Genomic DNA, 67,520 nt, shown 5'->3' on the forward strand with positions numbered 1-67,520 from the left:
AGGTGGTCTTCAGGGTGTTTATGAACTCATTTCCTGCACAGGTAGTGAATGCTAAGTTCTAGGCCAGGTACTTCCAAGATTGAGCTCGTGAAACGCTGCCTTCAGAGCATTTCATTGTTCCACAGCATAGCTAAGTAAACTGAGGCTCAGGGGTGCTGAGTGACTTTGCCCAGGTCATCCGACTAGGAAGTGGGAGAGCTGGCCACTGGAATCCATATCTCTTTTTACTACAACTCATGATTTTCCATCCTACTGCCTGGAAAGAATGAGCAAGAGACACAGGAAGAGAATAATGATAATTATAGTGTCTTTCCCTCTTATCTCATCTGGCATTCCCCACCGCTGTGTGGGTGAGGCCCTGCAGGGTCCCCGTTTTACACACAGGCCAGCAGAAGTCAGTCCCCTGATCCCTCAGGTGAGGTCCCGGACAGGACCCAGACCTATGTCAGCCTGGGATGCCAGGGCTGACCCCTTGACTGTTGCTGGGGCTTCGTGACTTTACTAGCCCTGACTTTCCGTCCAGAGTCACCTGATTCCCAGCTCCAGACTGGTCAGTGGTCCCTAAAAGTCCTCCAAGAGGGAGCAGAGAGTGTACTGACCTAGGTAGGCATTATACAGATGAGCTGGAGGGCAGGAGGCAGACAAGTTCCAGGAGGAAGCCAGATTGGGAACCTTGGCCGAGGTTTGCCAGAGGTTGCAAAATGATACCTTATTTCTTTGGAGACTCAATTCCTTCCACTCGTGTTAAACACGGGGGGGGGGGCCCTAACCACGACACCACAAAGAAGCCTACTTGCACTGACTTGTCACGAGCCACCATCAGGTTCACCAACTGCTCCTCCACCCTGGCACGGTCCCTCTCACGCGTAGGGGCTCGTGCATGTTTGCTGATGCAGGACATAAGTGCGTGCACGTGGGGGGTAAGGTGCTAAGCCCTTTACAACAGTCAGTCAACAAACATTTACGGGGAGCTCCCATGATGCCTGGCTCCTGTGCTCCTCGGCTGCGCCCGGAGGCAGGGCGGTTATCGCCGCTCTTCAGAGGCGGAAACAGGAGGCCCAGGGTGTCAGCGACTTGCCCAAGGTCACCCCCCCCCCCCCCCCCGCTACAATGTTGCTGAGTTAGAGCTGAACCCGGGTCTCACTCAGGAGCGCACTTTTAACCCCGGTAGCACCAGCGCAGTGGGACTACCCTGGGGGAATCTCCGGGTTTTTCTAGATTACGCACCGGGGACGCGCCCACGCTGCGCACCCGCTGGGGGTACCGGGCGGGGGTGGGGGTGGGGGTGTAAAGGGGCGGGGCTCGAATCTAACAGGCAGAGGGCGGGAGGGTTGGTCCCCGCGGGCGGGCGGGGCTTATGTCTTGATTGGCAGCGAGAAGGTGCAGGCTCCAGCCGGGGAGGGGCGGAGCTGGACCGAGCTTGGGTTGGCCGAGGGGCAGGCGGGCTTGACAGACCCCTGTGGGCAGGGTCGGATCCTGGGCTCCCGGTGGGCGTGGTCTGTGCTTGACGGGCAGGACCAGGACGGCGTTTGATAGGCAGGGGCCGGGCCCTGGAGACGGGCGGGCCAATCGGCGAGAGGGGGCGGGACCTGAGTCGGCGCCGTCCGGCCCAGGCCCCAGCGGCACTGCCCAGTCTGACTGTGGCACCGCCCGTCGCCAGACGTTTACTTGCAGCCGCTGCTACCGCCTCTGCTAGTCCGTCGCGCCCGGGGGCCGCCCGCCCGCCCGCCCGCAGCCATGAGTGCTCTTGGCCCCGGTGAAACCCGCCGCTGCCCTCTCGATTAGTCGCCGTCGCCCGGGACCCGTCTGCAAGCATGGAGTCGCCTGCCCCGAGCCAGCCCGCCAGCATGCCTCAGTCCAAAGGTAGGCGCGCCCGCCGGGACAGCGATCTGAACCCCGCTCCCAAGCCCAGTCGGGGAAACCCCCGACCTCTGTGGGAGCCTATCCCATCCCTGTGCCGGGTCCTGGCAGCAACATTTCGGCTCAGAGACCCTCCCTGCTCGGGCTGAGGTCTCTGTGCCAGCCTGGAACCTCCTCACCTGGATCCCCAGGTTAGGCCTTGGGACTGCACCCAGGCCCCGAGATCTCCCCGGCTGGACCCGAGCTAGGAATTTGTTCTTGCACACCCCATTCCAGGTCAGGAACCTCACCCTGACCTCCTCATGGAGGCCTTAGGGGTGCAGCCTGGGTAGAAATTAAGCTGTCCCCAGGTGGGATTCACTCTGATCCCCACCTGGGTCCTCTGTCTGCCAGCCTCACTGGGCTGTGGCGCTGTGTCCAGGATGGGATTGCACTCTGCTCTCTGTCTGGGCTCCAAAGATATTCCTGTTTTTTTGGGGGGGGGACCTCGTTGTGTCTCCAACACAGGTGTCCTGACTACACCCTTGTACAGAAGGCCCTGTCCTCCCCTCCCCCATCTCTCTCCATCTCTGGAGGCCCTACATTCACCCCCATCTCTGGCTGCCCTGCACCCCCCATCCTGCAGCCCTGTCTCCCCCGAACATCTCTTGGCCTCCCATCCCTCCCTAGCACAGCCCCTTCTCTGTGGGGCTCGTCCTCGACTTGAGTTGCAGCTTCTCTGTGCACTTGGGGAGCTCACCAGCTCCTGTACCTTGGTGTCTTCAGCCTGTCCCTGCTGTCTGGGACCTGGGCTGGCTGCCAGGCCAGTGTGCTGGCCGTGCGAGGGGGCTTGCTTTTTTCTTCTCCAAGGATCTGGCCTTCCTGGAAATTTTTGTGAGGTGGCTGTGGCGGCTGTGGCAGTAGCAGCAACAGCAGCAGCAGCAGGATTTATCACGCGGTGGGGGGGAGGACGAGACTTGGAGAGAGCAAAAGGGGGATTTTTTTTTCAGGAAGAGGAAAGGATGTTTTTGGCATGTCTGAGTCTCAGTAGGCTGGGCTGTGTGAGAGGGTTCCAAACCGGACGTGTCTGTCGTGAATGGGCTGACTCCCAGCTCGCTGAACCTGCTGCTGCCTCCCCTTGGCAAGCCCCTTAATGTCTCCCTGAGCCTCAGTGTCCTTACCTGTAAACTGGACATCAAGAGTCAATGACGTGAGATTGGGAATGCACCAGAGCAGCTGTGGTGAGCTGGTGAAGAGCTCCGCATGGTGCAATGTGTGGCACATAATAGGTGTTCAGGAAGGGCTAGCTGCTGCACATCTTATTATTAACCGTGTCTCCTCCTGCAAAGCCTCAGCCACGTGGGGTCCGGGCCTTGCCTCTGGTTTGCAGCTGCAGAGGCAGCAGGAGGAAGGTCACAGAAGCACTTGGAGGCCCTCAGGGGTTGTCTCCTTTCCTCCTTCTCTCTGGAGGGGCCCAGACCTCTGGAGCCACTGGGGTCCTGGGGAGGGTGTGGGCCCTTCCTGGCCCCTGCAGCTGGCGGCTGGCTGCGGTGGCTGTGGGCTGGAGCTGGGTGGGCAGGGTAATTACGTCTTACATAAGTGGGAGGCCGGATCCCTGACCATTGCCCAACTGCTGTGAGTAACTCAGGAGGCACTCGCCGGGGGAGGTGGCTGGGGAGAAGCTCGCCCCGTGCAGATCTCGTGGATCTTGGGAACCGGGAAATCAGACGCTTCTCCGCCGCTTGGGAGAGCATGGGAAGGAGTTGGAAGCATTCTTTGTTTGGGGAGAGGCATTTCAGCTCGCCCAGGCAGTTGCGGGATTGTGAATGGATGGAGTCATGGGTGGACAGTGTTGTAGGGGGACATTGCTGGACCCCCATGTGCTGTGTGACTTGAGGATTGACCTTGCCCTCACTGGACCTCTGCAGAGAGCCGGGGTGAATCTCCAGCAGGATGATTTGTGGATTGCATGGCTGTCAGAGACCAAACCCAGGGGCCTCGTGTCCTCCCAGGGGTTTTGAGAAGGATGCGGTGGGGGAACCGTGATCTCCCTTCACCCCCAAATCCCAAGAGCTGTTACTTAACAAGCTTTTTCCATTGCCATGTGTGGGCGTGATTTATTCGTCACAACCCTGCTTACAGATAAGGAAACTGAGGCTCAGAGGCACTAAGTACCTCGGTAGGATGCATCACGGTGACGCATGGAGTTGGGGCTCCACAGGACTGTGTGTCTTGACAGGGGTCTCTCCAGCGCTTTCCCTAGGTCCCCTTCCCATGCTGGATGCTTGACTAAGCTGTGGGACACCCCCATGTCCATTGGGCATCTCCTGGAGGCCAGGCCAGACCTGGAGGATGGACTGAGGCAGACCTGGAGGCTGCCTGTCCTGTGTGCTGCTTGTCCAAGCTGACACACTGCAACCTGGCCCGTTTGACAGATGTGAAACCAAGACCTCACAGGGGATTTGACTTCACTGAATGCACAGAGCAGGGGTCCTCACCCATGCCCTCCCCGTCCCGGGCACTGGGCCCAGCACAGAGCTCTTCTCCACCTCCTCAGAGGAATTCAAACAAGGAGGGTGTGGCTGGGGCTGGACCTTATGGGTGCCCTGCCTTTGGGCTTCCTGCCTGGCAGCAGGCACCTGCCCTGTCTTCTGTGCCAGGAGCCTGGAGAGTTCTCTGTAGGTCGCGTAGCCCTGCTGGCTCTCCCATGCCATCTCTGGCTGGCGTCAGAGGCCAAGGGCCGCTGGGGGCTGGGGCTGGCGTGCAGTTCACGTGTGGTCAGCATGACCCGAGTCTGTAGCCACCTTGGTCCTTGGGGGGGCCCCACGTGTGTGGTGTTGCTGTTCCCAGCAGGGCCTCCCTCTGTCTCCTGCCACCCTGGGAGTGCCACCCACTGGACATTTCGTGGCGTGGCTGGGTGGGTGCACAGTTCCTGGCTGCCCGGCCAGGCTGTAGGGAGCCTTGTGCTGGCCTGGCCTGGCCTGGCCCTGCCTTCTGTGGTTTCAGTCCCCCCTCCTTCCCCGGCTGTCGGAAAGACTGGAGGGTGGCACCTCTGGGACTTCCCCCACCCCTGGTGTGACGCACAGGAAACTCTCTATCAGCCAGCCCGTGGCTCAGGGCCTGAAGGGAGCAAAGTTCTCCGTGGGCCTGTGGGGAGAGGGTTGGGGCAGCTGGGCTTCCGGTGGGTGAGTCAGCAGCGCCCGGTGGTGCTGACTCACCCTGGGCATGCCAGCCAGTGGCTGCCTGCAGCACACAGGGTGGTGATGCTGGGCCTGGCCGGGGAGGAGAGGCCTGTGTGCCCGGCCCATGGGCAGCACCTGGCCCTGGGCTGAGGTGCGGGAGGTGGCCTGGCCTGGACTTTGGGCGCTGGGCCAGGACCCCTTGGTTAGGCCCTGTGTCCCATCCAGAAACTTCCTCTGGTAGGCAAACGGCTCTGCTTCCTCTTGCTCACTGAGCGGGAGCAGGTGACAGTGGCTGTTTACTGCCCTTGGCCCAAGAGACTCCCTGGGCTCAGATGTGCAGCCCGGAGCTCAGGGAGAGCAGAGGCGGTACAGGGTCAGCAGGGCTGGCCGGGTGGGTCTGCCTGAGCTCGCCCGGGACAGCTGTGGAGAGGTCGGGAACTCGGATCTGGAGCCCGCCTGCCTGGGCTCGGGTCCCAAGCTGGGTCCCTTTTGCGAGGTGATGTTAGACAAGTCACATCTGGTGTATTTTCTGCACTCAAGTCAATGATTTCAGTTCCCTGGACGTGCGCGGGCCCTCTTTCAGAGGAGAAGCCTCAGTTTCCTCACCTGCAGAATGGGCACGGGGACCCCCTGCCTGTGTAGATGCAGACAGCCTCTCTCCACCGTGGCCAAGTGTCAGGTAATGGTCACAGCAGGACGGCCTTCCTCAGAAAGGCAGGAAGTGGTGGTGGGGGGGTGGAGCCTCCGCTCTGATGGAGTGGGACTGGGTTCTAATCCTGACTGGCCAGCTTCCTGTCCTGCCTCCTTGGCCAGGGACATGCCCTCTGTGACCCTCAGTGTCTAAACTGGGTAAACACCCGTCCCTGGCAGGGTGGTGGTTGAAGATCAGAGATAGTGTCTGTCCGGCAAAATGGCATCTGTTAACTGTTTTATAATTGTGATGGTTGTGACTACTGTTCATTGTCGAGTGAATCAACAGGACTTGGGGGGGGGGCAGGGGGGACTTCTGCTCCTGCACTTGAGGGCTCAGGGACATGAAGTGTCCATGCAGTATGGTCTTTACTGCTGGCCATGATGTATCAGGCTTCAGGACTTCTTAAAAAATAAGAGTCGGATGAATTCTGTGTACCTAATACCCTCTGGTCCCCAAGCCCGAGCTGGGACGAGCAGGTGGGGACCAGAGAACTGGGTGACTGGGTCTTTTTGCAGGTTTGTCCCTGCAAAAGAGATTTCAGCCAGCTGCTGGGCCCCTCTGAGATTCAGACACCAGATCTAGGTCCCCTCCAGTCCGGGGTGGGTCCTTAGGTTCCTACCATCAGTCCCAGGTACGGACAGGTCCCCAGATCCCAGTCCCCATCACACTCCCCCTTCCCTGTGGATTCCTCTCTGGGATGTCACAGCTAAGCTGGTGTCCCACGTCCTGCCCTGGCTTCTCTGCGAAGGCTGCGTCCAGCTGCCCCTTTGTCCACCAGTCCCCTGCCCTGGGTGGCTTGGCCAGACCCTCCTGCCATGAATGGGCCCGTGGTCAGGCCTGTCCCCTGCTCTGTGACCCTCCTTATGATGTTCGGTCCCAGCAGCTTTTTTTTAAAAAAAAATTGTAAATGTATCCACAGATACCAAAAGGATACAAAGAATGCACCTCTGTATTTAAAAAAAAAAATAAGAGTCGGATGAATTCTGTGTACATAATACTCAGCTAAAGGAATCCAACTCGACCCGGATCCCAACCCCTGTGCATTCTGTTTCCCTTCCTTCTCCCTCAATAGCTGTCTAGCTTTTATGTTAATCATTGTTTACTTTTCTTTGTTATTTTTAAAAGTTGAATTTTTCTTTTTTTAAATACTGGGGATTGAATCCAGTGGAACTTTACCACTGAGCCACGTCCCCAGTCCAGGTGTGAAGCGACAGGCACGCTCCTTGGGGCAGGGCTGAGAAGGGCCTTGGAGGTCAGTGCAGGAGTTGGGGGCACAAGCTGGTGGGGAGCAAGGAGCGTTGCTGGCACCCTGTTGATGGTGGTGTGGCGGAGGCCTGTCGGGACAGCTCTGGCACAGAACCAGGGATGCCCTCCACCCTCCTCGTTCTTCTCTGTGACTGGGCCTTCTGGTAGACCCCAGAGCAGGCTTCTGCTAGCATGGCCTCCCCAACCCCACTCACCTGCAGCAACTTCCAACACAGCACCTCCCCAGCCTGTTTCCTCTTCTGAATGAAAGGGATGAGGAACAGCCACCCCGCAGCAGGACTGCTGACGACGGTGAGAAGCAATGAGACCTGTCCAATCCAGGGACACCGTGGTTGCTGGTCAGTGCTGAATTTGAATTTGAGCCACGTAGAGTGTTTTTTTTTTTTTTTTTTCCCAACCAAGAACACCTTTCCCCAATGCACTGATTTTGCTCTTTAGTGATGGTGACAATAAAAGCCAAGAGGATACTGGTCAAGACGAGGTGCCTTTGCTCAGTCATTCTGCAGAAGGGGCAGCGTGGGGCTGCCCTTGGGGTGGCCTGGCTGATCTCATACCCCCCAGGTTGAGGCTTCTGGGAGCACAGCCCAGAGCTGGAGCTGGAGGGAGTGCCCCTCTCACCTAGAAGCCCCTGTTTCCAGTCATGGCCTCTTGAGGCCTGGTGCATGGGGCCCATTGTGCACCAGGGCTCCAGGTCAGAGTAACCACTGACCTGAGCTGTTTGTGCAGGCATTTTATGTGCACGGTCTCATTCTGCCCTCGTGGTTACCCAATAATGTGTCCTGTTGTTATCATCCCCATTTTATGAATGAGTAAATCGAGGCCTGGGGTTGGGGACTGACTTGCCCAAAGTCACAGAGGTCCGTCTTGGGAGCAGGGACTTATCCTAACAACCTTTTACCCTTGCTGGCCCTCTCTTAGAGGTCACGGTCATTGCACACCCACACCCAGAGGCAGGAAACGAGACTCAGAGAGGGAGTCTGACTTGTTCTTGGTGTCCCCGCAGCCAGGTTTCCTGGTACCACTCCTTGTCACTTGGCCTCTGCCAGAGTGGTTTGGGGCAGATGACGTGGCTACTCAGTCGTGGTCCGGGGAAGGCAGGGGCTCAGGCCTGGCTCGGTTGCTGCCCTGGTGTGTCACATCAGCTGAGTCTCAGAGACACTGACTGCAGTTCTGAGCAGCCTGCTGCTCGGTGCCCCAGTCATGCAAGGTGAGCCCAGTTGTCCCCTTAAGATGGTGAGGACCCCAGAGCCCAGACTCCATCAGCACCAGGACCCAGACTTAACCAGGCCTCTTTCTTTCTTATTAATTTTATTGAAATTCCTTACGCTTAGTAGCTGAAGCTGTGCACAGAAATCTCAAAGGAATAAGAAGAACATTTCTTGCATTTTCTTCCTGTCTTCCACAAACTGCTCTTGGCTGTCGGTGCTTACCGTGTCGGGGAGACGGGCCGCCAGGCTTTTGATTTCATAAGCCCCTGGCCTCAGTTTCTTGATCATATTAGTTCCTGCCTCCCAGGGTGGCTGAGAGGGGCTCAGATGAGATGTAATGCAGATGGTGCAGTGCTCAGCCTGTGCGGCTGTATCAACAGCTCTAGCGGTCCTCACCCGCAGGGCTGGGCTTACGTTAGTAGCTTTAGATGCTTGTCCTGAGGAGTGTTTGATCAGCAGGTGTGGACTGACAGACCAGGCTCTCTGGGACAGGGCTGTGAAGGGTCTTGGATGTCGGTACAGGAGTTTGGGCATGATCAGGAGGTAAGTGAGGAGCATTGCTGTCACTCAGTGAATGACCCAGGCCTGGCATGTGTTTGGTGCTTACTCAATGTTAGTGGAAGTTAGAGGAGTGTGGGGGTGGGTTGCTGGAGGGTGCAGTTTTTGGGTCAAGGGTAAGAGACAACACTGTGCACATCTCTGACTAGAGAACCCCTTGGCCGCGGTAGGGCTTGTGTGTGTGATGTGGGTTGTTGGGCAGCGTCCCTGACCTCTGCCTTGCTGGACGCCAGTCTTAAACCTTCCCCCTGCTGGGATGGTCGAGAGTGTCCTCAGACACTGCTGCATGTGCCCAGGTTGGAGCAGGATTCGGGGGTGGGGGTGGACCTGGGTGTGGAGGACAGTGGATGCTGTAAGATGGGCCATGGGAACCCCCAGCCTGCACTCTGCAGAGTGGAAAGTGAGGTGAAGGGTGGGGAGGTACCCAGGGCCCTGGGGGGGGTGGGCTGGAGCCTGGTCAGGTGGCCACATGCAGCTGGGCAGTGAGTGGTCGGAGCATGCCCTGAAGTGGCTCCCTTACAGCCCTACTTGTTTCTCACCTGTGAAGCAGGAACACAGACAGTGCTGGTGGCGTGGAGTGGCTGTGAGGCTGGATGGGGCGGGCCTGGGAGTGGCATGTAGTAGGTGCTCAGTAAATGAAACACCCTTCCTTCAGCCCCTGGATTTCTCTCCAAAGCCCCAGGACAGGGTCTCTGGGACCTTGGGGACAGAGGAGCACCTATCAGGTCTGTCCTTGCTCTCTGTGAATGCTTGGCAGTTTGGGCTCCCAAAAGCTCTTGGGGGGCTTCTCTGAGAGCATCTGGGACGCTAGGGAGAACGTCAGGTATTCAGCTCCGGCTTTGGTTCATTGCAGCCAATGAACATCAGCTATTGAGGTGAGGCTCTTCCCTCTGTGCAGTTGTGGGTCAGTCTGGTCAGGTCTCTCTACAACCCTGCGAGATGGGAGTAGCCAGCTGAATTGGGTGGGGATGGGACCTCTGGCCACCTACGTCTCAGCAGCCACATCGGTTCCTTACCCCATAGGAAGGAACTATGCTGGGGTGGTCAGGGGAGCCTCTGAGTAGGCGACTGGCAGGGCCGGGTCCCAGCTTGGATGGCGTTGCAGGGAAAGGCATTCGAGACAGTGGGAATGGCATAGGCAAAGGCCCTGAGGTGGGAAAGAAGGTGTCTTCCTCAAGGCATGGTGCGTGCGCAGTGAGTGAGGGGTGGATGGGAGGGGACAGGGCAGGAGTTTTGTCGGTACCTTTGTTGCAGCAGGGTGGCGACTTCAGACCATTCTCGGACTTCCACCCAGCCTGACTTCCTCACTTCCTGCCTAGGGGCTGCTGTGGGTCCAGAGTGACCTGAGGACACGCGGCTGGCCGCCTGGCACTGGGCTCGCCCGCATCAGGGCCCCTGCGAGCTGGATGCTGGCGGGCTTGTTGTGGATTGCCCTGGCAGCCCCAGAGCCTCTGTTTGTTGTGGTGACGGTCGCTACCTTGAGCCACACCTGGGTAGCCCCGGGCTGCCTGGCCATCTGGCCCGGCCCTGACATTGGTAGCAGATAGTGGCATCCACCGGTGGCCCGAGGCCTGTTTCTGGGCTGTCTCCGTGGTGGCCTCGCCCACTCCGACAGCTGGTGTGGCTGCCCTGTGGAGCCCAGGTCACTCCTGACGCAGGCCTTTATCCCTTCAGGGCAGGTGGCAAGGCCAGGCTGTGTGCTGCCAGCCCCGGGGGGAAGGGGGGGGTTGGCCTCACCACGCAGCCCAGCTACTGGTGCGGACATGCCCTTGACGCATGGGGAAACTGAGGCCTGGCAAGAGGGCCATCCTATGACCTCTCACACCCACAGGGTCCCCCAACTTCCGCGCAGGGTAGGTGGGTGGCATTTCTGCCATATTCTATTTTGCAGATAATAGGTTCCTGAGGTTCCGAGTCTGTGTCTCGGGGTCACCACTAGCTGCAAAGACTTGCTATGTCGGCCACCTTCCAGCTGCTGCAGTGTAACCCTCAGCCCCTGCCCGGATCATCCCCCGGAGCCCACACGGTGACTTTGATCCGGAGGCAGGGGAGAGGGTCTCTCTCAGGAGCTGGTGGTCCCACACGCCTTGCTTTTTTTCTCTATTTGTTTTTTTTCTTGTCATGTAGACTATGCCAGACCCGGGGAGATCCTGGGTGGCCCCTGGGTCCCCGGGCCAGTTTGTTGTTTCCTGCAGAGCATGAGAGCCTAGGCCTGTCTCTCCACGGAGGTGCATCAGGGCCACCTGGGCAGTTGGGCCTGGCCTGTGGGAGTCGGCCAATCAGCCACCTCCTGTGTTGCTCCCAGCTGGGCTCCACCTACGTGGCTCTGTGGCATGGTTGAGACTGGATCCGAACATGGCTCAGAGGAGGCTTAAGGGACAAGGGTCTCCTTGGCAGGTGGTGGCAGGACCTTGGGCATTTCCCAGGCCCCTGTGGTCATAGCTATGGGGTGGTACGTGAGGACACAAAGGGCCGGTGGGTGGGCAGAGAAGTGGGCAGAAGCTCTTCCAAGGGGCAGGCCTGTGGCTGGCACATCTCTGCTCTGTGGCCGGGGTTCAGTCCCAGCTCTGCCACCCAGGAGATCCTTGGTGCCCTGAGCAAGTTACTTCTCTGCTCAGAAAACTGCAGCCTGACCTCAGGGCTCTTGGGAACAGCTGGCAGGCTCCCCAGCTGCCCGGGTCCTTGCTTTTTCCTGCTGATCAGATGACGGCTGTGCCGTGTTCAAAGGGCAGACTCAGGAGTGCTCCCGTGTGCGCCAGCCCAGTCGTGCCCTGCCCCCTCCATAAATGTAGGTCCTTCTTGAGTGCCAACCCCGTGCCAGGCAGGTATGGACACAGGGCCCTCTTGCCTGTCCCCAGGGATTGGCCTGCCTAGGGAGGAGGGGGTGAGGGCCTCTCAGGTTGCCTTGGGAAGGGCATTGAAGGCAGGAACTTCATGGTGGTGGGAGTGCTCCAGAGGCCCCCCAGCCCCACTGCCCAGAGCTCACCCTGTCTACAAGCCCTCACCTCATGGGTGGGAAATTGAGGCACGTGGACAGCACCATGTTCCAGGAAACACCAGGCCGCGGAGCCAGCAGCCCTGGCCACACGTGCTGGGCCTCAGTCTCCTGATCGGAGCGGTGGGGCCGCATGGGCCTCTGGGGCAGGTGGGGTCCTGGGAGGAAGGAAGGAAGTCCCTGCCTGTCTGGGCTGCAGGCCGGTGTCTTAGTCTCTCCCTGTAAGAGGCCTTTCTGGGGTCAGTGCCCCTGCTGCAGAGGGGACAGGCTGAGGTTCCGAGAGGCAGGGGGGTCCAGGCCAGCAGGTGGGAGTTGAGCCCAGGTGTGGCCCTTTTGACCTGGGGGGAGAGCCCTGGGCTGGGATGCCTGTGCTGCCCACCAGGCCTAAGCCCAGGGCTTGCTGTCCCCACCAAGGACTCCCCAGCCTGCACCTGCCCCAGCTCTCTGAGGTGGGTGTCTGCACAGAGTGACCCTTGGGGAGATCGCGGCTGGGAGAGGAGACAGGAGTGGAGCCAGGGCCCCGGATGGAGCTGGGCTTGCCTCCGACACCCCCGTCAAGGTTGGAGGGGGAGCCGTGAGGGAGACTGCAGGGAAGCACCCTGGACTGGGCGGCTTGTGCCTTGTGCCACAGGGAGTTGCCTTCTCTCTCACCATCCGGGCTGCAGTGGACGTGGAGGCTGGGCTGGCTGCAGGGGAGAGATCCACCAGGCCTCTCCTCGGCTTGTTGGTGGCCGTCTCCCCTCTGCGTCTCTCCTTCACCTCCCCTTCCCTGTCTGCCTTTCTCCGATGTCCCAGTTTTCCCCTTTTATAAGGACACCAGTCAGACTGGATTGGGGCCCACCCTAGTGACCTCATTTTCATTTAATTACCTCTGTAAAGAACTTATCTCCAAATAAGGCCACATTCCAAGGTCCTGGGGTTAAGATTTCAACATGTGAATTTTTTTTTTTTTTTTTTTAAGAGACCCAGTTCAAAACCCCATAACAGAAGCTCAAGGCCTAGGTCTTGTGCAGGGTCAGGAGGGCTGGAGCCTGGCAAAACCTCAGCTGGTCAGCCCTGGCCTGGATCACCGAGGCTCTGTCCCTGGCTGGGCTGCCCAAGCCTCCTCTCCATCCCCATCCCCCAGCCGAATATGGGAACATGTGTGGCCTCCCAGGTGGACAGTGGGATCAGGCGGCTCTGATGGTGATGGTCATGGCTGTGGCATAGCTTCTAGGAGGGTAGGGTGGGGCTTGGGCTCTTTCAGTGAGCCCCATTCCGGTGCTAGGTGCTGCTCCCTTCTTTCTCGGCCAGGGCGGTAAACGGAGCCTTGTCCCCCCCCCCCACCCGATGGCACTGACTACAATGGGCAACTCTCCGTCTGAGACGGGCAGGACCTGAGTTATCTCTGTCCCCCGTTTCGTCCAGTGCAGGGGGAAAACATCGATGGGCCGAGTAACCAGACATCTCACCTTTTCTTCCTTTTAGGAAAATCCAAGAGAAGGAAGGACTTGCGGATATCCTGTATGACTAAGCCCGCTGTGCCCAACCCCACGTGAGTCGGCCTCGGTTTACCACCCTGGATCACCCCGCTCCCTGCCTGAGGGGGGGCCCAGTGGGCGGAGTCAGCAGGGAGAGGGGCTGGGTAGCACCTGGCCAGGTGGGCAGCTGTGGGCTCATAAGCATTGCCATCTGTTTGATGTCCCCCGCCCCACGCCCCATGCCTAGCCCCTAGTGGATGTTTAGCAACTGATGAAAGGAAGTCCCTCGAGTCACCTCCAAAGGCCAGGCCACCTGCCTTTTCCTTCTCTTGGAGAACTCTCTGGTTCTCCCCAAGCTCACAGAGTTGGCTCTCTCCACAGACCCCCCCGGAACCTGGACTCCCGGACCTTCATTACCATTGGAGACAGAGTAGGTGCTGGCTGGACCCTGGGTGGGGGTCCCCGACTTCATCTGACAAGGGGCCGCACAGACTGTCCAGGGCCTCTGGTGGCCAGACACCTGGGCACCTTGCTCCCTGTGGATCTGGGCCACCTGCTTCCTGACCTTCCTTCTAGAATAGGGATCATTGCATCCTTGGGAGGTTGCGGGGAGCTCAGAGCTGCATTGCTCTTTGACCTCAGACGGAGGGCAGGGAGCCCTCCACCCCTGCATCACCTGCGAATAGCATGTCGACACAGATGGCTGGGCCTCCCAGGTCTCCGGGTCAGACCCTGAAGTCTGCACCCTGTGCACTTCTGGTCCCTGAGGAGGACACCAGCCACTGAGAAGCCTGGCTCTGACCGGGCAGCGCTCACAGCATGTGCCAGGCGGCCCCGGCACATAGCCCTCTCCGCTGAGCTGGTCTTGCCTCCTGGGCTGGTCTTGCCTCCCAGTGTCTCACCCTCTGATGTCCTGCTCATCTGCTGGCTCATTCCTGTGTCGCGGGGTGTCTCCCAGCAGAGGGAACCCTTGGGAGGGTCAGGTCTTTGGTTTGTTCTGAGTCCCTGGTTCTAAAATAGGAGCCTGGTACGTAGTAAGTGCTGGTAAATAGAAGTTGGGTGAATGATCCATCTACCAGGGTGGAGTGTGAAAGAGAGAGAGTGGCTCTCTCATGAGGTCCCTTGGACCTCGGTGCTTCATCTGTTCAATAGAGGCCAGTATGAGGCTCAGACTGGTCAAGTGACCTGCCCACGGCCACCCATCAGGGAGATCTGAATAACTTGTCATGTTCTCTTTTCGCTGAGTGAGGGATAAGGACCAACCCCCACCAACCCCATGTCTTTTGTGTTCCCCCAAGAACTTCGAAGTGGAGGCTGATGACCTAGTGACCATCTCAGAGCTGGGCCGTGGAGCCTACGGGGTGGTGGAGAAGGTGCGGCATGCCCAGAGTGGTACCATCATGGCAGTGAAGGTGAGCAGGGCCCCGTTCTGCCCCAGCCTGCCCTGCCGGGGGGGGGGGGGATGGCCTGGCCTGAAGGTGGCTGGGGACCACCTCGGGGGGACTGAGCCTGCAGGGTGGCTTCCTGCTCTATGGCTTGTCCCTCACTGTGACCAGCGATGAGGCAGAGCTTTGTAGGGAGGACTAGGCTGTGGGTCCCCAGAACTCCTGGCCCCATGTAATGGGTAAGGGGTGCCTGCCTCTGCCACCGTGGCCCCTGAACCACAGCTCTCCCCCTGCAGCGGATCCGCGCCACCGTGAACTCGCAGGAGCAGAAGCGGCTGCTCATGGACCTGGACATCAACATGCGGACAGTCGACTGCTTCTACACCGTCACCTTCTATGGGGCCCTCTTCAGAGAGGTGAGCGAGGGGATGTTCCCTGCCACCAGCTCATCTCTTGGCCAGTGACCCACTGTCAGTCAGTCCCCTCCTGTGTGCAGGTGCTGGGGACTCAGGGAGACATGGGAGAGCCAAACCCAGTCCCTCCCTATCCACCTGAGGTCACCGGCCCTAGAGCCAGACCGCCCGTCTCCCCTGCTCTCTAGCTGTGACCTCGCTGCTCTGTGCCTTGGTTTCCTTGAGGCCAGCGACTGTGTGGTCATGAAGGGCCAGTGGTTGTGGCTAGGGCGTTGGCTGGCACTCGGCGAGTGCTGCGGTTTGTCTGGGTTGCCATCTGCCTTCCTGGCGACGGTGCCTGGGGAGCCGTGGGCCCGAGGCAGGTAAAGTCCATCCAGGTGCGGGCTTGTGGGTTGGACTCCGGGTTATCAGCCGGGAGGAGGGGAGATAAGGGTGAGGCTGGGATGCAGGACCCATGGAGCTGGATGGGTGGCGCCGTCAGCCGGAGCCAGGAGTGAGGTGCTGACATAATCGAGGAGGGAGAATGGGAGCTGCTTTGGATGGAAGGGCGTCGTGGTGGTGTCTTGCCATCTTTGTGACACTGTTGAGTGGCTCTGTCCCCTGCTCCTGCATCCCAGCGGGGAGCCGAGCTTTCCTCACCACTCATCCTTCTTGGAACCAGGCCTCAGCAGACAGGGAGGCCCTGGGGTTGGAAGGGTATGCGGGGTGTGCCGGGAAGAGGGACGAGGTCATCGCAGGCAGGGACAGAGTTGGCACAAGGGAGCCTCCACATCCTAATGCTCTCTTGGAGAGGGATACCATCAGCCTGGTGAGGTCATTCCTCTTCCCTGGACATGCCATGGAGTCAGGGGTCAGGTGCAGGAGGCCCAGGCAACAGAGCCCGTGGATGGAGGTGGGCGTGTGGACTGGCAGGGCCGGGGGGCCGAGGGAAGAGGAGAGGGAGAGGCGAGAGAAATGGATAGGCAGGATGGAAGGGGCCAGGAGCTGCTGCGGGAACAGCCGAGGGCCCGTGGGTGGGCACGTGTCCCTTCTGTCCCCGCCATCCCGTCTCAGGTGGAGACCGGGGCTGGCACTCAGTAGGCTGTCTGTGTGAGGTGGGGCCCGGGAAGGTGAGATGGGCACGGGCTTCCCCGATGGCTCTGCTCATGTCTGGTGTCTCTCCTGCAGGGAGATGTGTGGATCTGCATGGAGCTGATGGACACGTCTCTAGACAAGTTCTACCGGAAGGTGCTAGAGAAAAACATGACCATTCCAGAGGACATTCTGGGGGAGATCGCTGTGTCTGTAAGTGTCCCGGGCCTGGTGGGCCGGATCCACAGCAGAGGCCCAGACCCTGCTTATCAGGCACACGGCCCCACTGATAACTATCTTGAGTGACTGCTGGGTTTGGGCATCCCAGCAGCCAAAGGAAAAAGGGAAATGGGATCAGGACTCTCAATGTGACTCTCAATCCTGGCAACATCTGGAAATATTTAAAATGTGCCCAGGTCTCAGGCTCCCCCCACCCCCCACCACCATCCCCCGGGGAGATGGCTCTGCCAGGGGAGGGAGAGGAGCCGGGGAGCCTGGTAGGCCATGGTGGTGGCCCCTTGGGAGATGCAGCTTGGATCTGCAGGGGTCTTTGGCGGTTCATGTCAGCGTTGGTGAGTGGGAGGAAGGCAGGAGCCCAGCATGCCTGCACCGAGATAGCTGGGGCCGATGTTGGGCTGTGGGCAGGCGCCTACCTGACGAGGGCTGTGTCCCCTGTGGAGGTTGGTGTGTCATGGTGGATGCAGCCTGGAATTACAGCTGTCCTGTCTGTCCCATCCAGATCGTGCGGGCCCTGGAGCACCTGCACAGCAAGCTGTCTGTGATCCACAGAGGTCAGTGTCCCCACCCTACAACCCGAGGCCGAGCAGACTGAGGCTCGGGGGGTGGGGGTAGATCGTGATGGGGTCCCGTGGGGTCCAGCCTGCCTTTACCCACTTCCTCTCGTGTCTGCTGGTGTTTGGAGCAAGAACTGGACCTACTCTTGTCCTGGCCAAGGCTGGCTGGTTCTGGTTTTGATGTACGATTTACACACGTGAAATGCCCAGCCCTTGAGTCTGAATCCAGTCCACACCTGAGGATTCTTCCCTCAACGGTGGCTGGGACCTGGGGTGGCACCTCTTGCCGCCTCAGTTCCCTTGCCTGATCCTTGGGGCCCTGGTACACGCGGCTGCCCACTGGGTCACGCCATGGGAGCCGGGAGAGGCCATGGGCAGACAAGAACTGAGAATGGTGTGTCCCCCACTGGGCAGATGTGAAGCCGTCCAACGTCCTCATCAACAAGGAGGGCCACGTGAAGATGTGTGACTTTGGCATCAGCGGCTACTTGGTGGACTCGGTGGCTAAGACGATGGACGCTGGCTGCAAGCCCTACATGGCCGTGAGTGAGGCTGGGCCCGCCCCAGGCTGGGGGAGGACAGGGCTGGGGCGGGGAGCTGCCTCATCCATTGGGACAGGGTCTCCCCGGACTCTGTGTTTCCTGCCACAGAGCGCACCCTCTTTACCCACGTCGTTCCCTGCGCCCCAGGTTGCTCCACCTGGGTAAGTCGTGTGGTCTCGGCTGTCCTGCCCTGTCCACATGGACAGTCAGTAAGATGGCGCCCCTCTGGCCCTCGCTGCAGCTGGGGTTGGCTGTGAGGCAGGGGTTAGACCCTGACTCTTTCTGGCCTCAGTTTCCTCCTCTGTCAGATGGACAGGCAGGGACACAATGCCCACTCAGTTTTGGGGTCGGGGAGGCAAGGCCTAACTGAAGGGAGTGTTGGGTGGTCCCCATGGCGTGGGCATTCATCTCTCTCTGATTCCCTTCACAGCCTGAGAGAATCAACCCCGAGCTCAACCAGAAGGGCTACAACGTCAAGTCCGATGTTTGGAGTCTCGGCATCACCATGGTAGGGCCTGGGGCTGGGTCCAGCTCTTACTGGTCGGGTGCGGGCGGCTGGGTTGGGGCTGGGCCCGGGGCCATGAATTATTGGGGGGGGGGGTCTGTCACATAGTTTAGGTCATAGAAAAGAGTGTTGGCTTCAAAATCTAGGAAGAAAATGTGTCACGCAAAACTCCTGTCTAGGAATGACATTATCCGTTTCCTGATGTTTGGGTTTACCCATCACGAATGCCCTCCGTGTTCCGTGATGTGATGTCAGTCCCCCTGGACTGGCCCGCAGAACTCCTGGTGCATTTTGGGAAATCCCGCCCGATCCCAAAGAGAGCTCTTGCTGTGCAAGTCATCTCCAAAGCAAGATGGCAAAAGTCATTGCAGATATTTGCATTGCCTGTGGGGTCCCGGTGCTTCTCGCTGGGCTTGGGGGTGTGGGGTTGGTGAGGCATCTGGATCCTGAGCCTGGGAAGACTGAAAGGACCCTTGGCTTTGGTGACTGGGGACAGCTGTCCCGCCCTTCAGGACTAAGCTTGGGGTAGGGTGCCTCCGAGCTCTAGATATAGGGACGGGCCTCTTGTTCCTTCTAGAATGCCTGGCAGAATCCCCGCCCTTCACAAGGGAGAGGGAAGGTCAAGCTTATTTATTTATACTTTGCAGTCAGGCTGTTTTAGAGGGCTCACCGTGGCTGGGTGTGGCGGTGTGTTCCTGCAAATCCCAGCAACTTGGGAGGATTGCAAGTTGGCGAGACCCTGTCTCAAAAGTAAAAAGAGGAGGGGGGATGTAGCTCAGGGGTAGAGGGCCCCTGGGTTCCATCTCCATCACTGGGGGCCGGGGAGGGGAAGGCTCACTATGATGCCCATGTGGAGAATGTATTGGAGGGATAGGAAAATGACTAGGCTGTACCCCCCCTGTTCTGGGTAGATGTGCAGGAGACCAGGACCTGGGGAAGAGTGTCACTGTCACAGTGGCTCTGGTGTGTTTGGGTTGGTCCAGCTGATGTGGCCAGCTAGAGTGGCCTTTAGTCCCTTCTCTCCATCCTAGCCATCGGGACTGATGCAGCATGGCCTTGGGTCAACACCCTCCCTTTCTGAGAGAACGTGGCCCAAGGAAGTTTCTGGCGACCCTCGCCTCTTTGGCTAGTTGTTTGTTGGGGGCATGGGACAGTAAGAATTAGTCAACTCCATCTTCGGTGTGGAGATGGGTTGGCGTGCCCTCCAGGATTCTCTAGACCCCCGACAGGTTACCTGCAGTTCGATTCTGACAGTATCTACCTGAAGTTCATGCAGACCCCACAAACTAAGAGCTCCGGCCCACCAGACTGCCAGTTAGACTATCGCTGACCCACCTGCTGTTACCTGGGGATTCCCATACCCCTCTTCTTTTTTTTTTTTTTTTTGATATTTATTTTTTAGTTCAATTGACACAATACTTCTATTTTATTTATTTATTTTTATGTGGTGCCGAGGATCGAACCCAGGGCCTCGCACATGCTAGGTGAGCACTCTACCTCTGAGCTACAACCCCAGCCCCCCCATACCCCTCTTCGAAGGTGTGATCATTTGCCAGATCAGTTCACGGAACTCAAGAAAAGACTTTGCTGTTTGCCACGTGTGGTGGTGCCCACCTGTAATCCCAGCAACTCAGGAAGCTGAGGCAGGAGGATCGCACGTTCAAGACCAGTCTTGGCAGTTTAACAAGGCCCTCAGCCACTTAGCCAAGACCCTGTCTCTACATTAAAAATAAAAAGGGGCCGGGCATGGGGGCACATGCCTGTAATCCCAGAAGTTTAGGAGGCTGAGGCAGGAGGATTGTGAGTTCAAAGCCAGCCTCAGCAACTTAGCAAGGCACTGAGCAACTCGGTGAGACCCTGTCTCTAAATAAAATATGAAAAAAAGGGCTGAGAGTGTGGCTCCGTGGTTAAGCTCCCCTGGGTTCAATCCTCAGCACCAAAGTAAGTAAATAAATAAATAGGACGGGAGACAGAGCCTCTGAGTTCAATTCCCAGTACCAAGGAAAAAAGACTTTACTGTGTTTGCTCGTTCATCATAAAGGACACAACTCACCAAGGAACAGCCAGATGGGAGAGGTCCACAGGGCCAGCGTGTGAAGTGGGAGGCCACCTCCGAGCACCTCCACCTACGTGCTCACCAACCCCAGATTCACGGAGGGTTTTTCATAGAGCCTCACCTCCATCCTCCACCTGCCCCTTCCAGGTGGGGCTGGTTCGGTCACTTGGTCTTTCTGGTGACCAGGCCAGCCTCTATCAGGCAGCTCTGCTACACTGGCACTGGCTGGCTGGGCTGGAAGGTCCATGGGGGCTCCTTGCTGTGGCTGCTCTCTGTGGCTTCCGCCCAGCCTGGCTGTCTGTAGTTGGGATTCTTTCATGGTAGCTGGCTCCTGAGGGGCCAGTACTGGGCCTTTCCCTGCCTCCTCACATTGGTCAGAGGAGCTGTGAACCCAGCCTAGGTTTCAGGTGAGGGAACAAGCGCTCTGCCCGATGGGAAGGTGCCAGTCCCCAGGGAGAAGTGGGGCGGCCACTCTGGAGACGAGCTGCCCCGGTACGGGGTAGGTTCATCTTCTACAAGTTTCCAAAGTTATAGAAACCCAGAATAAAAAACCGGAAAAGGGGGTAAGGATGACTGTACTCTTTCCCCACCGCCAACTGCCAGCGTTGTACATTTCCTTCTAGAATTTTGTGTGCCTTCTTTAAAAAAAAAAAAAAAAAAAATGAGGACTGGGATGTAACTCAGTGGTAGAGTGTTGGCCCAGCGTGCATGAGGCCCTGGGTTCTGTCCCTAGCAACACACATACCTCCCTTCAGACACTTTTAATTCTGTTGTTTTTCAGTTGACGTTACCTCTGGTTTATATTCTTCTGAATTGTTATAAACCCTTGTAGGCATCTCTTCCAAAGACCCCCACAACCATTTACTGGACCTAAGGCAGGATATCTCCCTGGTTTCCACTGGAAATCCTCAGTCTCCCCGGGGAGCCACTGTGTGGCAGTGAGAAACGTCCCTCTAGGTGGGCTGTGGCATCAGGAGCTCTCTGGGGCATCCACTTGTGCCCACCTCCTGCACACACCATGTCACATAAAGGGGAATCACGCTGAACAGACATGGGCACACTCAGGAAGAATTGGCCAAGTGCTTGACCAGGTTGGTGTGTCACGGGGGCCTCCCGGCCTGCTGCCTGTAGGGGAAGGACCGCTGGCCATACACACAGGCTTTTTCTAAATATTTCAGCAGGTGACACTGTAGCCTGCATCTTTGGGCCAAAGGCAGTTTTTTAGTTTGCATTTCTTGAGGTCTTTCGAAGGAAGATTATGGGGTCAAGGCTTCGTACACGTTTTCATTTTTCGGACTATAATCTGTAGTAGCCATTGGTCTTCCTCTTTCAGCTCATAGAGGGGCCTGACTTCTGCACACTGGAATCTGTGAATATTTAAGGAAAAAGTGCCCTGAGTCTGTGTGGGGTTTGTGGAGGACAGGCACATGCACGCAGGGTCATCCCCACTGCCGCTGCATCCGAGGACGTTTATGACTTGGGTAGAAGGGGCCTGTGGCCTAATGGAAGGGCCCTTTCTCAGCACAGTAATTAGTGCTCTGTTTGGGAGCCAGTTGCCAACACAAGGCATTTGTTGGAGCTGAGGTTTCTTCTGTTCATTATGGTGATTACGGACCTTGTGCTGGAACCGTGGCAGGGTCCCAGGGTGACCTGATTTGTGTTTTTAGCCTAGCAGTCAAAACCAGAACCCCAAATTTGTCGTAGGCTAGCCAGTCTCTTCCACAGTGACTTCCCACCTGCTGCAAGCCAGGGCCTGGGGCTAGGAGTCCAAGTGGGGGCAGAGACCAGTTGGTCCCAAGCCACCTACAGAAGTCCAGCCCGGCAGGAGGGGGTAACACTATGCCCGTTGCTTGTCTAGGGGGTCAGAGCAAGAGTGAAGGGACAGAGAGGGAAGGCAGTGGCCCTGAGTGGGGGACCAGCTCTGTAGAGAAGGAGCTGTAGATTTGCGTTCCTGATGGGCCCACTGAGCTGTGCAAAGCGAGCCCATCTGATGCATTTCGCCCCAGTCCCACATTCCTTCCAGCTGCAGGGAGAGAGGTGGGTACGAATTATTTTTATTTTCTGTTTGCCCTGTGTAAAAACAAGAACCCCAATGAATGGCAACAGACACATGAGTCTGTGTTGGGAAGGTTTTGTGATGGCCAGGGACAGAGGAATGGTCTAATTATGGTGTTTTGCTGGTCGCTGCCTCACAGGAAGGTGAGCGTGGCCACCAGCTCCTCAGAATTTTTACGGATCAGCTAGAACTCGGGTTGCTAAGGAGTCTTCCAAAAATCTGATGGTTTGGAAAAACCAGTGGTAGTTGAAACCTATCATGCCCAGGATGGATTTTTTCCCTGTGAGCTGAGTTTGCTAGAGGAGCTAAGCACGGATGCCCCTGACACTTCTACCTTTGGTTTGTGATATTGTATCAAGGAGGGTCAGTGACCAAAGTCCCTCAGCCTCTCTTGTGGCTCTGGGCACTGCACCAGGGCAGGCAGATCCCTCCCACCTCTTTGCTTCTGGATGAAATGTGTGTGTTCTTCTGGTGGCGGGGGGACCTGCTGACCCTACTGTCCCCACCGCAGATTGAGATGGCCATCCTACGATTCCCCTACGAGTCCTGGGGGACCCCGTTCCAGCAGCTGAAGCAGGTGGTGGAGGAGCCGTCCCCCCAGCTCCCCGCTGACCGTTTCTCCCCCGAGTTTGTGGACTTCACTGCCCAGTGGTGAGTCTCTGGCCTGCTGCGCCCAATCCGCATCCCCACCCCCCTGGGAACCAAATCAGGGAAGGCTCCTGGGGAACGTTATAAAAACGAATCCTGTTCAAGTTTACAAAGGAAATCGGAAAAAAAGGCAAAGTCACACAGACCATGTTTTCTGACCATGGTTAAATAGAACAAGAAACTAATAATTAAAGAGAAAAAAAGCTATGCAGCGTTTAAGGGTAAATTTGTCTAAGGAATTCTTGGGTTACAAAAGAGATTTAAGCTTGGTGCAGTTGGTGCACACCTGTAATCCCAGTGATGCAGGAGGCTGAGGCAGGAGGATCACAAATTCAAAGCCAGCCTCAGCAATTTAGCAAGACCCTATCTCCAAAGGAAAATAAATAAATAAATAAAAAGGGCGGGGGATGTTGCTCAGTGGTTAGGCACCCCTGGGTTTAATCCCTGGTATCAAAAAAACAACAACAACAAGAAAAACCAAACTAAAACAAAAAAACAAAAACAAAAATAAAAACCAAATGAAAACAAACCAAAAAAGATCTTTAAAAATATTTAGAAGTTTAAAAAATGATGAGAACAACAAATGAACATCTGTGTGTTGTGGGCAAAGCTACTCAGAGTAAAATTCATCGTCTTTTTTTTTGTTCTTTAATTGGAAAATAGGAAAAACTGAAAACAGATGAGCCCAGCAGATAAGAATCATTAGTTGGCTTGACTCCTTTTTAATTGAGGCCTTTCTTCTCCCAGGAGTCCCCTCTTGTGATTAAGAATACCAAGTATATGACTGATTGTTAGGCAGAGTCTTTTCGGGTTGGGTATCATGGAAATTCCCTGGATTCCTGCAGAGACCAAAACAAAACAAAATCCTAGTTTGCATCCATGGATTCCGCTCTATTTTGGCAGACCCCTTAGATGGTCTTGCCCCTTCTTTCCTGAGCCCCAGGAGCATGCACCCCCTGTTGCCCAATAAGGGCCAGCTGGTCTAGCTAGACTCAGTTCCTCTGTGATGTCCTGGCCTCAACCCTCTTCTCTTCTAGCCTGAGGAAGAACCCTGCGGAGCGCATGAGCTACTTGGAGCTGATGGTGAGTGTGGGTCGAAGGTACCTGCTCTGCTCTTCTTTGGGGCTGGGCAGTTGGCTGGGTGGGGCTGGGGATGGAGCAGCAGCCTGGGCACACGGAGGGGCAGCTCCTCAAAATGGCCCCTGCATCACTCACCCATTCAGTCATGCCTGTCTGGCTTTGCCCCTCCAACTCCCTGCCCGCCCCTGGTGCAGGACAGTGCTGTCACAGAGCCAGCTTCTTGGAGGAATTGCCATTTGAACTGAACCTGGAAGGAAGGATGAGCGTTCGCTGCAGGGGGAAGGAAGGGTGGAGAGGCCACTCCAAGCAGAGGCAGAGGACTGGCCCATATGGGAAAAAGGCAGACTAGTGTGGGCTGGAGGGCCACCGCAGGAGGGCTGAGGAGGAGCCTTGAGTTCTCTCATGGTCATGGGGGGCTTCCTAGGGGTAGAGGTTGTAGAAGGGTGAGCAGGAGTTTGCAGCACATGGGCTCAGTGGTTTAGGCTCAGTGGTTAGTGGGTTGGGTTCAAGGAGGGGGCAGTTCCCCTAAGGTGACTGTGTCCTCTGTTATCTATCAGGAGCACCCTTTCTTCACCTTGCACAAAACCAAGAAGACAGACATCGCTGCCTTTGTGAAGGAGATCCTGGGAGAAGACTCCTAGCAGGCTGGACCTGGGGACCCGACTCTGGCCTCCAGCACCCCAAAGCCCTCTCTGCTGGGACACTGCTTGCCCACAGCCATAAGCTACTGCCATCCTGGCTCTGGGAGTCCTGGGAGGAATCAAGGGGGCTGCTCCAGACTGGTTCCGCAACCAGCCATTTGTCCCAAGTGCCAAAGAACTAGACGTGTGGGGGCTCCCAGCTGGTCCCATGTGGACCCCACCAGTGCCTCTGCCCCAGCTGCTGTAAGGACCTCAAGTCTCCACCCTGAGCCCCTGGACTTGCAGGGACCCGGAAATCCCCTGCCAGACGCTGCTCCTCCTCACAAGAGCAGGCAGCCCGTCTGGTCTGTGGACAAGTCTATTGCCTCGGCTCAGCCCTGGATGCCACCCATGTTGTGTATATATATATATATTTTTTATCTCTCAACTGAATGGACTTTGCACCCTTTGGCCCATTGGTGGCCACTCCTCCTCTCTCCTGGCCTTAGTGTGGAGGACAGAGTAGGAGGATGAGCCATGTGAATCCTCCAAGACTCCCATGAGGGAGATGCCTTGAGCCACCCGAGGCCTTCACCCCAGCACTGGAAAACAGTCTCGGGGAGCACACTGGTCACCTGGCTCTAGCCTGACACCTCTCGTGGTGTGGGTCCACCTTTCTGTTTTTTTTTTTTAATTTATCCTCTGTGGATGTTTTCTTTTGCTTTGTGGGGTTTGGCTGTTTTTGTTGTTGTTTTTTTTTCTTGCATGGTTTGGAGCTGATCACTTCTTTTCCATACTCTAGGTGCCAGCAAGCTAAGACCTGTGCCTTTGCTCAGGATGGAGGCCAGGGACTCTCTGCTCAGAGGGTGCCAGGGGGGAGCTGTCCCCTCACTCTCTTGAAAAGAGTGACTGGCTCCACAGGAGCTATGGATTTGCTTTGGTGTTTTTAAAAAAAGAAAGAAAGAAAATATATATATTTTTGAACAAAGTCCTGCCCATCCTGGGTTCTTCCCCTGATGGGTCAGGTCAGGTACCTGGTTGCTGTTTTAATTAAAAAAAAAAAAAAAAAGAGACAAAAATGTGTGAAACTATGTGACAGCCGCAGCAAGCCCTACTCTTCCTCCGGGAGGGTCTGGGAAGGAGCCCTTACTCCCGGACAGGGCCAGGACACTGTGATTTAGGGGAGGGGAGGCCTGCTGACCCACTGGGGCCCTACACTTGGCAGGCCCTCTTCCATATGAAGACACACACGCTCCCAGAGTGCTGTGACAAGATACTCCAGTGTGTGACTGTCCAGGTGCCAGACCCCTGCGGGACAGAGCAGTGAACACACAGAGTCAGTCCCTGGTGGAGGCTGCCCGTCCTACTATCATCAAAGCATGTGACAGCCAGAAAGACAGAGAGTGATGAGCACACCTGGACACTGCCCAGGCCTGGACCCGGGTGCCTCATTGGTGATGAAAAAACATGTCCAAAGAGCCACAGTCATTTGCCCAAAGCCACATAACTTGGAGGCTCAGGGACATGTAGCAGGACTGTGGAGAAGGCTCCGAGTGGTGTTGAGACAGCCCAGGGAGGGCCCCCTTGCTGGAGTCCAGTCCAGCTCAGAATCTTGATGCATGGACTGGGGCAGATGGGACTCTATTCCATCAGATTTAAACAGAAGGAAATTTATTTGCTCACCTCATCAGGAATGTGTCAGGCTTCAGGTACGGTTAGATCCAGAAGCTCTGTTAATGTCCTGAAGGACTTGTGTCCACCTGAAGCTCTGTTCTCAGTTTTACACTGCCCTTGTAGGGATAAGTCAGAATCCAGTGGTGCTTCCCAGCTCAGCAAAAGGGCCCAACGCTCCACTGGAAGTCCTAAGGGGTGGATTTTATCTACTGGGAAAGGGTCACACGCTCATCCCCAGGCTAATTATAGGCCCAAAGAGTAGAGTTTATGACTGTTCAGGCACAGATGGGACCTGGAAGAATTAGCCGTCACACTGCCAGATGTGAAGGCTGGGCCTCCATCCACCATTCTTCATCTCTAGCCTGTAGTTCTGGGACAGGACTCTGCCCATTAACCCTTCCCTGGCACTGTACTTAACAGTTTCCAAGACCTTTAGTTTCTGGATCGTTCCATGGTGAACGCTGGTTCTTATCTCAGGGCCTTGAAATTCACCGTGCTGTCTGCCTAGAACATTCCCTCCCCCTGTCTTCTTGTGGCTGGCTTCAAGTCTCCCATGTCAACTCCTCTGGGAGGCCTTCTGGGACCACCCTGACCAAAGGGTGGCCCTCCCTGGTCCAGCCAAGTGAACCAATGACTGCTTTATCTGGGCAGATCTTAACCTGCCACTCTATCCCCTGCGCAAGAAAACTGCCATCTCCAGCTCAGCCTTTGTTGAATGAATTAGAAAAGAATGAATGGAGGGAAGGAACGAATCAATCCCACAGCCCTGCGTGTGGGGGCGCGCGCGCGCGGATTGGTCCGCGTGCGGGTGCGTTTGTGCACGCGCGCGCGCGCGCGTGTGCGAGGGCGTCTGTGCCTGTGCGCGCGTCCTTCCCCGCTTGGTGTGCAGGACCGCTGGAGCCCAGGGGCGTGGCCCCAGTCAACTCTCCTGCAGCCGCCAGGAGGCGGCAGAGCCCGGACTTTGACTGCGTGCCTGTGGAGCTCCGCCCGGGGCTCCCAGCGCCCCCCAGGTCCTCCTAGAAAGGGCGGGGACTTGGGGACTTGGTGTGGCTGGGCCTGCTGTGCTCAGCTCAGTCTTGGCTTCTGCAGGAGTTAGTGGGTTAGCCCACTGATCTGTCCCCCTGTGCTCCACGAGTGGACGTGGCTCAGAGGCTGATGCAGGGTGACAGAACAGGAAACCTGGCTCACACAGGTTATCATGCATGGTGCAAGCCCCGTGCACCCTGAAGCTCTTATCAGCTTACCAAACTGGCTTTGCAAAGGAATTTACAGTTTGCAACCCCCCCCCCGCCCCCATGGGGTTACAAAGCACTGTTTAGTTTACCAAGTAGGTTACAGTTTGCTAAGCTCTGACTAAATTAGACAGCACTTTGAAGTTTGCAGATTCTTGAACACATTCCTGCCAACACCAGTCTTTTCCAGGTTCTGTTCACATTTATGGTGTCCAGGCATCAGACGTGCAGATCATGTTGGCGTTTACAAAGCACAACCCATGATCTCTTCCTGAAGTGGTGAGAGCCCTGGGGATAGGAACCTGCTGGGGACCGTTGGGTGAGGCCAGGTGTCTCCATTTTCCATCAGGCAGCAGGGTGAGGGCAGACACGGCTCCCAGACCTGGGATTAATGTGTCTCTCTGGATTGACAGACAGATGGCACAGGCATGCGGCTTTCTGTTTCAGTTACAGCTATGAGAGCCTCCTCATCAGGCAGCATTAAAATTGCAGTAGACAGGCAGGAGCAGAAGCTGCACTGGAGGGAAGAGTTGGTGAATTCCCTTCTGGAGGGGAAGGCAAGCAGCCTCTTTGTGAGACATTCAGCTCAGTCTCTCCTCCCCTCCGAATGCTGCTGTGGCTCCCACTTTCTCCAGTCGAAGCCTCTAGATGGCCGTCATGCCCCACAGCCGGCCAGTGCTGTGCCTCGTACTGCCTGACTGTCATCCACATGGGCTCAAATACACCAAGCCTGGACGTGCCCCAGGGCCTTTGAGTTAGCTGTCCTCTCCTTCCAGATGCTTTCTTCAGAGATGGTCTCCCAGATGCCAGCTCCTCAGAGAGCCCTTGGATGACTGTCCAGAGGACTGTCCAGAGCCCGCCCTGTTTTCTTCTTATGTATTTGCATTCTTATTCATTCTTTGCCTCTGGGACTACACTGGGGAGGGGGGATTCTGTCTTTTTCCACTCTGTGTGTGTATGGCGGGGTAGGGATCGGTAGGATGATAGAGGAAACATGGCAGGCATCAGGAAGTTGGCCCCCAAACCTAAGGTAGAGCCCAGGAAGCAGACTGTGGACTCCTAGAGCCAGATCCTACTAGATCCATGCTAGGTTGGGGCTGAAGCAAAAATGTGGTTCCGTTGATTCTGGGTGGGCCCTTCAGGAGTGAGTCAGGCCCCTTCCTTGCACCAATCCACGACTCTGCACTTCAGAAGGGAAGGTGCAGACAGCCGGCACCACACTGTGGGTCTCCTGCCCCTCTTGCAGCCCACCTCTCCTCCTGGGGGTATGGTTCAGGAAAGGCCTCTGCTACTCACCTGGCAGCCACAGAACTCAACACCACAGTACCAGAAACCAGTGGAAATCCCTCTTCCCTTCAGTTCTTTAAACCTGTCTGGAGCCTTGTATGGTGGCTTATGCCTGTCGTCTCTCAAGAGGTTGCACCTGGAGTATTGCAATTTCCAGGCCAGGAAGAAAGACCCTGTCTCAAAAAAAAAAAAAAAAAAAAATAGGAAGGACTGGGATGTAGTTCAGTGGTAGAGGAGGCCTCTGGGTTCAATCTGCAGCACCAACACATAAATAAATAAACCCATTTGGGTAACTCTGGCCCAGGGAAGGGGCCAGCACGTGGCTCCCTATAAAGGCTTTATCTCAGTCTGTTTTCTTGGATCCTTCATAGGAAGCTGTGGCTGGGCTTAAGAGGCTCCTGATTCCCAGCAAGGATCTAAAAGCATCTGCCCAAGCCTCCATCAGATGCCTGCATCCCTCTCCAGCCACACCCCTGCCAAGACCTGCCAGCTTTGGCTTACATACCTCCCCCAATGGGGAGCTCACTCCTACACAGACAGACAAGCTTCCCGGAGGGATCTGAGATCCCTCTTCTTGTCCTATTCTCTTTCTGAGGAGGCCTGTGATGGGAGGGCCCCCCTGTGTACACTCTGGCGCACTCTAAATGCTCATTTCCCTGCCTCTTGTGAAAGCGGTTGCAAATCCTTTTGGAAAACAGGTGGGAGGGCCTATATATACACCAGCTGTACTATGTTTATCCGAGAGTGCTAATCTTTGTGCCCGGGGCATCCCGGTTCTGCTGGAGGTTATGAAGTCTCCGTGGGACTCTGGCCCTGTTTGGAGGCCATCCAGAAGGTGGGCAGAGTCAGGCAGAGCCTGGAAACCCAGATATCCTGCCCCTGGTCAGAGCTCTGCCCCACCCTGAGTGGGACACCTGCCAAGCCATCTTTAGTGGCAGCCACCCCCCTGTGGTATCACAGAAAACCGTGGGTGGCTCTGTTTCCCAGACTTGTGGGGGACTTGTGTTGGGTGAGGCTTGGGGAGGTAGCAGCAGCTCCTGGTAGCAGCAATCTCTGGTTGGGGATGCGAGAGCTGCTCTGTGCATCAAGAAAGTTCTTCCGTGTGCCTAGCTTCTAAACCTTCCGTGGCTGCTGACGGCTCATGGCACCTAGCAGAGAAGAGGCCCAGAATGACTTCTCTACAGCAGAATCGGGTCTGGATTGTTCTCAGCAGGGCTTGGCAGATGGTAGGAGTTACCTGAGCATCTACTATGCACCAGGCAGTATTGTAGACCTGGAGCTACAGAGAGGGACGATGACAGACCTGGGCCTGCCCTCTGCATGCTGCGTGAGGACATCAGACACGGGTCGAAGCAAACTCACAGATGCTTAAAGCAGCCTTTTTTTTCTTTTAAACTTGTGAACTTTTTCTCATGATGGCTCCCTAGGGAGAAACATCAAATTAAATTAAAATTAATTAATTAAACAATTCAAACAAGTTAAGCTTAGTTACAATTAGGTGATTCAATTCGATTGCTTAATTAAATGATTTATATTTGAATTTAAAAGTTCCCAAGGTGGGAGGGACCTTGGTAGCATTGGAGAGGATGCCGGGTTGGAGGGCAGGTTACGTGGGAAGTTGCTGGTGGCTTTTAAGCAGGGGACAGACATGATCTGATTTATATGGGAAAAAAAAAGAAAAAACAATGACAAGGTATTCTGCTGCAATGTCTCCATCTCTGCCAGGGGACACATTTTTTTGGCCTTCAGTGGCCTGCTCTGTGTCCCCTTACATGAAGATTTGTCACCCCCAGCTCAGACATCCCTGAATTGCACTTTCTCGCTGTAACTTGTGTGACATTGAAGATGTCCCCAGCACCTCCTTGAGACCCGGCTTCCTGTCTACTAACTGTGCTCCTGATCCTGGTCCTACAGGAGTTTGGGTGGCTTCAATGAAAACCTGGAAACTTCTAAGTCCCGCCGAGGGCAGCCATGATTTGGTCTGCCCAATTCATGTCCCCGTCCGTCCCTCTAGTCCAGGTCTTCCTGTGCCTCTGCCCACCCACTAGGAATTGAACCCACCGCTGAACTACATCCCCAGCCCTTTTTCTTTTATCTTGAGACAGGCTCTCACTAAGTTGTTGAGGCTGGCCTTGGAACTTGTGATCCTCCTGCCTCAGCCTCCTGAGTTGCTGGGATTCCAAGTGTGTACCACTGAGCCCTGCTCCTCCTACCTCCTCAGATTCGCTCTCCTTCCCACTGTTGTCATTAAACTAGAACCGTCCCCCAGAATCGTGTCTGGATTGTTCTCAGCGGGACTTGGCAGATGGTAGGAGTTACCTGAGCAACTACTATGCACCAGGCAGAGATCTCCCCCAAGACACACATCTGTGGCCAAGCCAGGCTTGCCACTTGCTTGACCCTTGGTCTGGGTGTCTGGAGACATCTGATTGGGACTAACAGATTTCACAGACTGCTCTAGGGTTGTAGTTCATCCTGGAGTTCATGGGAACAAGGGCAGGGTCTGGCCACGTGCCCAGACACTCTGTAGGAGCTTGCTTGGTCACGGAGCCTAGGGGCATCTTTCAGTCACCACCAAGGTGGGGGGGGGGTACCTCCCTGGGCAGGTGCTATGGTACCTGCTTTGCCCCTTAAGGGTGTGAATTCCCAGTCGTGGGGACCTTGCCCAGGGCTTTCTCTGGGGCCATGGCTGCTTGTGTAGTTGGGAAGCAGGCCAGTTGGGGAGAATTGCGTTTCCATCAGGTAATGAGAGGGGACCTGTGTGTCTGGCAGTGTGGTGGGAGATCCTGGTGAGCCAGCTGTGGCTGATGATTATGGTGGGGCGTGGAGGTGCTAAGAAGCGCTCAGGGCCTGGGGGTGTTAAGGGCTTGCCTGCATGCGTGAGGCCCTGGGTTCCATGTCTAGCACAGAAAGAAAGAAAACAAAAAAAGCAATTGGGCTTCAAATCGGGGGACAGCTAAAAATTATTGTATTGTGGCACAGGCCTGTAATCCCAGCTGCTCAGGAAGCTGAGGCAGGAGGATTGCAAGTTTGAGGTCAGCCTCAGCAACTCAGAGAGACCCTGCCTCACCGAGAACTTCCTTAATGAAGTACCTGCTCCCGATTCTTGTCTCAGATTCTGCTTCTGGGAGAAGCTGGCAACCTGCCGGCACTAGGTGTCCTAAGCGTGTTTTAAATTTGTTATTTTTAGTTTACATGAAAGTAGAATATATTTTGACATGTTATATATACACGAAGTGAAACTTCCCATTCTCGTAGTTGTACCTGATGTGGAGTTGAACTGGTCTCGGATTCATATATGAACACAGGAAAGTTATGTCCCATTCATTGAACTGTCTTTCCTATTCCCATCCCCCCTCCTTTCCCTTCACCCCCCACCCTTTGTCTAATCCAATGTACTTCTAATCTTCCCTCCCCCACTTCTGGTGGGTTGGCATCCATGTATCAGAGAGAATATTTGGCCTTTTTTTTTTTCTGGGAGGGGCTTATTTCACTTAGCACGATAGTCTCTAGTTCCACCCATTTATCGGCAAATGCCTTAATTTCATTCTTCTTGATGGCCAAGTAATATTCCACTGTGTGTGTGTGTGTGTGTGTATCACATTTTCTTTATCCATTCATCTGTTGAAGGGCACCTATGTTGGTTTCACAGCTTAGCTATTGTGAACTGAGTTGCTATAAACATGGATGTGGCTGTGTCACTGAAGTATGCTGATTTTTAAGTCCTTTGGGTATATACCGAGGAGCAGGATAACTGGGTCAAAGGGTGGTCCCATTCCCAGTTTTCTGAGGCATCTCCATAGTGCTCTCCATTGTGGTTGCACCAATTTGCAGTCCCACCAGCAATGTATGAGTCAATCACAGGTGGGTTTTAATAGAGTGAATTTATTGGTTAGGATCTAGGCTTGGCTACTTATTAAAAAATAAAAACAAAACCCACCTTCATGGTGGTTTAAACAAGATAGATTATTATTCTCTCCCAACAGTCTGAGGGGTGGTGGTTTGTAGCAACCATGGCACTTTTGCAGTGCCACAGTTTAGGTTTTTCTATATGACTGCTCTGCCCTTCCTAGGGGCATTTGATGCCAGATTGTTCCAAAATGAAACCCACATTCCAGGTGGCAGGATGGGGAGAGATACAGAGGCAGCGCATCCCTTCCCTGGTAGGGTGCACCCCAGAAGTAGCACAAACCACGCTGGCAATATCCCATTGGTCAGCTCTCAGTCATTGTGGCTGCAAGGGAGGCTGGGAAATGTAGTCTTTTTGTACACAGACGGGCACTGGCAAATCCAAGCGTTCTATGGCTACAGGAGAAAGGAATAGATATGGAGGAAAACTCTCCACTCCCACCACAAGTAGGGACAGAATGTTACTTTAAACAGGAAATAAGATTCTTTTAGAGAGAATGGTCTTTTTTCTTTTAAAGGAAATAAGTTGAGGATTCAGTGGGTGGATAAAGGAGAGCTCTTGCTAGGGAGAGCCCAGGGGAGATAGATACAGGATGCCGAGGATTTTTTCTGGAGTGTCTAGTGGTCCAGGGCACCCTAGGACAAGAAGTTGGGGGAGGAAGGGAGTCCTGCCTGGTACGAGAAGACATTCACTTTGAAACGCAGTCTTCTCTAATTTTCAGGGACAGTCAAACACAGTAGCCTGGGAAGGATGTTGGAGATCAAAGAAAAGAAGTAGAGTGTGGATGGAGACCCACCAGGCACCCAGAGGGAAAAACTGAAGAGAGTCCACTTGGGGAATGTGGCAGACATGGAACATGGGAGCGAGCAGGGTTAAGGGAGCGTAAGTCTCCTGAGAATGGCCGAGAATGCCAAATTTCCCCCATAAGCGGCTAGGTCACGTTAATTTTAAATGTTAGCTGGGTGTCCCCTGAGGTTAACTGGATGCCATTCATTTTGCATGCATATTTGCAAGACTGGAATCATGTCAGATGTTACAGATGTGCATCCTCGTTACACACACACACACACACACACACACACAAATTAAACCTGAGGCCTTCTCCTCCCAGGATTCCATTTCTGATGGCTTCTTATCATTGCATCATCTCCTGTTGGACTTGACTGGGACAGTTCCCCCTGATGTGGGAAGTGGCCCTGACTCCCAAGTTTTCGCTCCGGTAAATAACTCCAACGTGGACACCCTTGCCCAGCCAGCTTTGTTGACATTTCAGATGTTGGAATGATTTCCTCGGGCATGATTCCCAGAAAAGAAGTGGGGTAGAGGGGAAGTACATTTGCCTGTAAGGGCCATGGGTTGTGCGGCCAAATGGCTTCCTGGCCCAGCCGTGCCAATTCGCCCGTCCACCTGCAGAGCCCCGAGAAACCTTCGCCCTGAGGGAATGGGGTGGGGTGGGGGGTTAGTTCGGTTTTTATCTTTCTTTCCCAGGTTTTTTAAAAAAATACGATTAGAACATAGCAAGTAATTTAAAAAGAAACGTTTACTCATAATGCCATCGTCAGAATGATTTATGGCTAACGTTTTGACTTAGAGTCTTCCAGCTTTTTTTTTTCTCTCCCTACATCTCAGTTTTTAATTGTGTGGAAATTTATATGCACAAATTTACATGCAGCTTTTTATTATGAAAGATTCAAACCCAAACAGCAGGAGTGGTGCTGGAGATTGAACCCAGGGACTTGTGCATGCTAGGAAAGCACTCGACCACTGAGCTGCACCCTCTGCCCCTCAAAAGTCTGATTCTCATAAGAGCCCCAAATAAAAATATATAGGTAATAAAAAAGATAGGTAACTGGATGAGGCTCCACATCACAACTGGCTGACATTTCTCCTCAGTATTTTTCATCTCCATGTTTTCTTCCTTATAATTTTTTGCTGTGGTTGAAGAAATTGAGTTATTAGATTGTAGTTTCCTACACTCTTGATGTTTCCTGTAAATTAATAGCTGTGTCTAGAGATTTGATCAGATTCAGGTCAGAATTTTTTTTTCTTTCTTTTCTTCTTCTTCTTTTTTTTTTTTTTTCTGTGCTGGGGATTGAATCCAGGGCGTTCCATTCTAGGCAAGCACTCTGTCACTGAGCTATATCCCCAGCCGTAAGAACTTTAAAAAATATGTACTTTGGGGCTCGGGATGTGGCTCAGGTGTTAGCGTGCTCGCCTGGCATGCGTGAGGCACTGGGTTCGATCCTCAGCACCACATAAAAATAAAATAGAGATATTGTGTCCACCTAAAAAAACTGAAAAAAATAAACATTTAAAAAAATATGTATTTTGGGCTGGGGATGTGGCTCAAGTGGTAGCACGCTCGCCTGGCATGCGTGCGGCCCGGGTTCGATCCTCAGCACCACATACAAACAAAGATGTTGTGTCCGCCAAGAACTAAAAAATAAATATTAAAATTCTCTCTCTCTCTTTAAAAAATATGTATTTTAATATATTGTGCTTTGTTATAGTTAAATAATATAAAAATGTAAAGATCACTATCTTTTGGAATGTAACCCTGTGATGATATTTATCTTGAAACAAAAACAAGATAAATAATTAATAATTATTTGTCTAATAATTAATGTTTCTTTTTAAAAAATTATTATTTAATGCTGCTATTAAATATAGACTATTTGTACATATTTAGGAGGCACAGTATTGTAATTGAATATACATATACGTGTATAGAGAGTGCGATGATAAAATCAGGGGTAATTAATGTTTTCATCTTCCTCAAACGTGATCATTTCTGGGTGGAGAACCTTCGGTTTCTTCTCGAGTTATTTTGAAATGTGCAGTCAGTGGTTGTAGACTATGGTCACCTCATTTGTTTTCAGTACTGGGGATGGAACCCACGGGTGCTCTACCATGGAGGTACATCCTCTGCCCTTTTTATCTTTTTTTATTTGGAGACAAGGACTAAGTTGCTGAGCTGGCCTTGAACTTGTGACTTCTGCCTCAGCTTCCTGAGTCCCTGGGATTCCAGGACCACCTGGCTATCCCAACACCTTCTGATTGGGGGAATTGAGTCCATTGACATTCAGGTTTCTACTGATGAGGAAGAATCAGTTTCCACCATTTTATTATCTTTTTTTTTTTTTTTTTTGCTGACACAATAGAAATAGAAAACATATTCAATGAAATAAATAGCTAAAAACTTCCCAAGCCTTGAGAATAAGGATATTCAGGTCCAGGAAGCTCAAAGAACACTTAATCCACTTGACCACAGAAAGCCCTCTTTGGGCGGGCTGGTGTAATTCAGTGGTAGAGTAGGCATGTAGCATTCATGAAGCCCTGGATTTGATTCCAGCGTGCATGTCCACGTGTGCATGCACCCCCACCCACAGGGATACACAAAACCTCTTCACAGCATGTCAAACGTCCAAGACACAGACTTCTAAGAGCACTAGGTCCCATTAAGGGACACCCCCATGACTCCCTTTTTTTTCCTAAGAACGTATGAATTTTTTTTCAATAGATGGACACAATACCTTTATTTATTTATTTTCATGTGGTGCTGAGGCTCAAACCCAGTGTCTCCCATCTGCTGAGCAATTGTTCTATCCCTGAGCCACATACCACTCCAGCCCAGCAGATTTCTTATCTTACTGGTTTGGTGGTTTTCTTCAAGGATAAGGCTGGATTATTTTCCCTTTTGCTTTTGTGTACCTGCTTTACCCGAGAGCTTCATTGTTCTGTGTGTTTCCGTGATGACAATCGCTGTCTTCAATTCCAGGACTCCTTTAAGTGCTTCTTGTGGGACCAGTTGTCACCGATGAGGGATGCATCCCTTCAGTTCTTCTCCTGCCTTGGAAAGTCTTTCTCTCTCTTCATTTCTGAAGAGCACCCTTGCTGGGTATAGTATAATTGATTAGGAATTTTTTTTTTTTCCTTTTAGAACTTTGAATAGATCATCCCATTCCCTCCTGGCCTATAAGATTTCTGATGAAAAAAATCTATTTGTGTAATGGCGGGGGTGGGTTCCCTTAAATATGACTTGATGCTTTCCCCTTGTTTTTAGAATTATCTTCTTGGTCTTGGACTTTCGACAGTTTGACCATGATATGCTGTGAAGAGGACCTGTTTGGGGGGCTAAATATGTTTGGGGTTCTTTGAGCCTCCTGGACTTGGATGTTCATGTCCTTCCTAAGACTTGGGAAGTTTTTAGCTATTATGTTGTTGAATAGGTTTCTATGCCTTTCCCCTTGCCTTCTACTTCTGAAACACTTATAAGGTGAATATCTGTTCACTTTATTGTGTTCCATAAATCTAATAGGCTTTCTGTCTTTCTTTTTTCTTTTTGGTCCTGAGGATTGAACCAGGCATGCTTAACTCCTGAGCCACATCCCCAGGGATTTTTATTTTTTACTTGGAAAAATGATCTTGCTAAGTTGCTTGGGGCCTTGCTAACTTGCTGCGGCCGGCCTCAAACTGGCAATTCTCCTGCCTCAGCCTCCTGAATCACTGGGAGTACATGCTTGCCCCACTGCACCCGGCTCATGGTCTTTCTTTATTCTTTATTTTTATTCTCTATTTTTAAAAATCTGGGACTGGATTATTTTCAAAGACCTTTCTTCAAGTTCAAGAATTCTTCCTTCTGTTTAGGGTAGACTGTTATTGAGGCTCTCGATCTCATTTTTTATTTCATTGATTGGATTATTCAGCTCCAAGATTTCTTTTTGGTTCTTTCTCATGACACTAACTCCTTGTTGCGTTTTTCATTCAAATGATGATTTTTTTCCCTCCTTTTGTTGACCCACCCATCTGTATTCTCTCCCATCTCACTGAGTTTCTTTAGGATCCTTATTTTAAATTTCTTTTCAGGCATTTCTTGGATATCCTTTATTTTGCACCTGTGTTCGTGCCTGGGCTTCTTTTTTTTTTTTGAATTTTTTTAATATTTATTTTTTAGTTTTCGGTGGACACAACATCTTTGTTTGTATGTGGTGTTGGGGATCGAACCCGGGCTGCGCGCCTGCCAGGTGAGCACGCTACCGCTTGAGCCACATCCCCAGCCCCACGCCTGGGCTTCTGGTGTAACAATCACCTCCTAATTTTACAGACTAGTCTTCAGAGGGAAATGCTTTTTTCTTGTAAAAGTTTTAGGGTGTTGGTTGGGTAGGGTACTTTGGCTTTGGTTCCAAATGAACACCAAGTGACAAAGGCTGTGTGAAGTCCTCAGCTGGGACCAACATCAGTGGTGTTAGAGAGTCTGGATAGACCACAGGTGTTTGTGGTGGTAGTAGACACCATGTCTATGGGCTTGTCAGGGATGTGTGACCTTAGGACCCAGAGGGGAGAGTGCCGGTCATGGCTGGGTCTCTGGTCACGGCCAGGGCAGTGCCAGAGGGTGCGGATGATGGGGTATGTGTCTTCAAGCCTACAGAAGCAGGAGCTGCTGAATGGGGGCTCCCAGCAATGGGACCCGTGGTTCCAGGAGAGTGGAGAACAGTAGACATCCTCAGGCCTCACGAGGGGCAAGACCAACTGTTGCAGGATCCTTTGGCACCAAAGGTGTGGAGCATGAGGGACATGCTGTTAGGAATTTCAGGGGTGAGCGTCACTGGTGGCGAGGGCTTCCAGCAACATCAATGCTGGTTCTGGGAGCACGGGCCACTGAGTCGCATCCTCACGCCCCACAGTGGTGAGCTCCCAGGGTGGTGCTGCAGGCTGAGGCTGCAGGTGGCTGGGGTGTGGGGAGGGAAAGGCAGCTTGGTTCTTCCAGTCTTGGAGGTGGCACCCCATGCTGTGCTGGATCCTCCCCGTCACTTGTAGTGCAGGTATCTGCAAGGGCATGGGTGCTGGGGTCACAGTGGCCCAGGTAGGCCTGGTTCATGAGGTTGCAGTACATTGTGGGAGTGTGATGGAGAGGTGGGATTTTTAATTTTTTGGAAAGCACACTTTGTAGAGAGTTCTGTGTCTCTCCGTCGGGAGGCACAGCGTGCTGCCATCTCATTGTGGTGTTAGCAGCTGCTGCTGGTCAAGGCTGGTTTCATTAATTCATTAGTGGTTGCAAAGAAATCTAAAACAAAATTAGTGGTTGTGCCATGATGATTCTCATTCTATCTTTCCTTCTTTGTTTATTAGCTAAAATGTTTCTGTACAGAGAAACTCCCTCTTAGCCAAACTTCTACTGTTTGGCTACTTGATGGTAGAGTTTGGTTTGGTTTTTGATACTGGGAGTTGAATCCAGGGTGCTTTACCCCTGAGCTGTATCTCCAGATCTTTTTATGTTTTTAAAAAAGTTTTGAGGTAGGGCCTCACTAAATTGCCCAGGCTGGCCTTGAACACGAACATCCTCCTGTCTCAGCCTCCTGAGTTGCCGGGATTACAGGTGTGTACCATCACACCTGCCTGGTGTTATGTTTGGTTTGTAAAGGAAAGACAGATTGTATGCTTGATATGGCCTTTCTTGAAGTTCTATAAATAATTTTTTGCTGTCAAATACAGATAGAAGGGGCTGGGGATGTGGCTCAAGTGGTAGCGCGCTTGCCTGGCATGCGCGGGGCGCTGGGTTCGATCCTCAGCACCACATTAAAAATAAAATAAAGATGTTGTGTCCACCGAAAACTAAAAAATAAATATTAAAAATTCTCTCTCTCTCTCTTTAAAAAAATACAAATAGACATAACTACAAATGCATGAACTTAAAACAATTTGGTATATTTTTAAGTTAATTAGAATAATTACTCTTATTTATTTAGGCTCCTATTGTCCCATCTTTCAAGTTGTTTCTTGAGTCCTTGGACCGGACCTTCTATTCTTTGGGAGAGTGTTTGCTATTTTATTTGGAAAAACTGTTACAAGCTCATCTTATACCTGTTTAGACCTGGAGTCAACCATTTCTCTAGGGAGCCCTAGGTCTTTTAAAGAGAAATAGGGTTTAGAAAACACAGTCTGGTGTTAGACATGCACAAAACTACTGTGTTAGCCATAATTTCCACATCATTTATATATATATATATATATATATATATATATATATATATATATACACACACACACACACACACACACACACCAATGCTTCTGATTCCAATTCAGAACAAAGGGGCTTTTATTTCTATGATTTTGTTTTTATTTCTTCTCTAGTCAAGAGTCTGGGTCTCAATGATATTGAATCAATAAAATCAAAAAGCCATCTGTTATGGTTTAGATATATGTCCCCCAAAAGCTCATATGTGAGACAATGCAAGAGGTTTAAAGGTGAAATGATTGGGTTATGAGAACCTTAACTCATTCAGTGAATTAATCCCCTTATGGGGGGATTAACTGAGTGGTAACTGGTAGGGTGTGGCTGGAGGAGGTGGGTCTCTGGGAGCATACCTTTGGGTTCATATTTTGTCTTTGTTGGGAAGAGTCCCCCACCCCTCTCCTCTTCCTGATCACGTCCTGAGCTGCTTCCCCCCGCCACCAGGTCTTTCTTCCATGATTGTTCTGCCTCACCTTGAGTTCTGAGGAATGGAACCCGCCTTCTATGAACTGAGACTTGAGAAACCGTGAGCCCCCCAAATAAACTTTTCCTCCTCTTAATGGTGATTGTCTGGTCTTTTGGTCACAGAGATGAAAAAGCTGACGATGAAAACAGAAATTGGTACCAAGAGTGGGGGTCATTGCTTTTGGAGCTTTTGGGAGTTTGTGAGAGGGAAATTTGGAAAGTTTAGTGATGCAGGCTGGGAAAGCTTTCGATGGTTATAAGGTGAGCTTAATGGGGGATTCTGGTGGGGGAGTTCAGAAGGCCAGAAGGCTGATAGGACTACGGACTGTAAAGACAGGGCTCACGAGGTTTCAGAGGCAAAGGAGGACACTATGGGAATTGGACTCCAGGCCATTCCTGCTATGTTCCAGCTGAGAAGTTGGTCTACATTTTGCCCATGTCCTGAGAATTGTTCTGTGAGGCGGATTCTTAAAAATGATGGACTTCTTAATCTGGTGGAAGAGATTTTTAGGCAGCCTAGTATTCAGGTGGCAGCATGGGTATTGCTGGCGGCTTTTAGCTGAGTTTTTATTGTGATATTCCAGGGGCAGAAAGATATGAAAAATCTGGACTTGAAAGGTGGGAGTAAAACCGGGGCTAAGGGAGTTGTAAGTTGTTAAAGACAGGATTGCTGCTAACGAAATGCTAAAGACTTTGCCCAGAGATACCAAGACAGATGGCTCAGGGCCTCTCAGGAATTGGCAAGACCTACCCACATCTCAGGCTTCAGGGACTAAAAGTAAAAATTCCTTTTGAGAAGGAGACCAGTGGGGCACTCTGCCTGCACAAGGGGGGCCTAGGAAGTTTTTTTCACCATGCTCAGCCATTCAGGCAATCAGCGGCTGTTGCAGCCAGGGGTCCTGGAGTCTTCACTACTGCTCAAGATGGTAATGGATGGAGCTTGGTGGGAACCAGGTGGTGCTGGTTCTTCAGTATTGCAAGATTCTAGAGTTAGGGGGGTCTTGGAGGCTTCCACCAAGATTCCAAAGGAAGACCTAGAAGGCCGGGAAAAATGCAGGAGGGTCAGAGTCTTCTGTGGGCAGCCTCTGAAAGGGCGATGCATGGAGATGTGAGCAGGATGCTGAAGCTGCAGTGTAGACCCCCAAGGTTAAGAAATGGGAGCACCGTGGAACATCTACTAAAGAAAGCTGCAGGAATCCAGTAGAGATAAGCTAACGAAGAGGCCATGTGGGCTGAAACTAGTAAAGCCACAGGGGCAGAGATACACAAGCCCTTTGAACAGAACATCACCATGCCATGGGCCCCAGATGCTGGACATGGAGCTACAGTTCTCCTTGGCCCAGCTGGATTTCAGTCTTGCTTTGCTCCCATGCCTATTGATGTATTGAACTATTGATGTAGGTGAGACTGACAAGAATCTGATCTTCTTGACAAGGGACTTGATAGAACATGTGAAATAAAAGGATTCTTCTTTTGGAGGCACCGAGTCAGTTTTTCCCAGTTACAGACTATTGTTTCAAGTTTTTATTTATTTTAGGAAAGTATTTTTTTTTTAGGAAAGTATTTTTGATTTGCACTGTTTATCTGCCTTTGTTTTTCTTCTTCAGCGATTTTTGTTATACATTGTTATGCGTATGTTAAAGCCTTTGCCTGTCTTCTACACAGGGGCTTTCTCTTTAGACTTCCGTTTATTGTTAAAAAAAAAAATTGCACCATTTTATCTTCTAATTCCCTTAAAGGCATTATCTTTTGGGTTTTCTTGTTCTCGTGTTCCTTCGAGATTATTCTTCATTCCGAAATGAGAGTTTTAATTCTTTTCTTTAGTTCTCGCCCGTCTTTTCTGAAGCCTTCTAATTTCTACTTGTTATCCTTTTTGTATATTTGATTACTTTCTTAATTGTTCTTGCCTCATCTTAAAAATTCAATTTAATTTTTTTAATGTGTTCTAATTAGTTATACATGACAGTAGAATGCATTTTGACACGCTGGGCACAAATGGTGCAGAGTCACGCGGGTAGCGTAAACATACGGGACGATAATGTTAGTCTCATTCCACCTCCTTCCTCTCCCCTCACCCCTCCCCTCCCCCTACTCCCCTCTGCCCAGTTCCTTCATTCTTCCCTACCCCCCCACCACCCCCATTATGGATCAGCATCCACTTATCAGAGAAAACATTTGGCCTTTTATTTTGGGGGGGGCGATTTAGTTTATTTCTCTTGGCATGATATTCTCCAGCTCCATTCGTTGACGTGCCATCTTGCCTCATCATTTTAAAAATGAGTCTGTTTAGGGAGCATGTCTTTCTGGAATTCTTTATTATCTGGAGTGGCACGGCTCCTTATTTCCATTTTTCTCATAATAACTGGATGAGATTTAATCACAATCTTTGTCTGTTGGTCATCTTTATATGAAATGAGTTTTCTGAGCTCTCAAGGAAGGGTGGGCCAGGGTCATTTTTCTGCTGTGGTTCTCTGTGATACGGTTTTCATGAAATGTTGAAAAACAGGGTCTTGTGTTTTTGTTCCCCTCTTCCTAGACCTTTCCTCCCTCCCTCCCTCCCTTTTGTATCTTCGGGTTTTTTTTGTTTCCGATTGTCTTTCTTCTGCCTCATTTGGATTTTTTACTCTCCGCCAGTGCTTGCTGGAGCCCTGATCTAGAAGGGAGTTTCCCCCTTATTAGCATGTTCATGGGTTTGGGACTGCTCCAGCCCTTCCAGCCTTACCCCGGACCCTTGCAATCCCCACACATGATGTGTGTGTGGTTAAGTCCTGGGGTCATCAGGGCATGTCACCTCTAGCCTGAGGCAAATAGGACCTGGTGTTCCCTCCTCCATTTCTTTCGTCACTCCTGTGATCCACTTCCATTCCTTGGAAGACATGGCTGCTTGGATCTCCGAGTCCTACTGAGAAACCAGCCTCTACCTCAGAGCAAAGCCTGTCCAAGGAAGGGGGCGCGTGACCCGTGTCCTTGGAAAAACCCCCAGAGCACTCCTAGGCACATACCCACCCTGCTGAGTTGTTTGTCTGCAAAAAACAGGAGAGGTCTGCGGCACCAGGTGTCCCTGACTCAGTCAGGCTAGGTGAGGACCCATAGCAACCCCCTAGCAACCACCAATCAGCATGAGACAGGGAAAATACCTGGGATGCCGGATGACCCCCCCAGTAGTTTATGGTGGTTGATAACATGTTGAGAAACCATGTTGTTTAGCCCGTACACCCCTCCTGGCTTAAACCAATCAGTTCAAAGTAATCCCCCTCTTGCACTAACCAATCACCCCTACCCAACTTGTTCCCACCAGTGAATGTACTAATCAATGTTAAGAGTTGTTGTTTGATTTTCCCGCGGTATGGAATGATTTGGTGTGTGATATTGTGACACATAGAATATCCCCCAAAACCTATAAAATCTCACTGAACAAAGGACCAGGACTCACTCTCTGGGACGGCTGCGTCGGAAACGGTTGTGAGTCCAGGCTTGAGCTTGCAATAAAGACTCTTGTGTGATTGCATCGGATTCAGCTCCTGGAGGTCTATTGGGGTCCCACGAATCTGGCATCACACTACCTCCCCATCAATCCCTGTTAAACTGTGTGTGAACAAAAAGGAAACTTTTGCAAAGTAGGCATTGAACATTGATGCAGTTTCATTGCTAATGAGGCCTGTTGTATCCTGACTTACACTAAGAGGGGCCGGGAGGATGGCTCAGTGTAGATCTAGCAACGTGAAGACCCGGGTTGGATCCATAGCACTGCAAATAAACAATATAAACAAACAAACAAACAACAGCAATAAAGAACTGACTTTACCCAGAGAGAGAGAAATGTGGTCATACCAAACTCCTGAAACAGGGGACACTGGAGTGGCAGCAGAGTGGTAGATATGGCCAGGAAACTGGAAAGATAAAAGACCTGAGTGTCTCAGAGGCAAACCATTCAGTAAAGCTATTATATCCTGTGGCAATCTGGAGGGCAAATATCGTGACTCCTGAAGGTACATTCTAGAGGAAGAAACCGGAAAAGACCATGTGAGTCAGGCTAATGTTCGCCACTCTTGACTGCCTTTGGCAAGGTTCAAAGGAAGACATCAGCTCAGAAAAGAAGTGAAAGGAGTTGGGATCAGTCAGAAAGTCAGGACAAAGGAGGTCTGACAACCTCAGTTGCTTCTGGATTCCTAACAGTTAGAGAGGGTATAGTAATTCCCAGGCACTTTGAACCACAAGCTCAGCAGAACTCCTTGCTGGATGATGGCCTCCGAGGGTGAGCCTTAGACGAAGCTTGTGCCCTTCCAACCTACTGTTCCAGATGGACCCGGTCATGGAGGTGAGAGACAGAAGGCCTCGGAGGTGAAGATCATTTCTTGCAAATAATTAAGCGCAGTCCTTGGCCCCCTACAACAGATTGGAGGCAAACTAGACCAGAATCTATACTACGTATTTAAAAGGAAAAAAGGTTTCTCACCCTCCAGACAGAGGCTGCCCGAAGTGGGTACTGGTGGGTTCTCAGAATTGCTCTGAGGTTTGAAATGTCTATCCAGGTTCGAAATGGGAAAGATTTTTTTGTGATTATCTGGTCGCCCTGTTCCATTGTAATATATTGGGTGGGGGTGTGTATGTGGAAGGGGCAGATGACTTGTTATTTTTGTTCAGAAGACTCTGGACAAAGAGGAACTTAACAGACCTATCACCGTTGCGTGCCACCGAGAGACCTGCCAGCCTTCTCTCCTGGTCGCCATGGTTGGAGGAGACAGGTTTGCAAAGGGAAGGGTGTGTCCTATCTATGGGGGAAAAATGGTGCCCAGGGATATTCGGTGACTAGAAAAGAATTCAACATTGGCTGAATAGTCACGGTCTCCTTCATTTCCCAGCCTTCCTTGCTGTTGGGTTGGGGTTATGTGACCCTTCACGGCCAATGAATTATGAGTTGAATGACTAGTGTTTCCATTTCAGATTGAGACAGTTACGAGGTGAAACATCTCCTCTGTTCTCTTCTCCTTTGCTGGTGGATGCTGAAAATCAGATGCTGAGATGGATGAAGTCTCAAGATGAAAGGAAGCTTATTTGGAAACCGGTGTCCCCATGTGGAGGAGAACTGCCCGGGATAGTTAATTTGAGACTGGGGACATGACAAAGGAAACTTTAGTTTGGTTCAATCATCAAGCTGGTTAGGTTTTGTTATCACGGCATATCTCAGCCTGAACTGACCCACAAAAGTCATGTTTTCTTTGACACAGAAGGAAGACCCTACCAACCATGTTATTTTAGAATTGACTTTTAAAAGCCTTTAAAAAGCAGCTGATTTGAGGTATAATTCCTAGACGATAAAACTTGCCAATTTGAATGACAGTTGGGTAAGAGTAGACCATGTATGACCACCACCAAAATCGAGATTATAGCCTACCTCCTTCATCCTCCCCAATTCCCTCCTGCCTATCTGCAGTTGATTTCCACTCCCACCCCCATTCCCTGGCAAACGCGGATCTGTTTATCACTACGGGTTCTTCTGCGTTTCCAGAATGCCATGCATAATGGATTCCATAATGGATTCACACTGTATGTAGCCTTTTGTGTTTGAGCTTAATTCTCTTAACATAATGCTTTTGAGATTGATCCAAATGTTCATTCCTTTTTATTGCCGAGTCATATTCCGTAATGTAGATGTTCCACCGTTTGTTTATTGACCATTCGGCAGTTGGTGGACATTTTGAGTCATTTCCAGTTTTTTTTTTTTTTTTGGTGATTGCCAATATAACTGCTGTGAACATTTGTATGTATGCAGATTTTTGTGTGGTCACATTTTTTTTTTTTATTTCTCTGGAGTAGAGGTATATAAGAATAGATTTTCTGGGTTGTGTAATAAATGCATATTTGACTTGAGAAGAAGCCACCCAAATGTTTTCCGAAGTGGCTGAAACCATTTGCGCTGCAATCAGCATTCGGTGGGAGTCTAACCTGCTTTTGGACAAGACTCTCCTAGAGCATCCCTATTTCCCTACCTAAGGAAACGTGCTTCTGGAGAATGATTCCAATGGTTTTGATCATTCAAATGATCCCCTGTAGTTCAACATTTGGGTCACTTCTATTTATTCTCCTGATTGTAGATACATCATCTGTGAAGGACATCTTTGACATTAAATTTGAGTGCATAATCTCTGGCTATTTCCTAAGGCAAAAATTCCTAAAAGTGGAATTGCTTGGTTAAAAGAGTGAACTTTTCTTTTGCCTCGGATACATTTTTCTTTCTTACAAGGTTGTACCAATTTATATGAAGGACCAGAATCGGGGGCAGCGGCTAATCCTTTTTTTCCTGTCTGAGTAAATATCCGAGTAAATAATCTTTTCTCTGTCTTATTTTTCAGTTGTGTTTTATCTTTCTAAAACTCTGCTTTAGGGTGCTTTTCAGTTCATAAACATTTTAGATTGTTTTGTAATCAAACATGTCAACCTATGCATTTGTGGCTTCTGCTTTTGGTATTATGCCTGGGAAGAGATTTCCCCATCTGAAGCTTATGAAAAAAAAAAAAAAAAAAACCACAGTCACTTAGATGTCTTTATTTTTTTTTTTAAGGCTTCGATCTTTATATTTCACACTCCATGTATTTATTTTTAACTGTGAAATGTATGAGACATACCAAGAGAACATGACATGTGTGCAAGTTTAGCAGATAATAATAAAAATGTTCGCTCTCAAAATATTCAGGGAGAAAAAGAAGTCACAGGAGAGAGAGAGGGTTTGCTTCATTTATTTCACAGTTAAAGCCAAGCAAAACTGGACAGTATGTATTATTGAAGAATCTGCTTTCCTGCAGAACTGTGGCACCCAGTAAGGAAATAATGGACTCAATATTCTAAGGGGAATTTCTTTTAAGGAGAGGGGTGAGGAGGGAGCTGGGGGGCGGGGACGTCAGGGCTTCCAAGAGGGCCACTATGACACTCTGTTTCTTCAGGCAGGGAGTGGGTCCACTGCGCTACATCATCACATCTGGTTTAAGCATATTTTATAGACTCTTTTGGGTATATGTGTTCTACATAGTATTTGAAAATAAATTGTGGTAAAATACAAATAACACAATGTATCATCTTGATCACTACTAAGTGTCCAATTCAGTGATAGCTAGTATATTCACGCTGCTGTGAAGCCACCACCACCACCATCACCTGACTCCAGAGCTGCCCTTTCATCTTCCCCAGCTGGAGCTCTCTGTCCATAAACACCGACTCCCCCATTCCTTCCTTCCCTTGGCCTCTGGCAACCATCATTCTACTTTCTGTCTCTATAAATTGGATTCCTCTATGGATCTCATACAAAATGGAACCATACAGTATTTATTCTTTTGTGACTGGCTTGCTTCATGCAGCATAATATCCTCAAAAATCCACCCATGCTGGAATATGTGTCAGGATTTTTCTTCCTTTTAAAGGCTGAGTAATATTCCATGGTATTATCAACCACATTTAATACACTCCACTTGAATTTCAAAGATATTTTTTAAAAACAGTTCTTTGCTTCTCTATTTTTCTCTTTTTAAATACCTTTATTTTATTTGTTTATGTTTTACGTGGTGTTGAGGACCAAACCCAGCGCAAGGCAAGCGCTCTACCACTGAGCCACAACCCCAGCCCTCTATTTGACTCTCTAACTTACCAGAAAGGCATAAGAGGGAAGAGATTCCTGCTATGGGTTGAGGGTGGTTTGGTTTTAGCCAGCTTTCTCACCGCTGTGACCAAAATACCCGACAAGAACAACTTAGAGGAGGAGAAATTTATTTGGGGCTCCTGGTTTGAGAAGTCTCAGTCCATAGATAGCGGACTCCATTGCTTGGGTGAGGGAAGGGCTCAGTGGAGGAATGTTCAGGGCGGGGGTCAGGGAGCAGAGAGAGAAGGAGGGGAAGGGGCCACAGGGAAAATGCACCCTTCCAGGACTTGTTCCCAGTGATTTATCTCCTCCAGCCACACCCCAGCTGCCTACAGTTATCACAAAGACCATTCAAACTAGGATGACTGATTAGGTGACAGCTCTCACAGTTCAATCATTTTACCTCTGAATATTCCTGCAGAGAGACAGGACCTTTGGGGGGGGACACTCCACAACAGGTTTGTCCCCTGTGTGTTGTGTTTGCTCCGTCTCTCTTTTTTTTTAATGATTTTTATTTATTTATTTATTTGCATTACAATTCTTAATACACCGTTATACCATTATTTATCATATCTCTGATCATATATAAGGTATGTTGACACCAAATTCACATCTTCATACATGTATTTTGTATAACGATGAGGGTCTCCTTTCACCATCCATGCTATTCCCCTTCTCCCTCCCTTTTCCTCCCACCCCTATTCCCTATCTAGAGGTAATCCTCCTCCCTTGCTTTCCTTCTTAGCCCCTTTTTGAGTCACTCCCTTATATCAGAGGAGACATTCGGCATTTGTTTTTTTGGGATTGGCTAACTTCACTTAGCATAATCTTCTCTAACACCATCTATTTCCCTGCAAATGCCATGATCTTATTCTTTTTTAGTGCTGAGTAATATTCCATTGTGTATAAATGCCATATGTATCTTTTTTTTTTTTATCCATTCATCCACTGAAGGACATCTAGATTGGCTCCACAGCTTAGCTATTGTGAATTGTGCTGTTATAAACATTGATGTGGCTGTGTCCCTGTAGTATTCTGTTTTTAGGTCCTTTGGGTGTAGTCCGAGAAGAGGAATAGCTGGGTCAAATGGTGGTCCGTTGCCTTACAATTGCAAGATGGCTGCCTTAGCTCCAGTCATCGCGTCCTTTCACAGCCTTCAAAGACTGGAGGCAAGGGAGGTGGCTGTCGTGTTCAGAGTGCACTCATCTCTTTTCTATCTCTCTGTCCCAGCCTCTTCTTATGTCTCTTTGTTCAGAAGTGTGTCATGAGGCAGCCGTAGATCAGCCACTGACAAATAAGATTCTTTGACTGGTTAGGATCAGTGAGGATTCACCCTCCAGAGCTGAGCTGTCCAAGAGAGCTCTCTGCTGTGACGGAATGTTCTAGACCTCTCATCCAATATGGCAGTCATGTGTGACGATGGAGTGCCTGAAATGTGGTTAGTGTTGACTGAGGAGCTGAATTTTTATGAAAGGAAATGTTAACGAATTTAAGCTTAAAGAGCTGCATGTGGCTACTGTGATGGACAGCTTTGTGGGGGCCTCGGAAGAAGATTCTGTTAGCTAGGGAGAAGGGATATGGCTGCAGAGGTAACCGAGTCGTCAGACCCTGGCAGCCTCTGTAACGGGATGAGGGACCAGGTGTGTGTAGAGCATGCAGGTGGGAAAGAGGCACTAACACGGACTGTGACCTTAGTGCTCCCGGTTCCTTCCCAAGAGGGGAGCTGGAGACAAGTGACCTGATGTGCCCACCACTTCCAAGACCCTCAGCCCCACCCTGAGCTCTCTGGAAGGCTCGTTGTCCTCTCCGACGTGTCTTAGGGCCCCCTGGCTCTGATTTCTGTTCCTGACCTCTCTTCAGCCATCTCCAGATCAGAAGCTGGCACCGTAGCAAATCCCGAATGTCCTTTATCCGCGGCTCTATCGCTCGCAGCTTGACCATGTCCCCATGGGCTAGAGGGTCGAGCCTGGGGGAGACAGGGGACAGAGGTGTTGTCCCTGGAAATGCTTCCAGGCACCTTCAGGGAGTGTGATGCCAGCCTGTTCCCCAGGTGAGAGAGGTGAGGCGATGCCCTCCTGCTGTGGCTTGCCGCACGTGCCCGACCTCTCCTGGAGCTTGAATTGGAAGCGGCTGCCAGGCCAATACCAGGTCCATAACTCAGGGTCAGTCAATGGAAACCTCGTTTGGGTGTATTTTTAACCTCAGTGGCCGTGAGTCGGGAGGATACACAGGCATCTGTGAGGCCGGTGAGGGGGAAGGAAGGGTTGGTGGCAGAGGCTCTGCCTGGCTTGGACTCACACAGCGCTCAAGTTCCAGCTGACACAGACTTCCCCGGCTGGGCTGCCGTCCCTGCCACTGACTGTCCCCGAGTCTTGTGGTCCGAGGGTGACACAGTCAGAATGGGACCATGAGTCATGGGTAGGAAACGAAGCTCAGGGGATGGTGATGTGGCCAAGGTCATGATCAAGGTCACATGGTGATCTGGGAGCAGAGCCGGGAGTTTGAGGGCCCTGGGACTGCAGTGCCCCTTCTGCCTGGTGTGGAAGCCCTTGGGGCTCTGAAGCAGGACTCACTGTGAATCCTGACCTACCTCTTTACCAGCTGTGTCAGGTTGGGCTGGTAACTCTGCCATCCCTTGCCTCATCTGTGGGTATCTAGGTGCTACCTGATTGGGGGCGGGTGTGAGCCCTTGTGGTCCATGGGCGGGGCAGAGGCCAATGCGGGCGGGCTCTTTTACTTTCTCTGGTGGGGGCCAGGATGCCAGCTTGATCCATGAGCAGCCAGTACACAAAAAACGTCAGGAGCAATTAGAAGGCGCCCCTTGGCATAAGCTTTATCTGCAACGATATGTCTTTATTAATAATGATGCTTTGAATGATGCAACCAAAAGTGCTGGCAGAAACTGTCGCGGACTCCCGTGCCTGGGTGCGCACTTGCATCCACGGCTTCATTTCTAGGTGGAGATAAGACCTCGAGCTCTGCTCCTATTGAAACCTTAATCTCCTTACCCCGCAATATGGCAGATGTCAATCAGATATCATGCCAAAACCAACGTCCTCCAAACTCAATTGCGGCCAGGCTAGCCCACACAGACGTATTGCTAGCATGGGCACGACAGATGCAAGGGTTTTTTGAGACCTACTCTCAGAACAGGCACAGCATTACCTCCGCCTGCAGAATCAGGTCCTCTCTGAATGGAAGTTGCTTCAAAGAATTTGCATCCATATTGACAGCTCCTCCGTGGTGAAAGCAATCGTACACTGGATCAATAAGCGTGTTCTTATTGAGCTTCCCAATACCAGGTCTTAGGCTGGTGTTGCTGGGGTCACCGAGAGAGAAATCTGATTTGGCTCCTGCTCTCCAGAAGCCTCCCATTCAGACCTGGGCGCATCCAAGGTGCTGAAAATCAATGGAAAGTTTGGCCTAACCCAGAAATGAGGTCACCGAGGTAGGTGGGAGGGAACAAAACTCGAAAGGGCTTTATCAAGTGCCCTTTGGCTAGAGGGGACAAGAGCTATAGGCTTCTGCACTAATTATTCTCCAGGGGGTGTTTTGGACGATCTTGGCAGCTATTTTCGGAGGCTCAGGGCGAATGAGGCCGCAGAGCTCAAGGTGGGTCTGGGATTAGGATCCAACTACGCCTGGCTCTTTGTGCCTATCTCAGGCCAGCTGATCTCGATCCCAGCGATTCAGTGGGTGAGATGTTTTCTGGTGAGCCAGTGATTTCAGGTCCCATCCTGCAGGTGCATGTGCTAGTGAGCTTGGGAGGCAGGTGACTGGAGGCTTGGATGTGGAGGCTGGGTTGGACTTTCTGCAGCCTCCCAAATACAGGTAGTAAGAAGGGCTCCAGGATGTGTCTCCTGGGGCTCCAGCCACTACCTACCTGGGGGTTTGCTGCTGAGCTCCTGGGTGGGTCTCAAACCTGCCTTTCCTTTCTCACGTGTCTGTCAAGTGTCGGTCCTGCTGCAAAAAGAGGTGCATCTCTTAACTGCTCCTTGTCCCCTGGAAAGGAGGGAGGGGGTCTTAGTCTGAGAAGAGCCCTGGGTTTCCCCGGGCTGGGGACTGCCTGTGGTGACATCTCCAGCTTAGCAAGAGGAACGGTGGTAGCAATAACAGTAACATCCGTTTGCTGAGGGGTTTCCTGGATTTGCCTCCTTCAGTGTGATCAAGCCTATTTTGCATATGAGGAAACTGAGGCACAGAAACGGAGGCGGCTGCCCAAGGTTCACACAACCGATCAAGATGTGGCTCTGGAAATCTGCCAGCAGCCCTGCTTCTTCTCACTAGGCTGAGCCTCAGGAGCCAGGAGAGTGGCCCTGTGATTACCAGGCCAGTTGCTTTGTCTGTGACATGGTACTGAATTTGCAGACCACTTCTGAGATGGGGCGGTGACCACCTACATGTTAGAGGTGAGGAAATTGGGGCACAGAGAGGCAAAGCCATATGCCCAAGGTGTCACAGCCTGTAAGCCGCAGAGCCCAGGCAGAGTCCTGGTTCTTCACCGCCCTGCCTGGAACATTCTAGGCTCCAGGGCCTACTTGGGAGTGGGGCTTGGAAGGACCAGGGCAGTCATCTTGCCCTTCTGGGCTACCCATTCCCTTGATGTTTGCTTTCTCCGAGTGCCTTCCAGCCCCACCAGAAGGAAGAGAAAAGACCTTCCGGGAAGTGGACCTGGCATGTAGGAGGCTGAGAATAAGAGGCGAGGTAGGGCTAACCAGACCCACAGCTGCCTGCTCTGAGGGACATGGGTTCCTACAGCCACGGGGCTGGGCCCCGGATGCCCTCCAAGACTCTGTGGGTCCTGGCTGTTTGGAACCCCCGCCCTCCAGTCTGGGATCATAAAGACCCTTCCCTTTGGGGGAGCCCAACCATCACTTCCTGAGCACTTACTAAGGCCAGGCACTGCCCTAAGAGCCGGATCCTGGGACGCTCTCATTTTAGAGGGGAAAACAGTCACGGACAGGGTTAAGGGCTCATCCGTCCAGCTAGTGGAGGCCTGGGGATTGAGCTCCAGATCTTGCTTTCGGTGTCCCAGACTCAATGCTGCTGGGGACACAAGGCTCAGGGTCAGGAAAGCACTCACCCTGTTCTCCCCATACACACACCAGACGCCACTGAGGATGGGTGGGTGTGTCGGGGGGATGGCACGATGGTGAAGTCTGCATCACCATCTTGTGGGACACTGCCCGGCCTGGGGTAGAGACTTTGTAAAGCCGGTGGTCAGGAAGAGGTTAAGCTGGCAGGGTGCTGGCTTGTTCATTCATACAGGCCACCTCGTGAGGTGCCCGGTTCACTCTTCTCGGTTTCCAGACAAGCAAACAGAGGTGTGGGGACTTGAGAATATGGCTTAAGGCACATTGCAGGAGCAGGACATGTGCCTCAAACACTTGGGGTGCCTGCATTGGTGGGGAGAGGGCTGCCTAGCAGTGGTTTTTCTCTGTTTATGGCCCCCTTCACCTTCCACTGGCCAAAAAGTCAACAGCGATGCTGATCGATGCTCACGCGGCCTGACGCTGGGCCAAAGGCTTCTGAGTGCCTTGTGCCTAATTCTCTCACAGCCTGGCATAGTATCTCGGCCCATTCTATAGGTGCAGATGAGCCTCGAGGCAAAGCTCCATGGCTGGACAGCGGCAGGGGACATTCAGCACCTGGGCCATCCCCGGGAGGCCTACGTCCATGATTTCATTATAAACTCATCACTGGGAAAAACTGAGGCCCAGAGTGGTTATGCATCTTGCCCAAGGCCAACCCAGCCAGGAAGGGGTAGAGCTGGGATTTGAATCCAGGACCTGCAGTCACTGAGTCAGTAGAAGTGGCCACAATCCCATCACCCTTACCATGGCCTCCCCTGCCCACAGCTGGACTCCACCCTCTGTCACCCCTTATTCCCAGCTCAACCTGGGCCACTTCATGGATTCTTCATGCCCCCGGCCAGTGTGAGGGTCCTTTGGCACAATAGTGGCCGCCCCAGGTCTCAGGGTACCTCAGAAATGGCCTCGTAGCCACAACCGGGAAGGACAGGGCCTGAAGGTGCACCTGGGTGCTCCCCCAGGCTCCCCGAGGCCCTTCTTGCTCCTGCTGCATTCTTCTGGGCCCCCATCTTGGAGGCGTGGATGGGGCACCAGGCCTCTGCTGGGACCCTAGGCTGCTTCATCCGGCCCTGGGCGCATACCCGACCCATGTGGGGTGTGGCTGGGATGGCCTCCCACCCTCAGATCCTCATGGTGCCCAGCTGTCCTCCCTGGGCCATGCCTCCAGAACCCAAGTTAGGGATTCGGGGTGCATCTCTCCCCTCCCCCGCCCCTCAGGCCCTTCTCCTCCCTTTGAACTGTCTGTCTTGCTGTGGAGGAAGCTATTCATAGCCAGGATGATGCAAAATTCATAAAGTGTGGCTGGAGGGTGAATCCGCCCCCGGAGCAGGGCCACACTGCCCCCACTCCCAGAGGCTCTTCCTCCGCAGGAGTGTGTGTGCCGGTGTGTGTGCGGGGGTGTGTATGTGAATGAGTGTGTGTGCAGGTGAAAGTGTGTGCAGGTGAGTGTGTGTGCAGGTGAGAGTGTGTGTGTAGGTGAGTGTGTGTGCAGGTGAGAGTGTGTGTGCAGGTGAGTATGTGCGGGTGAGAGTGTGTGTGAGTGAATATGTGTGTGTGCAGGTGTGTGTGTATGAGTGAGTGTGTGTGAGTGAATGTGTATGGGTGAGTGTAAGTGTGTGTGAACGAGTGTGTGAGTGTGTGTATGCAGGTGAGTGTGTGTGACTGTGTGTATGATTGAGTGTGTGTGTGTGGGTGAGTGTGAGTGTGCGTGAACGTGTGTGTGTGTATGCAGGTGAGTGTGTGTATGAGTGTGTGTATGAGTGAGTGTGGGTGAGTGAATGTGTGTGTGCAGGTGAGTGTGTGTGTGAGTGTGTGTGTGAGTGAATGTGTGCAGGTGAGTGTGTATGAGTGAGTATGTGGGTGGGTGTGAGGGAGTGTGTGTGTAAGTATGTGTGGGTGAGTGTGAGGGAGTGTGTGAGTGTGTGTGTGCAGGTGAGTAATGTATGAGTGAGTGTGCATGCAGGTGAGTGTGTGTGAGTGTGTGTGAGTGTGTGTGTGAGGGTGAGTGTGTGTGCGTGCAGGTGAGTGTGTGTGACTGTGTGCATGAGTGAGTGTATGCAGGTGAGTGTGAGGGAGTGTGAGTGAGTGTGTGTGTGGGTGAGTGTGAGGGAGTGTGTGTGCAGGTGAGTGTGTATAAGAGTGAATGTGTGTGTGTGCAGGTGAATATGTGTGACTGGGTGTATGAGTGAGTATGTGTGCGGGTGAGTGTGAGAGAGTGGGTGTGTGAATGAGTGTGTGTGGGGGTGAGTGTGAGGGAGTGTGTGTGTGCGTTAGACGTTCTCACCTTGGTGGCTGTTGCTGCCATGCTCCTGGTGGGGTTTTTCTTCCTTTCCTGGAGGTAAAATCACATAAACCTGCCCATCTTAGAAAGTTCAGTGACATCGAGGGCATTCCCAGTGTGGCAGCCACCACCCGGATGGTTCCAAGACACTTTCCTCCCCCAGATGGCAACCCCTGTACCTGTTGACAGGCCCTCCCCACTCCCTCCCCACAGCTCCTAGAAGTCTCTATTATTTTTTTTTTTTCTGGAAGTCTCTAATCAGCTTTCTGTCTCTATGAATTTGCCATTTCTGGACATTTCATAAAAATGGAATTACACAGGGTGTGACTCTCTGGGTCTGTCTTCTCTCATTTAGCGTCATGTTTGCTTTCAAGGGTCATCCATATTGTAGCATGGCTCAGTACTCCACCTATTTATTTATTACTATCATTTTTGAGTCACATCCCCAGCCTTTTTTATTTTTTTATAGCATCTCACTAAGTTACTTAAGATCTCGCTCAAATTTGTGATCCTCCTGCTTCAGCCTCCAGAGCCGCTGGGATTACAGGCATGCACCACCATGCCTGGTGGTATTTCATTTATTATTTTTATTACTATTATTAATATGCTGGGCATGGAACCCCTAGGGCCTCCTGCTTGTTAGGCAAGCACTTTACCACAAAGCTACACACCAGCCTTCATTTTTTAAAAAAACAGTATCACATCTTTTTTTTTCTTTTTTCAGTTTTGAAAGAGAGTTTAGATTTATAAAGCCTTTGTTTATTTTTATTTTTTATGGTTCTGAGGATCAAACCCAGCATTTCTATTGAGCTATTCCCAGCCTACAGTATAGATGGTACTTCTCATCTACAACATGTTGCTTTGTGGAACGGCTTAAATCGGACTAATTAGGACACATGTGGCCTCATACGCGTATCTTCTTTTGTGGTGAGAACATTCCTCTTTCCTCTTCAAGGCTGAGTGATATTCCATGGTAAGATGGACCACATTTGAACCGCCCACTCATTCATGGATGGACATCACTGGTGTCTACTTTTAGGTAGACGTTCACGTACAGGTTTTCTCTAAAAACGTGTTTGGGTTCTTTGTGGCAGAGACCTCTGGGTGGGATTGCTGTGCACGGTCCCTGGTATTATAAGGATTGGCTGATTGGCTGTTGAGGGCTTCACCACGGTCCTCGTGACCACTGTTCTGCTCGCTCTGCTCTGATTACCCATCTGACCCTGGACGTGTCTTCCCCAGGGACTCCATGCATTGCCAGCAAGCTCCTCATCTGCCCCTTGCAGATGGGGCTTTGTTCCTTCCTCTCGTACCAGGAGCTCTGGCCAGGCCTGGGGCTCGGTAGGACAGGTTTCCTATGGGGAATCAAGGGCCACAGGGAAAAGGACCCATTGAGTTAGAGCCAAGCTGGGACCGGACCCAGACCTGGTCTGCCTCTCCCAAAGAGAGATGGCAACTCCAATGTCAATGGTGGCTCTCTTGGGAATGCCATGAGCGCCCTGGAGACCTACCAGTCCTATCATTGTGCAGGCAGGAAGCCGAGGCCTCCGTGGAGTCAGGCCTTCCCAGAGCTCCCCACCCAGTCTGTGGGGGTGGGGTGGGTGAGAACCAGCATCCCTGACTCTTGCCAGACCTCAGTTGGCCTCCTTGAGCGAGCCCCAAGCCCCATGCCACCATGTTCTGTGGCCCTAGAAGCCATGTCCCAGGATCCTGAGGTGCTCACCACCCCCCTTATGAACAAATGTAGACTGAGTCGAGGTTTCTTAGAGGTGACCGTGTTGGACCAGACACCTGGAGGATGTGGTGGGGCAGGGGCAGCACAGGTAAAGGCCCTGAGGTCAGCAATGCATGAATCCTTTGAGGGAGTTAACCTGAGAAATGGCCGTTCTGGCTCAGCCTGTAGACACAGACGGTGAGTTAGTTCTCAAGAGAGTTTTAGAATTTTGAACGGGTAGCCAACCTTTTAAAATCTGAAATTCTTTTTTTTTTTTTTTTCCTATGAAACGTCCAGATTTCCGGGACTGGGGTCGTGGCTCAGTGGTAGAGCGCTTGCCTAGCATGTGTGAGGCACTGGGTTCGATCCCCGGCACCACATATAAATAAATAAATAAAATAAAGGTGTTGTGTCCATCTACAACTAAAATGTTACAAAAAAAGTTCAGATTTCCAGCCTGTCTTAAGAAATAAATGCTCTGACATTTCACCTCACGGGGCCTGTTATACAGTAGGTGCTCAAAATAAGGGCTTGACCCTGGTCTCAGAGTAAAGACCAGACCTTCCCCTTCAAGATCATGGCCACTGTCACCTCCTCCTCTCTGTCCCCACCTTGAAGGCCTTGTCCTCATTCGCCTTTCAGGCCCTTCCTGATGCCCCGCATGCGACGGGCTCTCGCATTTGGGGCTCTCATCAGAGTTCTCAACACTGAGTGTGTGAGCACCACCTGCCATCGTCCTCCATCCAGGGCCTGGCACACAGCAGGTGCCCGGTAAGTGCTGAGGGAGTGGCTGGAGGTTCGGGAGGACACGAGTCCTGCAGGCCCCACCCGAGCAGGCTGCACATCACAGACACCAGTGAGGACCTCTGTTTCTAGGAGACCTCTGATGTCACATCTGGTGAGTCAGTCCACGTTGCTGTAGTGGGCACACAGGGGCAGTCTGAAGGCTCCAGGGTGTCCTGAAGGTGAGCCCCTGCCCTCCTGCCCTGAGCATTGCTCTGACCCTAGCATATCCCTCAGGGCTCCTCAGGTGTGCGAGACCCATCTGCTCCCAAAGATAGAGCCACCTGTTCCGAGGCTCCAGAAGGTTCTCTGTGGGTGCAGTGGCCATGACGGGGGCTTCTCACACTTAGCAGCCCAGGAGGGTGGGCGGGGGACCTCAGGCCCTGCACTCTCAGGGGGCAGAGAGGACTGGCCTGAGCAATAGGGCCTCACCCTCTTTCTCCCGCCCTCTTGGGAGGCTGTGAGGAGAGGTCTGGGTCACACACTCAGGACTTCTCTTCATTCTTATGCCCAAAGATTCAGAGCCCTCACAGCCCTTGGAGCTGACTCGCTCCCTAAATCCAGGTGGTCCTGGGGGACAGTCAGTATTAGACATGGCCTTGCTCTGGGGGAGCCATCAGGAAGGACACACAAGCACACACACACACACACACACACACGGACACACGGACACACACAGGTAGGTCCATACAGACACAGGTAAGAATACACATGGATACGTACAGGTGCACAGATACATGTGTATATAGACATACTCATGGACACACAATTGCACACACAGACACACAGAGATAAACATACATGTCTACACCTGCAAAGTTATACAGAGAGAGACACACAGACATGCAAACATAGATACATACATTTATCCCTCAGTGTCAGGGGAGGGGAGATTGCTTGCAGGGCAACCCCCCGATACCAACATCCCTGGATGCTCGAGTCCTTTATATAAAATAGCATAGTATTTGCATAGAACCCATGCAAACCCTCCTGTGCACTTTAAATCATCTCCAGATTACGTATAATACCTAGTACAATGTAAAGGCGGCATAAATAGTCATTACGCTGTATTGTTTGGGGGAAAAATGACAAGAAAATAAAGGCTGAGGGTGTACAGTACAAATGCAGCCATCACAGGCCTAATTACATGGTACCCAAATGAGACCCAAGGCTCACAATGTTCCAGCGACAGTGCTGGAGAGACAGAGACAGAGGATCGGTGGAGTGGCGGGAGGCTGGCGCGGGACCTGCCTGGGCGTCACTTTATCTGCACGGATTCAACGTGGTGCGTAAGGGGCCTGGCAAATTCAAGTTTTGTGGGTTTTTTTTTTTTTTTTGGAACTTCTGGAATTCCTCGCCCACCCCTGAATATTCTTGATCTGCATTTGTGGAAACCCATGGGTACAGAGGGCGGCCCGCACTTGCATAGTCACACACACACACACACAGCACACAACACCCCCATGAAGCCCAGGCTGTGACTAGGTGGGTGTGCGGTGCCACAGGGTCCCTGACTCAGCCTGGAGAGGCAGGCAGCCTGCAGGGAGTCCCTTTGCCCCACCAGGATTAGATATCCTCAAAAACACAGGGACAACAGCGAGAAGAGCCCAGAAGCCCTGCCCGTGACACGCTGTCACCTGGGTGCTAGCTTGGGTCTTTCCTCATGGCTGTCCTGCCCAGCCTCTGCTGTCCACTCCCAGTTCCTTCTGGGGCCTTTCCACACTGTCAGAGCCTTCTGTGTGGACAGCACGGTGGCAGCTGCTGGACAGTGGACTTTGGAGTCATTGTCACGGCTCAGCCGTGAGAGCAACTCTACTGTAGCCTTCCTGAGGTTGTGACTTCCGCATATCCTAAAATGACCTCCGTAAGGCTTTGGGCCTCCTTGGGAAACACCTGGGTCTGTGGGTTAGTTTTATTTTAAGGAACACTGTATACACTAGCTCCAAAAAATGGGGAGGTGTGCTAGTGCATAAAAACACACTCCTTCCTCCCACCCGTACCCCAAGCCTCTCAGTTCTCTCCAGAGATGACCACTGGATTTTGTGGGTCCTTCTTGAGATTTCCATGGGCCCATGTCACAGAAATATTTTCTGTGGCTCTTTGAATATAAAATGTCATGTGTGTGAACATTGTTCTACACTTTGTGTGTGTGTGTGTGTGTGTGTATAATGTGTCTTGGAAACGTCTCCAGTGGGGAGCAATTGAGTCACCTTGCTCTTTGTCACGGCTTTGCACCATCCTGCTGGGGCAGTGGTGACACCACACTGTATGCATCTGAGCTTTGTGGTGAGCACCCTGGTTGTGCAAACGAGTTCTGCTGGGTGTCCTTGACACCAGCCAGCACTGAACTAGGTGTCCACGTTCCTGGGCCTCCCTGGGATCCCTGACAATGTGATGGGGGACTGTGGCACCTGCAGGTAGATTGAAATTTGGTTTCCAATAGAGCAAAGTTGATTAGGGGTGGGGAGAGAAGTCCCCTCCACCCCGGCCAGGCAGCAAGTCATCAGTGGTGGGCTGGGCAAGGACCCCCACATGTCCCGGCCTGGCCTCGAGGGCAGGGAGAGCATCCCGAAAGGTCTACCTTACTGGGCCTGGAGGCGATGGAGGATATTCTCCCAGGAGAAGGAGAGGGAAGGTCAATCCGGGCAGAGGGGGACAGCTGGCAAAGGCAGGTAAGTGTGGAAGTTCAGGGAGCGGACAGGGTTGCCAGGTTGTCAGGATGGGGACAAGGACAGGCCATCTCGCCCAGAGCCTGGGTGTGTCCTCTGGGCGCTTGGGAGCCAAGTCTGCAGAAGGGGGAGAGAGGGAAGGCCAAGGGAGCAGGGTCTTCTCCATCCCGAGGAGGAGGGGGCGAGCAGAGGCGACCCTATCAAATGAGTCCTGTCCCCCTTAGCAAATAATGAACCCGGATCGGAGCGGAGGCCGATGTTTTATTCATGGTCGGCACAGAGCGATCAATTACGGGCTCCTGCCACCCAGCCTGGCACTGCCTCGATCATCCTGCCATCGCAGGCTATTTTGGGCTTGGTCTTGGGGCTTGGCCTCACCTCCCCCACCATCCCAGCCATTTTCCCGGCCCAAGGTGGGGGGCACTCCTCTCAGCGTGGGAGCAGGGAAGCCGTGGGTCTATTGCTACCGAGTGTCTGGGTCAACGGAGGCTCAGGGAAGTGCCCGGGCAGAGTCAGGCTCTCCCAGGAGTGGAGGACCAGGGCTCATCTCCTCTCATGCAGCCCCGAAAGGCAGGTGGGCAGGGACATTGTTATCTCTAGTCGCTCCCTGGCCTTGGCCTCCTGCCTGGGTGGCTTGGTAGGGCCCATCCTCTCTGGGCAGCCAGGAGCTGTTGAGAAAGCTGGGCATCCTCTGGAGAGGACATCCTCCTGCCCAGCCTGAAAGCCCCCCAGGTCCCGCACACGGGTGAGCAAATCCGCCCTGCTTCCTGAAAGGGAGCCACCCAGGAGGAAGCCAAGCGTGGGTTTCTGCAGAGTGGACCGGGAAGTGACAACCCGAGGTGGCTGGGGCCAGAGAGGCTGGGGTCTTGCTAAGAGGAGCTGTGAGGCTGGATGAGTGGCTCTCCTGTCACCCAGAACTTGAGTCTTCCCCCTGTGACAGAAGCACACGCTCAGAGCCGGACGGAGAGGAGCGGTCACCTGGTCCTGTGTCCTGCCTCATTTCCACCCCGGCTCTAGCTCGGCTACTGTGGAGCTGTCTGGTTTTTGAAGGATTCACTGCACATTGATTATGTGTCTTCCTCACTGGAGTGAGTGGGGTCTCCAAGGGGACAGGAATGTGGCCCCGCCCCCACCTCCCCACGCCCTGATCAGACACGACTTTGTGCTCAATGAACAGGGTTGAACGATTGAATTGGAGGAAGGAATGACTGTCTGTGGATGGTTTTAGGCCCTCACACCCACTGCCTGTCAATGTTTCCTAATCTACAACACTTATGGAGCACCCACTGTGTGCTAGGACCTGGGCAAGGGGCCAGGGACCCAGTGGTGACAGAACAATGTCCCTGCCCTTGTGGAGATAACATTCAAGCTGGAGGGCGATTGATAAATATTAGGTGGTGACTGGTGCCTTAGAAAAATGAGGCAGGGGAGGCATGAAATGTGACTCCTTTGGGGAACAGCATGCTAGAAAGAGGGAACGGCAATTGCAAAGACCTCAAGGTGGGTCATCCCTGGCAATTCCTTGCTTTCTTTCATCCCCACATCCATCCACTCTCCTGCCTCCGCTGCCACTCCTGATTCTGCCCACAACCAGCACCTGCTTGGACTAGTGCTGTAGCTACCTCTCTGGTCTTCTTGCCCATCTAACCCCCTGTTTTCAAGGTAACTGGAGGCAGTTTAAAGCATAAAGGAGACCATTTTGGTAGTTAAATACAGTTACCGTATGACCTAGAAACTCCATTTTTGGTTATTATACACCCAGGACAAATAGAATAGGCCTTAAGAGCAGTACAGGTGTACCCACATTTTATATAGCCCTCGTCACCATGGCCTCATGGTGAAGACGACCCTAGCGTCCATCAACAGATGGATGCACAAGGAAGATGGGGTCCATCCACACAAAGAACGTGATTAAACCCAAGAGGGAAGCCCAGAGGCATGCTGCCATATGGACGGACCTCAGAGATACCCCGCTAAGTGAAAGAAGCCAGACGAAAATGACCACGGGTATGATTCCACTTCCACAAAATGTCCAGAGTAGGAAAACCCACAGGGACAGAATGTGGATTCGTGGTTTCCAGGGGGGAGAGAAGAGGTGGGGGAGAGGGCTGGGCCTTCCTGATCCTCTTTCCTCCCAAGAGCCACGTGCTGGTGCCTGCTCCCTGAGCGTGCCTCCTCTCTCTGCCCCAGCTTCCCCCCCTCTCCATGAGGGCCTCTGTTGACCTCCCTGGAGAAAGTAGCCACTCAGGCTGCCGCCCGCCAGCCCGCTGCCTGGGGCCTCCCCAGCCCTTACCATGCGTGGCCTGAAACTCTCTCCTTTGAAGTCAGCTCTTCTCTACTTCTATGCTCTGACTCCTGTTTTAGAACATGCGCTGCAAAAGGCCAGGACTTTTTTCTCCCCCCCCTTCTTTTGGTCACTGTTGGTATCCCCAAAGCCCAGATCAGGGACCAGCACATCAAAGGTGCCTGACATAGGAATGAGTGAATGAACGTGCACACGTAGGAACGTCACTGTCACTTCTCACCTGGCCAGCCTGTCTCCAGCATCCCCGATGGCCTGCCCACTGCCTCCCGGGGTCCTCTTGTCCCAGAACCCCACCCCACCCCCACCCCTGGTGGAGCCCGGGGCACCTCTAGCTACATCTGGGGAGCCTTTGGCCATGTCTTGCCCTGCCTGCCATCGCAGGTCCCCACTGCCCACTGGTGAAGTCCACAGCATGTGACCTGGCATTTGCAGCCTTTCCCAGGGGGGCCACCCCTTCTTTGGAGCATGGATTATGGGATCCTGGCCCCCCCCTCTCTCTTTTTGCTTCCCAACCACCATGAGCTGAAGAGTCCTCCTCGGCCACATGCTCCCAAGGGGATGTTCTGTGCTGTCGCAGGCCCAAAGCAACAAGGCCAAGGGATCATGGACTGAAATCTCTGAAACCGCAAGCCAAAATAAACCTTTCGGGTGCTTATCTGAGGCATTTTGTCACAGTCACAGAAAGCTGTCTAATACACCAGTTCTCCTCAGCTCCAGCTCCTCCCCTGGACCCTGATGGATTGCGGGGAGCCAAGAAGTGTTGGGGGAGGGAACATGAAGATAACAATCATGGAAGATCTCCTGAGCACCTGGACATCCATTAACCATGATCCCCAGCCTTCTGGATTCTGGTTGAGTGATAACGAACCTTATTTTTTTTCAGGTGAAATAACTATGAGGCTCAGAGAGGTTAAAGAAGTTCTCCAAGGTCACAGAGCCAGGAAGGGGAGGATCAGCTGTGGTATTAAAGATGCATTTTGGTTTATGGTTGGTAGTTTTTTGTTACTGTTGGTATTGTTGCTGGGGGTCCCTGTCCCGGGAGTTTTTGCCCTCTGACCCTCGTACCCACTTCCTGTGGGCAGGGATCTAGAGGCTGAAGAAGAATCCACTTACTGAGCTGGGGTTGGTCACCCACCTTACCATATCCCCAAATGGGAATGGTGAGAGGCTGCAATGAGGGGCCTGGCACACAATCAAGGTCTGGGAAAATCAGAATACCTAGGGCTGTCACTTCTTGTTCCCAGGGCTCTCAATCCATGTGGAGAGATAACGGAGCCCAGGACCCACTGGGTGGCCACCAAAGCCCTCCAGGAGCCCAAATGTGGCCCTGAGCCAGTTTGGGAGAGCTTTCTGGAGGAGGAGAGGATGCAGGAATGGGAAACAGTCTAAGCCAAGGTCTGGAGGTGGGGAAATAGACACATCTTAGAGCTGAGCCATATTGGAGAGAGGAAGATGAGAAAAAAAATCCCCTAGCTGGTCACCAGAGGAGGGCTGCTGGGCCTTCCCCGGACACACATCATGACTCTAATCACCCAGAGAACTACTGCTTTCAAGAATCAATTATTCCTTGAAAAATACTAAAATTGTACTCTCTGACTGCATTGGTATAGAGATGAATATGATTTGTTGATCATCCACTTGTCTATTCATCTATGCATCCGTACCTTTGCTCACTGAGCCACCCATCTATTCATACAGTCACCAAAATATCCACCTACCTGCCTGCTCAGCCAGCCACCCACCCACCCACCAATCCACATATCCATCCATCCATCCATCCATCCATCCATCCATCCATCCATCAACTCATCCACCTGGCCATCTGTCCATCCCATCCACTCATCCACCTGTCTATCCATCCATCCTTCCATCCATCCATCCATTCATCCACCTGTCCATATGTCCATCCATCTATCTACTCATCTATCTGTCTATCCATCCATTCACCTGTCCCTCATTCATCCCCCCTCCCACCAAGCCACCCATTCATCTATCCATTCAGCCATCTCCACCCACCCATCCACCTGCCCATCAATCCCCCCCATCCATCCACCCACCCATCAATCCACTGGTCCATCTGTCCATCCATCCATCCATCCATCCATCCATCCAATCCACCCATTCATTCCCCCTTCCATCCATTCATTCATCCAACCACTCAGCCACTTCCCCCATCATCCACCCATCTACTCATCCACTCACCAATCTCTCTGCCCATCCATTCATCCACCCACCTGTCCACCTATCCACACATCCATCCACCCACCCATCTACCCACCAATCTACTGTTCTGTCCATCCATTCATCCATCCATCTGCCCATCCTCCTGTTCATCCATCCACCCATCCATCCATTCAAAAATCCATCTGTCTGTCCATCCATCCATCCATTATCCATTCATCTGTTCATCATTCATCCTTCCTCCCACCAGTCCACCAGTTTATCTATCCATTCAGCCATCTCCACCCACCCATCTACCTGTCCATCAATTCCCATCCATCCACCCACCCATCCACCCACTTGTCAATCCACCTGTCCATCCATTCATCCATTCATCCATCCATCCATCCATTCAAAATCCATCTGTCCGTCCATCCATCCATCCATCCATCCATCCATTCCACCCATTCATTCCCCCATCCACCCACCAATCCACCTTTCTACCTGCCCATCCATTCATTCATCCAACCATCTATCCACTTCCCCCATCATCCGCCCACAGGCCTCAGAGGCCCCCATCTGAGGTTAAGGCCTGGTCAGTCTGGGCAGGGCCAGGGCCATCCCTTGTAGATCTAGAGAGGAAGACAGTCAAGTTGTGAGCTATTAGCTGGACCCTCAAGGCTGGGCTTTACCAGTCTTTATCAGAGGCAGGTGGAGATGGTAGGTCCAGAGGTGTGGGCTGTGGGCCCAGCAAATCAGCAAGAGGATTCCTCTGTCATCTTTGCCAAAGACGGGTTATATGCCGGTCTCTTTCTCTCCCTTATCATATATGGATTGCTTTTTACACAGGCGGAGCTACACTGGATCCGTCAGTCAATCAACAAGCATTTGCGAGGTTAACAAAGCACTGGACATTGGCAGGAGGGCCAAGACCTTAGACTCCTAATGACAGGACTCATTCATTCATGAACAAATATTTATTGTGTGGCAGAGCCCTGGACAGCCGTGTTACTCCTTTGGGTGTTCAGAGCTTGAAGGACAGGACCTGGCTTTGGTCTGTAGAATCCTTTAACTGCGGGGGAGTGAGGCTGCTCTCTCTCTGCTACCCGTATCATGGCAAGAGAATTCGGGGGGCTCCAACCAGGCAGGGTGACGGACAGAAGGGAACAGACTCGGACCTGCTTGGGACCGAGGGGTCAGGAACTAGGATCCTCAGGAATCTTATAATTATGAGATTCTCTGAATCAGGAGTTAGAATGGAATCAGAAGACTCATGGAGGGTGGCTGTCAGCTCATGTCCCTCCACTGTGACAGGGACCTGAGCTGCCCTAGGCTAGCTGCCCTCCCTGCCTGACCAACCCCTTTCCCCGCCATAGATGTCTTTGGGGGCAGTAGAGGTCCTGGCTGCTGTCCCCAACAGCCCTGTGCTGAGCACGTCACTCGGGTCATTTCATCTGTTCCCTTGGCGCCCCCGAGGAGCCGGGTACCATGATCCTCCCTATTTTGTAGGAGAGGAAACAGGCCCAGAGAGGTGGGATCGCTTGTTCAGAGCGGGGCCTGGGTCCTGTCCTGGGAGGGGGCGGGGGGGATGACCTCGGGGCTTGGGGGGACAAAGAGCTGCAGAAAGAGCCAGGCCTGGCAAGTATTTTTAGCGGCTGTGCCCAGCGTGCTCGGGGAGGGGACTCAGAGACGCTCTTCCCAGGGAGGGAGAGCGTAAAGTGATGTCTTAATTGGGATCCTTGAGGAGAAAAACTGTTACAAGTGCTCAATTATTTCATAATGAGCCCGTCAGTGTGCGAAGAGCGCCACAAACATTTTCAGAGAGAGAGAGAGAAAGAGAGAGAGAGAGAGAGAGAGAGAGAGAGAGAGAGAGAGAGAGAGAGAGAGGGTGGGGTGAGTGCTGATGTGGGGGCGAGGGAGCGATGGAGGCTCTTTCTCCTGGGTGTGAGCTGGAGTCAGCCTCTCCTTGCCTGAGCTATACCCCTTGAGTCACTTCACTCCCCTAATGAGCCACTAATAATGGGGGAATTTCAGCCGTGGAGGGGAAGGAGGGGACACTTCTGGTGAAGATCCCAGAATCCAGGAGACCCTCTCTCGTTGCCCACAATGGAAGGAAAGGGGGAGACCTTCAGAGGGAGGGACCCACATTTCACTGTGTGAGTCACTACCCTCGTGGCTCCTCCTCGGTCCCTAGTGATCCCTTGTGACCTTCCTCGGCCCTGGCCAAGAAAGAGCAGGTCCTAAGACTGGGACCTACCATGTCACTACTCTGGGCGGAGGTTTTTACACAGGCGGAGCTACGTTGGATCAGTCAGTCAATCAACAAGCATTTGTTAGGCTAACAAAGCATTGGACACAGCTTTATTGTATTATTACTATTATTATTATTATTATTATTATTGAGATTGAACCACACTCTACTTATGAGCTACATCCCCAGCTCTTTTAATTTTTTTATTTAGAAGCAGGGTCTCACTAAGTTGCCAAGGCTGGCCTTGAACTTTCAATCCTCCTGCCTCAGCCTCCCGGGTCCCTAGGATTACTACTGGCTGGGCCACTATTCTAAAGCAGGCTAGCAACTTTCTTCCCCAGGCTCCTCCTGCTGCCTGGCCTTTGACATACCTGAAAAATCTTAATCTTTCATGGCCGAGTTACACTCTTTTCTTCAGTAAAAAACCCTCTTGTTTACCTCATCAGCCGGTAGGGGCTCCCTGGGCTGGGTAAAAATCAGCTCCCAGGAGGCCTTACTTAGTGCATCGATTCCATGGGGGGTGGGGAGGGCTAAAATCCTGGAATTCTGGGTGTTCTAGGAGAGCTGTGTCCCTAGAGCCTGACTTGGGCAGGGACAAGGTAAAACACTACATACTTGTTTCGATCTTGAAAAATTTAAAATTTCAAACTGATTTTTGAAAACAGGATTTAGGCTTCACAAT

The 67,520-nt window shown here is 52.2% G+C and overlaps 1 protein-coding gene across 2 annotated transcripts; it reads left to right on the forward strand.

Annotated features, from left to right (window-relative positions):
• Positions 1 to 1,702: 1,702 nt before the first annotated feature.
• Map2k3 (mitogen-activated protein kinase kinase 3) lies at positions 1,703 to 25,451 on the forward strand. Of its 2 annotated transcripts, none has more exons than XM_046456728.2 (12): positions 1,703 to 1,863; positions 13,210 to 13,276; positions 13,584 to 13,632; positions 14,501 to 14,614; positions 14,884 to 15,003; positions 16,168 to 16,284; positions 16,811 to 16,862; positions 17,280 to 17,407; positions 17,838 to 17,915; positions 22,536 to 22,675; positions 23,710 to 23,755; positions 24,310 to 25,451. In XM_046456728.2, exons 1-12 carry the CDS (start codon positions 1,815 to 1,817, stop codon positions 24,391 to 24,393), a joined length of 1,044 nt encoding a protein of 347 aa, XP_046312684.1. In that variant the 5' UTR covers positions 1,703 to 1,814; the 3' UTR covers positions 24,394 to 25,451. The 2 variants fall into 2 exon arrangements, with proteins under 2 accessions (XP_046312684.1, XP_046312685.1); XM_046456729.2 differs by lacking the exon at positions 1,703 to 1,863 and adding an exon at positions 5,284 to 5,700.
• Positions 25,452 to 67,520: the final 42,069 nt, after the last annotated feature.

The sequence above is a fragment of the Marmota monax genome, unplaced genomic scaffold (genome assembly GCF_021218885.2).
Source record: "Marmota monax isolate L192 unplaced genomic scaffold, Marmota_monax_Labrador192_F-V1.1 WCK01_AAM20220418_F8-fsc00291, whole genome shotgun sequence".
NCBI lineage: Eukaryota > Metazoa > Chordata > Mammalia > Rodentia > Sciuridae > Marmota > Marmota monax.

What these genes read in the sequence shown, in the direction of transcription:
- Map2k3 (XM_046456728.2), top strand. Translation starts at nt 1,815, where the DNA reads ATGGAGTCGCCTGCCCCGAGCCAGCCCGCCAGCATGCCTCAGTCCAAA. An exon ending in CCCGCTGTGCCCAACCCCAC is followed by an intron (nt 13,277 to 13,583) that starts GTGAGTCGGCCT and finishes CTCTCTCCACAG; the next exon opens with ACCCCCCCGGAACCTGGACT. An exon ending in GCTGCAAGCCCTACATGGCC is followed by an intron (nt 17,408 to 17,837) that starts GTGAGTGAGGCT and finishes TTCCCTTCACAG; the next exon opens with CCTGAGAGAATCAACCCCGA.